The sequence below is a fragment of the Diceros bicornis genome, chromosome 25 (genome assembly GCF_020826845.1).
Source record: "Diceros bicornis minor isolate mBicDic1 chromosome 25, mDicBic1.mat.cur, whole genome shotgun sequence".
NCBI classification, from domain to species: domain Eukaryota; kingdom Metazoa; phylum Chordata; class Mammalia; order Perissodactyla; family Rhinocerotidae; genus Diceros; species Diceros bicornis.
The window spans coordinates 830,748-889,554 of record NC_080764.1 but is presented as its reverse complement, the minus strand read 5'-3'; the positions used below and the strand labels follow the sequence as shown (position 1 = coordinate 889,554).

At 52.8% G+C, this 58,807-nt stretch overlaps 1 protein-coding gene across 1 annotated transcript; it reads right to left on the bottom strand.

Annotated features, from left to right (window-relative positions):
- Window positions 1-20,260: 20,260 nt before the first annotated feature.
- Window positions 20,261-47,828, bottom strand: IL17REL (interleukin 17 receptor E like). Its single transcript, XM_058567984.1, has 18 exons — window positions 47,727-47,828; window positions 43,511-43,538; window positions 25,872-26,021; window positions 25,558-25,667; window positions 25,177-25,291; window positions 24,877-24,921; window positions 24,488-24,627; window positions 24,243-24,314; window positions 24,107-24,161; window positions 23,449-23,612; window positions 23,335-23,379; window positions 22,973-23,030; window positions 22,635-22,798; window positions 22,336-22,416; window positions 22,035-22,092; window positions 21,136-21,206; window positions 20,457-20,718; window positions 20,261-20,412 (listed from the first exon to the last, which is right to left on the bottom strand). The coding sequence occupies exons 1-18, from the start codon at window positions 47,826-47,828 to the stop codon at window positions 20,261-20,263; spliced, it is 1,872 nt and encodes a 623-aa protein (XP_058423967.1).
- Window positions 47,829-58,807: the final 10,979 nt, after the last annotated feature.

The window sequence follows — 58,807 nt, the reverse complement described above, 5'->3', positions numbered from 1 at the left end:
CAGCTCCTGGGACAGGCCTAGCCTTCTTCCCTCCCCTCCATCCACTGCCCCACACCCAGGAGGCTCCCGGCTCTGCCTGGTCCAGTGGCTCTGGCTGCTCTCTGCTGGGCTAGTCCCCCACTCCACTCATCTTTACTATCTTGGGCCAATTTAATATCAAGGCTCCTTTAGAACTGCTCGCTCGAGTTCTGAACAGCGTCCATCCCTCAGGGACTTTCCTCGGGGTTGCACACAACCCAGAAATCATCGTTTAAAGAACCAGGATCCTGAACACACTGCAGCCCTCAGCAGCACGCAGCCTCTGCTCACACGCCCCCCGGCTTGCCAGCTTCTGTCTTCCCTCCCGGGACTCCTGCCCTCCCAGGAGCCTCATGCTGTGCCCTGTCTGGGGTCTGCACTGGACTGGGTTGCTCTCGGCCGGGCCCTCTGAGGGCCCTTGGGTGCTGGCTGTGCCCAAGAGGTGGCTGGGCGCCCTACAACACCGCCTCTCCTGGCCTCCTCCACTATGCCCAAGGCCGGCCTTGCTCCCCAGGAAGAGAGGCTGGGACACGGATCCAAAACTGACCTGCAGCTGTCAGAGCCCTGCTGTGTTTCCTCCTCCCACGCAGCCCCAGAAACGAAACCTTAGCATGGCTTCGGTGCCAGCGCTTCGCGGAAAAGGGAAGTGATTCCTGGCAGGACCCTGGGAGCCCCCCCGCCCCTCCGGTCATCCAGACCCCAGCCGGCCAGGGAGCCATGCGCTAGCGAAATCAGCACAGAAAGGAAATGCCAGGGGAAGGCTGGGCAGTCCGAGGCGGGCAGTGGAGGCATGGACAGGGGGAGCTGAGGGGCTGCCACCTCCTGTGTGACCCACAGTCATGGGCACTGTGGCTGGGACGGTGTCAGCCAGGCCTGGCACCTGCCTGTGGAGCAAGTGGATGGATAGGAGCTCGCTGGGCCCCTGTCCATCCCTGATCCCTTGGCCATGGCCAAGGGGGTGGGGGGCCCAAGCCGAACTGCTGGCCCTGGGGTTTCTCAACGAGCCAGTCCCCTTGCTCCAGAGGCCTCTGAGGCGGGGGTGGCCTGCCTGAGCCTCCAGCACATGACGTCTGGGCCGGCCAGCTTTCCAGGCAGCCTTGGCAAAGCCCCGAGCTGTGATTACACAACTGCCCCCCCCCGCCCCCCAGAGTTCCTGGCAGTCAGGCCTGGCCGGGTGGGGTGGGGGCAGGGCCTGCCCCTCCAGCACTGGTCACTGCCCTCCTCCTGGCCTGGTCCCCAAAGGAAAACCCTTCCTGGGGCCCGGGCCCCAGATGCTGGCCAGGGTGGGGTGGGTCCACTCCTGGATGAATGAGTAAGGGGCCTCCTTTGGGCGTGGGTCACCTGTATCCAGTTCCAAATGAGCCGGGTTGGGGAAACTGAGGCTCTGGGAGGTCAGGGACCCACCCAAGGTCATAAGCAGCCAAGCAGGCCCACCCCACCCAGGGAGGAGGAGGGTACCCTAGGCTGGAGCCCCATCTTCTCTACACGGGGCCCAGGGAGGTGAGCCGGCTCTGACCTGGCCTCTGGCCCCTTGCACCTGCCCTCTTATGAGGAGGCTGCCTGCCCTGATCTGAGGCTCAGGCCCTTCGTGCGCAGGGACCCTGATGTCACTGGCCTCACCCACCTGCCAGGGAGGCTGGCATCTGGCTGAGGGCCCTCCGGCTTCCCGGCCCCGCCCCGAAGGTGCTGCGCCTGAGCCGAGTTTCCTGGGTTCTCACCTGGAACACTGTGCTCAGTGACCCCACCCCACTGGCCACCCCAGCAGTGGGCGGGGGATGGAGGAAGAGGTGCTGGCACCAGAGGCATCCGGTCAGGCCCAGCCCAGAGCCATCTGCCCCATTCCTTGTGGCCCCTGAGGCCCCCACCGGGGCCTGGGCTGTCTCTCGGGGTTGCAGACACCCGCGGTCCTGGGACCCAGTGACCAGGAGGGCCGGGAGGCTCCCCCATGGGGCCAGGCCAGGCAGGAGGTCAGGGATCCTGGACCACTGGGGCACTGCCCCAGGCTGTGTGACCCTAAAGCCTCAGGAGACTTCTCTTCTCGCAGGTGGGTGGTGCAGGGGGCCAGGGACCTGGAGATTCCTGGATTGGGGTTTGTACCCTGGAATGGCCTCCCCGACAGCTCCCCACAGAGGCACCTCCATCCTAGGGAGCACATGCAGAGGGGGTCCACACCCCCACCCCAGGGAGCACACAGAGGGGTCGGCCCCAAGGCTCCTGACCCTCCCCTGCCATCTGGTTTCTGCTCGCCAAGCTTCCCTCATGCAGCTCAAAGGGCCCTTTTCACTCTGCAGAGAACCAGACATTTCTGACCCCAGGGCCTCACCCTGCCAGTGGAGCAGTGACCCAGACAAACTGGCCTGATAGTTTCAGGATGTGGCAGAGAGACATGGCGGTGGGGTTCTCAGGGGTCACTGTTGGCCTTTCTGCAGAGTGGGCTTCTGAGTGGGGCCTGAGACACAGCACAGGCAGCTCTGCAGAGATCTGGGGAGGGGGCTCCAGCAGGGAGAACAGCAGGTGCAAAGGCCCTGAGGCAGGCAGAGGAGCCCAGGCCCAGCTTATTCAAGGGAGGAACAGAAGGGGAGGCATAGGGGGCACTGCGGTCTCCGCCCAGCACACACACCCCCCGGGGCTCTTCTCCTGGTTTGCCCCATAGCCTTGATTCCCCAATAGTCAGCTGAGGGGAGGAAGGCAGTGGCCTCAGAGGCCCTGAGCACAGGGCCAGAGCTCCTGCCCAGCCTCAGCTCCTCTCACTGGGAGAGGGGTTGGGACAGAGCAGGGTGGCAAATCTGTGGCACATGGGCTGCGGAGGACCTCAGTGCCGTGGCCAGCTCAGTGTTCTTCTCAACAGGCCAGAGCCGTAGTGGGTGTCCCACACCAGGGACCAGAGGAGGCCCCTCTGCTCGCCCAGTCACCCGTGCTGGCCGTGGAGCAGATTGGGGCTGCTGTGGGGTCCCGGAGTCCCAGCTCTGCCCCTGCCCAGTCCATGCCACTCAGCAGCCACCTGAGTCTCCCTCCAGAAAGGGCCCGGAGGACCCACGGGGCCATAGAAACGGTGTGTGTATGCCTGTGAGCGTGTGTGCGCATGCACCTGTGTGTACCTGAGAGTGTGCATGTAGGCATGTGTGGGTGCGTAAATCTGTGCGTGCTCCAAGTGTGCGTGTGTGTGTCTGGGTGTTTGTGTGTGCACATGCATGCGTGTCCATGTGCGTCTGTGCAAGTAGATCCGTGTGTATGTACATGTACATGTGATCCAGCACGTGTGCGTGCATGCATGTGTATCTGTGTGCATGTGCATGGATGCTCGAGTGTGTGCATGTGTGTGTGCACCCGTGCAGGACCCTAGGCAGGCCGGTGCCAAGACTCGGGCGTCCTCCTGCACACGCCATGGCTGCCGCCGCTGCCACCGCTGCGTGACTCACCCCCTCAGAGGGCACAGCAGCGCGTGGGGGAGTCCTTGTGACTCATAGCCTGTGGGGGGCGGGGAGCCTGGTGACAGAGGAGGAGCCCAGAGCTGGGAGGGGGCAGAGAGAAGAGGGTGTGCCCACTGGCCCTCCTGGCCCCCCACTGCTCGGCTGGGGCTCCCGGCCAGCCATGGTGGCAGTGCAGTCACACACGTGTACCAGCGTCAGGGCACACAGGCGTGTCGGCTCATGTGTAGGAACCACCTGTGGCCCTGGAGAGGGTTCAAGAACATCCTTGGGCCCTCATGGAGCCCACAGCCCGGGGGCCACCATGAAGGTATCAGGAAGTGGGGGCGTCCCCAGAGGGCCACTGGTGCTGAGATCTGAGGCAGGAGGGGGTCTAGGGGCCAAAGGCAGCTGCAGAGAAAAGGTGGGCATGTCTGGAGTGGGGGGCGGCCCTAGGTGGGGGGCAGACATGCCTGCAGGCCAGATCTCCCAGGAAAGGGGAGGGTGGACACTGTTGGAGGAGGCTGTGGAGTGTCCAGGTGCAGGCTGCCCTGGGGCCAGAGTCTGGTGCGGGGGCTCAGTGCCCAGACAAGCAGGAACCCTCCAAGACCAGGAGGGGTCCGATCTGGATGATTTGGGAGGTAGAAGCTCAGTCGGCCCCAAGAAGGAGTGGAGGGTGGACAGGACCCCGCCCACAGGCCCAGAAAGCCCCCCCCCGGCGGCGCGCAGTGAGGCCCCTCCCACCGAAGCACCCCTCATCAGTGCAGGAGAGCAGGCTGGTTGGTGCTGACCCTGGGCCTGAGGGTGCCTCTTGCCCTGCGGTGAGGGGGCAGCTGGGGCCTGGGGTGACTGAGGACTCAGCGCTGTGGTCCACTGGCCTCCCCGCCCCCACACCCTGGCCCAGCCTCTGGGACATTCTGTCCTTGTCCTCACCACACATGGTCACCAGACCCGGCCACTCCGCCCAGCACCTGACTCCCATGGCTGGCTGCGGCCGGCACCACTGTGCCCTAATGGCCAGATGAGCTGTGGGCACCCTGAACCGGCCGGCCGGGACACTGGTACCAGGAGCTGGTGGCCTGGGGAGACTAGGATCCAGCCCTGGCCCTGCAAGGGAGGAGGATAGGGAGGGGGCCAGGGCCCCGGAGCGGGAATACACTGTCTCCTGGACCACAGGTCCAAGCTCCCTCGGGGGCTTCCCAGCCCATAGAGCCTGGTCCTGGGTGGGCCGCTCTGGGAAACTGCAGACTGTGGGTGCCCATGCTGGGTTTCCATCTTTGGGCCTCGGTTCCCTCACTGACTCCCTCCTGGGCACAAAGGAGCTGAAGGTGGGCGGTCCCCAGGGCCAGCGGGGCCCATTAGGTGGCAGGAAGGCTAGGGCTGAGCCAGGCGCCACACACAGTGGGTGTGCATGCAGTAGGTGCGCATTGCCCGGTGGGCAGGGCCGGTGCCATCTTTCACTCTGGCTGCTACTCAATGGTCTCTTCTCTGGGGACACTGGAGCACTGAGTGGAGGAGCCCTGGCCTGGGGGCAGAGCCCAGGACAGGGTGGGGGCACTTGTGGGCCCGGCCCAGCCTTGCACAGCACCTCCCTGGGGTCCTCCCACCTCCCCAGATAGTGCCCCAGCCTCCCTCTTGTCCCCTCTGGTCCCCAGGGGTGTTGCAAGTCTCCCCACCTCCTGAGGGACCGCGCTGGCTCCAGGACTTGCGTGGAGGGATGGCGATGGGGGAGGCTGCACCAGGGGACAGCCCCAGGGGCAGGGTCTGGGGCAGGCTTTCTCTTTCAGCTGGCTAAACTTTCAATAAAAACCAGAATTCCTCTTAACTAATACTCGGAGCCATTTAAACATTTCTCAGAGAGTTAAATGGAAATCTAATAAAATCCGTGAAAAGTATTTTTAAGACAGCTTTATTGCGGTATAATTTACATACCATAAAATCCACTCACTTTGAATGATTTCAGAGAGCAACCTACAAATCAATGATTTCAGTTAATCTTCCGGGTTGTGCAACCACCACCACAGTCCAGTTTTAGAACATTTCCATCACCTCAAAGATCTCTTATACCCATCAGCCATCACTTTTTCTCCCACCCCAGCCCTAACAAACCACTCACCTGCTTTCGGTCTGTCTTCACAGACTCGCCATTTTTGGACACTTCATAAAAATGGAATCATATAACTTGTAGTATTTGGTGTCTGGCTGCTTTCACTGAGCATAATTGTGTTGAGGTTCATCCGTGTTGTAGCCTGTGTCAGTAGTTGGTTCCCATAATAATATCCCATTGCATGGATGGACCACATTTTGTTTATCCACTCATCAGTAGGTGGACATTTGGATTGTTTCCACATTTTGGTGATTGTGAATAAAGCTGCTATGAACATTCACATACATACGTGGACACAGGTTGTCATTTCTCTTAGGTAGATACTTAGGAATGGAATCGCTGGGCCATACGGTAAATTTATGTTTAACTTTTGAAGAAATTGGCTACACATTTTACATTCCCACCAGCAACAGATGAGGGCTCCAATGTCCCCACATCCTTGTCGGTACTTATTACTGTCTGTTTTTTTGTTACAGTCAACCTGGTGGCTATGAAGTGGTGCTGCATTTGGTTGCAATCTGAATTTTTCTAATAACTAATGATGTTGAGCATCTTTTCAAATTTGGTTAGACATTTCGCCAAAGAAGGTATCCAGCTTTCCTCTTCCTTCTTTGGTTAGATGTAAAATCAAATTTTTTGCCTATTTTTTACTGGGGTTGTTTGTTTTACTATTGTTATTTTTAAATTTATATTTATTTTTAATTATGGTAAAATATACATGACAATTTTAAGTGTCTGTCTTATTTTTAAGAGTTGCAAGTGTTCTTTATCTATTCTAAATAGAAGTCCTTTTTTACATATATGATTTGGAAACACTTTATCCCAATTTTCATTTTCTTACTACTGTTGTTTGAAGCACAAAACTTTTACTTTTGATCAAGTCCAATGTATCTATTCTTTCTTTCATGGATCCTGCTTTTGGTGTTGCACCTAAGAACACTCTACTAACTCAAGGTCACAAAGATTTTCTCTTATGTTTCCTTTTTAAAGTTTTATGGCGTTAGTTCTTACATTTAGGTTTATGGTTCATTTTGAGTTAATTTTTGTGTATGATGTGAGGTAAGGGTCCACATTCGTCTTCTTACATGTGGATATTCAACTGTCATCGCGCCATTTGTTGAAAAGAGTATCCTTTTCCCCTTTGAAAGCCTGGGCATCTTTGTCAAAAATCAATTGACCACAAACCTATGGGTTTATTTCCGGACCCTCAGTTCTATTCTGTCGATCTATATGTCAACCCTATGCCAGAATACAGTGTCTTTATTCCTGTAGCTTTGCAGTAAGTTTTAAAATTGGAAACTGTGAATTCTCCAACTTTGTTCCTTTTCAAAACTGTTTTGGCTAGTCTGTGTCCTTGCATTTCCATACAAATTTTACACTCAGATTGCTAATTTTTGCCCACTCCGCAAAGATCCACTCACATTTTGATAGGAATTGTATTCTATCTATAATCAATTTGGGGAGTATTGCCATCTTAACAGGATTGAGTCTCCCCATCCATGAACTTCGAATGTCTCTCCATTCACCTAGACCTTCCTTCATATCTCTTAGAAATGCTGTGTAGTTTAGTGTACGGTCCTGCACTCCTCTTGTGAAACTTATCCCTTGGTATTTTATTCTTTTCGATGGTGTGAATGGAATTGTTCTCTCAATTTCATTTTCAGATAGCTCATTGCTGACATATAGAAATGCAGCTGATTTTTGTGTATCGATCTTGAATCCTGGAACCTTGGTGAACTCACTTGTTAGCAGTGTTTTTTCCTCTGTGTCCTCCTGCCATTTGGCCCCAAATGCGTCACAAATGCAGAAGTGGAGAGATTCTGGTGAATGAAAAGGGAACCACAGGTAACTGGAAAGTACCAAGGAAATATGGGAGAGGAAGAAGCTCAGGGAAATGACCCCAGAGGTTTAAGTTGTCCTGACTCGCAGGTGTGTATTGATCCTCATTAGCATATCAGATACTTGGAGATCTAACAGGCAGACTTCCACCCAAGTCTCAGAGTGACCACTAGGTGGTGCACACGCAGGACAGACCTGATTAGAACAGCAAAGGCTGAATATTGAACTGACACTGGAACCACAGCCCACAGGGACCAAAACAAGAATATCAACCTTCTCCATGGGGCAGGGGGAAGATCCAGAGTCTCATAATACTCAAAATGTCCATGATAGAAACTCAGATCACTTGACATACAAAGAACGTGAAATGAGAAAAGACAACAGACACCAACGATGCAATGACACAGGTGTCTGAATTATCTGGCAGAGACTTCAGAGCAGCTATTATAAAAAAGCTTAAACCAGAAATTGCAGTCTTGACATAAATATTAAAATAGGATGAATGACTCAGCAAAGACATAAAAGAAAGATATAAAAGATAGAAAGATATAAAAAAGAAGCAAATGGAAATTTTGGAACTGAAAAATACAATAACTGAAAAAAAACTTCACTGGATGGATTCAATAGCAGATCGAAATGACAGAGGAAAGAGTCAATGAACTTGAAGACATCAATAGAAATTAATCTGAGCAACAGAGAGAAAAAAGATTTTAAAAAATGAGTAGAGTCTTGGGGCCGGCCCTGTGGCTTAGTGCGTGCTTAGTGTGGTTTAGTGTGGTTAAGTACGCACGCTCCGCTGCTGGTGGCCCGGGGTTCAGAGCCCGGGCGCTCACTGATGCGCTGCTTGTCAGGCCATGCTGTGGCGGCGTCCCACATAAAGTGGAGGAAGATGGGCATGGATATTAGCCCAGGGTCAGTCTTCCTCAGCAGAAAGAGAAGGATTGGCATGGATGTTAGCTCACGGCTGATCTTCCTCACACACACAAAAAAAATGAGTAGAGTCTCAGAGACCTGTGGGACCACAGTAAAAGGGCTAATATTTGTGCCACTGGAGTCCTGGAAGGAGAGGAGAAGGAGTGTGGGGCTGAAAAAATATTTGAGGAAATAATAGCTGAAAACTTTGCAAGTTTGGTGAAAGACATAAACTTAACAATCCAAGAAGCAGAGCAAATCCCATCCAAGATAAACTGAAGGAAACCCACACCAAGACACTTCATAATCAAATTGCTGATAACTAAAAACAAAGGAAATAATCTTAAAAGCAGCTAGAGAAATATGATGTGTTACCTACAGAACAGCAATGATTCGAATGAATGAGTTCTCATCAGAAACCAGAGGCCGGAAGGAAGTGGTACAGCATCCTTCAAACGCTGAAGAACTGTCCATTCAGATTTCTATAGCCAGCAAACGTCCTTAACTCGATAAAGGGCATCGACAAAAGTCCTACAGCCCACACCATACTTATTGTGAAAGACCAAATGCTTCCCCGACATCAGGATCGAGGCAAGGATGCCCACTCTCGCCCTCTTATCCCACATGGTGCTAGAAGTTCCAGCCAGTGCAACAGGGCAAGAAAAAGAAATAAAAAGCATGCCGATTGGAAAGGAAGACTAAAACTGTCCTTATTTGCAGACAACACGATTATCCGTGTAAAAAATCCAAGGAATCTATATATACATATAAAAAAGAACCAAACTCCTGAACCAGTAAGTGAGTTTAGCAAGGTTGCAGGATACAGGTCAACACATAAAAATCTATCATATTCCCATATACAAGCAATGAAAAATTGGAAACCAAAATTTTAAGAATGTTACCATTTATAATAGCTCCCAAAATGTATAAAGTGTAAATCTAGCAAAACATGTACAGAATCTGTGTGCTGAAAACTACAAAATGCTATTGGAAAAAAATCAAAGAAGATCTAAATAAATGGAAAGACTTACCATGTTCAGCATAGTAAAGATGTCAATTCTCCCCAAAATGATCTATAGATTTAACAAATTACCAGCCAAAATTCCAACAAGATATTTTGTTGATGTAGACAAGCCAATTCTAAAATGTATAAGGAAGGGTGATGAACTAGAATAACTAAAACAACCTGAAGAAGAACAAAGTCGTAGGAATCCCAGTGCGTGATTTTGACACTTACTGCCTAGCCACAGCAGTCGAGACAGTGGGGCACTGGTGAAGTGACAGATGCACACACAGATCAATGGAACAGAACAGACAGTCCAGAAAGAGAACCACAAAAATCTCTGCCAACTGTGCAAGTGCAATTCAGTGCAGAAAGAATAGTGTTTTCAGCAAACGGTGCTGAAACAACTGGTCATCCACATTCAAAGAGACAAAACTTGACCTAAACCTCCCACCTTATGCAAAGACAAACTCAAAGAGAATCCTAGGTCTAAATGTAAAACACAGACTATAAAACTTTCAGAAGGAAGAACAGGAGAAAATCTTGATGACATGGGTTTAGTCAAAGAGTTTGTAGAAATGAAACTAAAAGCACAATCCATAAAAGAAAAAAAATAGATAAATAGGACTTCATCAAAATTGAAAACTTCTGCTCTGCCAAAGACACTGTCAAGAGTGACAGAGAAGCTACAGTTTGGGAGAAAATATTTGCAAACCACATATCTGAAAAGGACTTGTATGCAGAATATAAAAGAGCTCTTAAAACTCCACATGAAAAAAACAACACAATTTACAAATACACAAAATTGGGATGTACAGATGGCAAATAAGCACACGGAAAGATGTTCAACATCATTAGCGGTTAGGGAAATGCAAATTAGAACCTTGATGAGATACCACCACTTGCTTATCAGAATGACTAAAAGAAGAAACACTGACAATACCAAGTGCTGGTGAGGACGCGAAGCAACTCGAACTCTCATATGCTGATGCTGGGCGTGAAAAATGATGCAGCCACTCTGGAAAATGGTTTCTCAGTTTCCTAGGAAGTTAGCTCCATGCTTACCACAGGATGCAGCAATCTCACCCCTGGGCATTTATCCTAGAGAAATGAAAACATACGTTCACACAAAAACTTGTACGTGAATATTGGTAGTGGCTTTATTTGTAAGAGCTGGAAACAACCCAAATGTGTTTTAATGGATGAACAGACAGACCGACTGGTAGTCTATACTACTGCTCAGTCCGGGATGATACAACAGCCCAGAGGACTCTTGAGGACATTGTGCTGAGTGGAAGAAGCCAGCCTCCAAAGGTTGCACACTGTCTGACTCCATTTACACAATATTCTAAAAGACAAAACTGTGCTGATGGAGAACAGAGCGGTGGTTGCCAGGGGTTATGGGCAGGGGAGCTGTGCCTGTGAAGCCCCCCATAGGAGGGAGTGTTTTGGAGTGATGAGACTGTTCTGTATCTTGTTGTAGTGATGGCTATTCGAATGTGTTAAAATTTATAAAACTGTACACTAAAACACAAAAGTCAACTTGACTGTACGATAATTAAAAATTAGATAAATAAAATACTTTAAAAATATATATTGCAGGCAGTTTTTGCGTGTGCCCCGGCCTTCTCCTTGGGGCGAGTTATCCGGATCACTGGGCCCTCTCTCCGGCTCCCCCCTCCCCCCTCTGCGCCCACAGCTGGTCCTGGTGGGCGTCACCACCCGGGAGCTGGGTAGGTGGCCGGAGGGGTCCCAAGGGGTGAGGGGCAGGAAGTCTCCAGGAGGGCCGGGTCTAGGGTTGGTTAGCGGCGAGATACTTGCTCTGGGAACCCGTGGGCCCCAGACGAGGTTCCTCAAAGACACTTCCCCTCAACAAAGGCCGAAGCTGTGGGTAGGAGGGGAGGAGAGCCAGAGCCCTTGAGCCCCCTCCCTGGCCCTGCCGGTGGAGGGGGCGCTATGCTCCTCAATCCCGCCCTAGCCTCTGCCCCAAGAGGGCTGCGGAGGCCCCACAGGGCCGCCCTTCCCTACAGCAGACGCGGCCCCTTCCCCTCGCCCTCCAGGGCCTGTCAGCCAAGCCCAAGTCTCGTCCCCCGGGGCAGCTCCCTCCTCCGACGGCCCCGGGGCGGTTCGAGGTCGCCGGGTCCGTCGCTGCAGCTACTCCCTCTCCCCACCCCACCTGGGTCTCGGCTGCCGACCCCCAGGGGGAACCCCAACCCTCCCCAGCCTGCCTGCGGGGACCTGGGAGGACACCAGACCTCGAAATCGCGGTAGGTGTTGGGGGAGGTATCCACGCGGTCCCCCCACCCCCTAGAGCTCGGAGCAGAGCCCCCCGCCCGAACACCGACGCGCTCCTGGGGCGCAGGCGCTGGGGGCTCCGGGGGCGCCAGGGCCGGTCAGAGCCACCAAGGACACTCGCCAAAGGCGCCAAATGGCGCTGGTTTCGCTGGAGAGGCAGGTGCCCACTCCCCTGAGCTCTCGGCCGGTTTGCTCCCCACACCTTTTCCCCAAATGGGGGGGCACACGCCATCCTCGTGGTCACTGCTGTGTCCCCGCCCCGCCAGCCGCGCCCGGCACGCCCTCCGACCGTCTTCGGTCTCCCGTATCTCCCGATCCCAGGTCTGCTCACCCCACGTCCGTATGACCGTTTCTCACACCTGGAAGCCCGTTTTCCGTCTTCGCACCTCCGGGAACGACCCCCGCGGCCCCCCCCACGCCCCACGCCTGGCCCGAGGGCTCGCCGCCCGTGCCCCGCCCCGACTCCGGTGGGCTCCCAGGGGTCGCCACCGCACGCCCCGCACCCCCGCCCCACCTGCGCCCCGCGATCCGCTGGGTCCTGTCCTCATGCTGGTCTTCGTGGTGCCCAAGGAGACCCAGAAAACAGCGCGCTTAAATGTACACAACCTAGAGTTTTAGGAAAAAATCCGATTGTCTCTTAAGTAATAAGCAGCGATTTAAAACTAGCGTTAAAATAATCAAAATCTTATTGGAAGCTGTGCTGATTAAGGTTCTGTGCGGGAACCCGAGACGCTCTACGTGCTTCGGCCGCAGGAGGGCGACTGCAGGGGCCGGTGCTGCTCGGCGGCTGGCGGCCGGCGGGGCCGGGGGGCGCAGCTGCTGGGGGGCGGGGCGAGATGCCACGACGCCCGCGCGTTGCTCCCGGGGGACCCCACTGCGAGCCCCCATCTCCTTGCCCCGCCTGCGAGTCCGCTTGGCGGCCCGGGGCTGGCCCCTGGCCCCTCCACGACCTCCCCGCGCAGAGACGCACAAGACCGAGCGCGTCCGCCCGGCTTATCCCAGAACCCAGTTCGCAGCCGCAACCCTCCAGCTCGTACACGTGTCATGCCTGCCAACTAGAAAACCCCAAACCGCTCTGATCCCGCATCAACTCCGAGGTACCGCCCATTTCTTTGTTCTTTCCCGACTAACCCAGGAGGTGTCTACGCGTCCTCCTTTGTCCACTCCCTCCCCAAACCCTCTCCAGTCAGGCCTCTCCCCCGGAGCGCATCTTGTCAAGGCCGGTCCCCACCTCCGGCAGCTCATCCTTGGTGCCCCCGCACTTGGCCCGTCGGCACTGTGACCGTTGCTCCCTCCTCCCTCCCCGGCGACCTCACCCAGCCTCTCGGCGGGAGGCCCCTCCTTATGCCCACGGGGCGCACGCTGGGGTCTTGCCGCGACAGCTCTTCTGGCCTCTCCGCGGAAATCGCAGCGGACCGCGCCCCAGACTGAATTCCTGGGCGCCGCACCCCAAGGGCGCTCCCTCTTACCTTGCCTATCCCGGAGGGCCGCAAGGCCGTGCTCCCAGCTGCTCAGATCAAAGCCCCGAAGCGATCTCCTTTTTCTCTCCAACTCCTCACCTGCTCCACCGGGAAGTCCCGTTGGCTCTGCCTCCAGAACGCCTCCCAAACCTAACCGCGCCTCCACCTCCACGGCTGCGGCGGCCTTTCCCCTGGATGCTGCGGCAGCGCCCACCTGCTCTCCCGGCTTCTACCCTCCACCCCCGCCCCTATCCTCACCGCAGACTCCTCCCACGGCCCCCTTTCACTGGGGGTAAAAGCCAGCTTCTTTTCGATGGCTGGGAGGACTCCTTTGCCTCTCCACCCAATGTCCCTCCGCTCGCCCCTCTGCTCATGTGACTCTGCAGGGCCCACCTCAGGGCCTTTGCACTGGCTCTTCCCTCTGCCCCTAACGCTCTTCCTCCAGGTGTTGTAAGAGTAAATGAAATCCAAAATGGAGAGACTCCTCACCCTCCCTTTTCTTAGAGCATTTCCTTTAGAAAACTTGTAAATTCTGTCTCTTCGAGATGTATGTGAACCTTTTGAAAAGTTAAATAAGTCTTTTGCCAGTTTTACAAACCAGGAATGTTTTTTTTAACAGTCTGGGAGCCATCTCTTTGGAACACAAGCAACAAGGAAGATAGATCCCTCTCTCCTTGTCTTGGTGGTTCAGTAACTTAGATGCCTAGCTGCACGTTGTAACTCCTGCTTGTCACAGAGATATGGGAATTTTTAAAATTTTCCTTTGAATAAAGAGAAATAGCCAACACAATGACCACTCCAATTACCAGGTGAATTTAGGATGAACTGTGAGTCATACACAGTGCTGTCAAGTCTTCTTCAAAAAAGGATTTTTTGTGTGTGTGGGGAAGATCAGCCCTGAGCTAACATCTGCCAATCCTCCTTTTTTTTTTTTTTTTTGTTTGCTGAGGAAGACCCGGGCTAACATCTGTGCCCATCTTCCTCCACTTTATATGGGATGCCACCACAGCATGGCTTGACAAGTGATGCGTTGGTGCACGGCTGGGATCCGAACCCTGGGCCGCCGCAGTGGAGCGAGAGCACTTAACTGCGACGCCACTGGGCCGGCCCCCCCCAATTTTTTTCAATTGTGGTAAAATATACATAAGATAAAATTTTCCGTTTTAATAATTTTTAATCACATACAATTTGGTGACATTAAGCACATTCACAGTGTTGTGCAACTGTCACCACTATCTATTTCCAGAACTTTTTTTAATCATTCCAAAGACTCTGTACCCATGAAACAATAACTCCCTTTCCCTCACCTCTCAGGCCATAATTCACATCGCTGTCAATTTGCCTCTCCTAGAAAGCTCCTACAAGTGGAATCATACGCGATGTGTCCTTTTGTAACTGGCTTATTTTACTTGGCAAAATGTTTTCAGGGTCTATGCATGTTGTAGTGTGTGTCAGTGCTTCCTTCCTTTTTATGGCTGGTTAGTATTCCATTGTGTGTCTAAACCACATTTTGTTTCTCTCTTTGTGTGTGTGTGTGTGAGGAAGATTAGCCCTGAGCTAACATCCCTCGCCAATTCTTCTCTTTTTTGCTGAAGAAGATTTGCCCTGGGCTAACATCCGTGCCCATCTTCCTCTACTTTATATGGGATGCTGCCACAGCATGGCTTGAGAGGCAGTGCCTCGGTCCATGCCCAGGATCCGAACCCGTGAACCCCAGGCCGCCGAAGCAGAAACGTGAACTTAACGGCTACACCACCAGGGCCAGCCCCTCTGTTTATCTCTTGATGGACACGTGTGTGAGGACCCACCTTCCTTCTTTTGCCTGTGGATATTCAGTTTTCTCAGCACCATTTGTTCAAAAGATGTTAGCTGTGGGCTGGTCATTTATGGCCTTTATCACGTTAAGGAAGTTCGTGTCTATTGGCAGCTTATTGAGCATTTTTATTTTGAAAGGGTGTTGAATTTTGTCAAATGCTTTTTCTGCATCAATTGAGATGATCACGTGGTTTTTCCCCTTTGTTCTATAAATGTGGTGTATTACATTGATTGATTTCCACATGTGGAACTACAGTTGCATACTTGGAATAAATCCCACTTGGTCATGGTGTGTAATCCTTTTAACAAGCTTCTGAATTTAGTTTGCTAGTATTTTGTGGAGGATTTTTGCATCTATCCTCATAAGGGACATTGAATTGTAGTTTTCTTGTAGTGTCATTCTGGCTTTGGAATCAAAGCCAGAATGGTCTTGTAGAATGAGCTAGGAAGTGTTTCCTTCTCTTCAAATTTTTCTCCACAGGAAAAAAAGAATTTTACAGAAACCATCTCTAAGAAGTCCAGACATTGGGACTGATAGACAAAGATGTTAAATCAACTGTATTTAATATGTTCAATAAGCTAAAGGAAATCAGGAGAACAACGTATGAACAAAGAGGGGATATCAATAAAGACAGAAATTATAAAAAGAAACCAGATAGGGCCGGCCCCGTGGCTTGGCGGTTAAGTGCGCGTGCTCTGCTGCTGGCGGCCCAGGTTCAGATCCCGGGCGCACACCAACACACCGCTTCTCCAGCCATGCTGAGGCTGCGTCCCACGTACAGCAACTAGAAGGATGTGCAGGTATGACATACAACTATCTACTGGGGCTTTCGGGGAAACAAACAAATAAATAAATAAATAAATAAATAAAAGAAAAGAAACCAAATAGAAAATCTGGAGCTGAAAAGTACAATAGCTGAGATGAAAATTCACTAGGGAGGTTCTATAACAGATTTGAGCAGGCAGAAGAAAGGATCAGGAAATTTGAGGATAAGGACATTGAAATTACCCAGTTTGAGGAGCAGAAATAAAAAAGAATGAAGAAAAATGGAAGAGCTAGAGAGACCTATGGGACACCATCAAGAGTACTGGCACACACATCAGGGCAGTTGTAGAAAGAGGGGAGAGAGAAGGGGGCATACAAATATTTGAAGGAATAATGGCCCCGAACTCCCCAAATGTGATGAACAACATGAATCTATGTATCCGAGAATCTCAACAAACTCCAAGTGAGATAAAGTCAAAGAGATCCACACCAAGACACATTATAGTCAAATTGTCAAATGCAAAGTGAGAGAGAATCTTGAAAGCAGCAAGAGAGAAACAACTTGTCACATACAAGAGATCCTCAGTAAGATTTTCAGCAGATTTCTCATTAGAAGCCTTGGAGACCAGAAAGCAGTGGGATGACATATTTAAAGTCTTGAAAGAAAAAAACCCTATCAACCAAAAATTCCATATCCAATAAAACTATCTTTCAAAAATGAAGGAGAAAGTAAGGTGTTTCCAGCTAAATAAAAGCTTAGGGAGTTCATTATAAGTAGACTTACCCTACAAGAAATGCTGAAAAGAGCCCTTCAGGCTAAAATGAAAGGACAATAGATAGTTACTCAAAGCCATATGAAGAAATATAGAACACTGGTAAAGGTAACTACACAGGAAAATATATATAAGCTGGTTTTATTGCAGTTTTGGTTTGTAACACCTCTTTTTTTCCTCTATATTTAGGTTTAAAAGGCAAATGCATGAAACAATAATTATAAATATGTTAATGGGCACACAATATATAAAGATGTGTCTGTGACAACAATAGGGGAAGAGATAGAGATGTATGCGAGCAGAGTGTTTGTATACTATTGAAATTAAATTGGTATTATGCAAACTAGGCTGTTATAAGTTTAAGGTTTCAATCATAATTCCCAAGGAAACCACTAAGAAAATACTGAAAAAATATACAGAAAAGGAAAGAAGAAGGAAATCAAAATAGTACACTACAAAAAATCAACCAAATACCAAAAAAGGCAGTAATGGAGGAATTGAGGAACAAAAACCATATAAGAAATACAGAAAACAAATGACTAAATAGAAGTAAATCCTTTCTTTTCAGTAATCACTTTAAATGTAAATGGACTAAACTCTCCAATTAAAAGGCAGAGATTGGCAGAGTGCATTAAAAAACATGATCCATCTACATCTGTGTACAAGAGATTCACTTTAGATACAAAGACACAAAGAGGTTGAAAGTAAAAGGATGGAATAAGACATTCTGTGCAAATAGCAACCAAAGAGAGCTGGGTGGCTATACTATCATCACACAAAATTGGCTTTATGTCGAGGGCTCTTGAGGACAAGTTATCATTCCTTTTGAGATCACATATAAAATGGGTTGTACCTGCCTGGCTCATATTGAAAGAGCACGATTTCTGTCTTTGCAATCTCTTAATGCTTATGGAATAATAAAACTGTTTAATTGTTTTCAACCTTTGTGGAGAGGACTCACTGGGTTGGCAGGAGACTTATTTTGAATTGTTTGTCCCACCAGTGTCCATTAACTCCCTCATCCCTGTCATGTCTTGCATGGACCCACCCTGCTGCTCTGCCCCACAACCATCTCCTTCCCTTTATCTGCTCCACTTTTTCTTTCTGAATACATCCTAGCTAACTTACTCATTCTTTATGTTTGTGCCTCTCTCCTTTGCCCACAGACATGGGCAGGGGTCCGTGTCTGTGTTGTTCACTGGCACTACATGAGCACTGGTGAATAAATGAATGAATGAGTCTAATGGGCAGCTCAGACTTACTAAGTCCAAACACAACTCCTGCTGCTGTGTCCCCATCTCAGCCTGTGGAGCTACGCCCTCCAGTCACTGAGGCCAAAACGTTGGTCTGTTTTACTCATACCTGTGTGGGGTCACTCCATGGCCCCTCTGCCTGCCATACCCCACCTCTCACCTTCGGGTCCTGTTAGAACCAGGCAGCTTGTTGCCCCTGGCCTCTGCAGTCTGCTCATACGTGGCCGGGACCACCCTATCTACATGGCTCCCCCTCCCACACTTCCTGTTTGCTTTCCTGGCCTCCTTCTTCCACCCTCACGCTGGCCCTGGACACCCCAGATAATTTCTGTATTTAGCCTGTGGTCTGTCTCCCCCACGCAGAGGTCAGCTCCAGGTGGGTTGAACGCTGTCCCCCGTTCGCCTGGCTTTAGGGCTGAGAATCCAGACCCGAGAAGCCCCTCAGTCCGGGGCTGTCCCAGCCTTGGTCCCCAGCTGCAAGGGGCGGGATCTTTGTCTGAGTGCTGGGTCAGTGCGGCACCCTGGGGTGCTCAGCACCTGCTTGAGGAATGAATGAAGGAATGAATGAATGAACAAGGCACACAGCGGTCAGGAGGCTCACCCCAGTTAAACTGTGAACCCTGGCCTGGGCCACCTTGCCACATCCCTTAGTCACTCCCCATGCTGGGACCTGAGTTCATCAGCACTCTTCTTCTGGGCAGGTGTGGCCTGGGGTGGGGATGGGGTCTCTGGCCGGAGGTAGGGGGTGTTACTGGCCAAGGCAGTGGGCCTGTTGTGGGGCACTGGGTGTGGTCCCCGATCCTGAGTGGAGGTGGGATGGTGCCTCTCTCCAACAGGGCGCGGAGCACTACTTGGTGGCAGCACACGTGGGCAGCTGGGCCCAAGCATGCCCCTCCCCACGCATTCCCTGTGGCCCTGAAGGTCCTCAGTCCTGAAGAGGAGCGGTCATCACCTCTGTTGGGGCCTCAGTTTTGCCATCTGTGGGACGGCCAGGGCTGTGTTGAAGTGAGGGAGCCTGCACCTGGTCAGCTCCCACGACCCCTTCCTGAAAATGCCCCCCCCCGACCTCCAGCGGGCAAGGATTCCGGGGTAGCCCTGGGTCAGGGCGGGGGTCTCCGCGCTCAGAAAGGGGGCCCATGGATGGTCCAAGCATGGGAGCAGGAACTTGGAGCGGGCTGGCCCAGCCAGTGCCGGGATTCTGGTCCCCCACAGGACCCTGTGCCTCGATGTGGGCGGAGCACCAGGTGTGGACAGGGGTCTCCGGGGGGCCCCGCCCCATCCCCCACAATGGGGACATGCGGTGAGCACAGAGCTGCAGCCCGCCCCACGACCCCGACCCGGGCAGGGGTGGGGGAGCCTCCCTGCTCCGGCCCCACCCCGCTCTCCAGCCCCTGACCTTGGCGCCTGGTGTGCCCCCTCATCAGTGCCTTTATGGTGACGCTGGGTGGGGGGCTTCCAGAAAGGGGCGGGTACCCCCTGTGAATCATCAGGGGGCGGGTCTTTGGGCTGAGCTGCAGGCCTGTGCATGGGCGGACGCCCCTCTCCCTCCCACACACACGGGGAACGGGGGTGTCAGGGGTGTTGGTTGTCCCCAGATGTCCTCGGGTACAGCCTGGAGGGCTCCTACGTGGGGGGAGGCAGGCTCCATCCTGCAGCTGTGGTTCCCCCGTCGCCCCTGGCGGCAGGCAGTCACCACCTCCGCCCCATTTTAACACCTGCCCCCACAATCATCCCCACCACATGCCCTGAGGGCCTACCCTGCCCTGCAGACTCCATCTCTGTCCTCAAGGGAAGAGGTGAACCAGATGGACAGGTGTTTACTGAGTGAGGGGGCATGCTGGCTTTCCCACCCCCCAGTCTGCTGGGGCAGCAGCCCATTAAGGGAGGGAAGAGAAGGCCCAGTGGGTGTGGCGGCTGAAGGAGGGACAGCTGAGCCAGGGCCTGGAGGTGGGAGTGCATTTGCAGACGGCAGCACTATCGACCACCCAGGGGCCAGGCCTGGGGTGCCTGTCCCTGGGTGCACTGCCGTCAGCTGGAGAGACGCCCAGACTCCAGAGGGGCAGCTCAGAAGGGGCAGCGGGGTGGTCCTTGTGGGCTGGCATGCAAGTTCTGTGAGGGCTGAGCTGGCCGGCCAACTGCTGTGACCCCTGGCCTGGGGCCCGGAAGTCATACTGCAGGGCCAAGGGTCCCTCTGTGGTCCATGAGCACAGATGGCACATGGTGGCGCTCAATGAGGGTGACACGTCTGAGAATGGCACATCCTGGCAGGTGGTCCCTGAGGCCACTGGAAGTGGCCAGCCCTCACTGAACCGGCCGGGCTGCGGGGCTGGGGAGTGGAAGGGGGCTGGGGAGTGGAAGGGGGCCTGACCTCTGTGGGGGTGGGGCAGGGTGGGTGCTCCTGGTGGCGGGCAGCAGCCCAGTTCTTAGCAGAGTCCTTGAGGGGACAGTAGAGGGAGAGCTGGGGGGCTTGTGAGGTGGGGACTGGGTGAAGGCCCAGCCTGGGCAGCAAGGAGCCATGAAGCATGTGGACCCCAGCCAGCATGGGGATGCTCAGGCAGGAGCTGGAGACGGTCCTGGCCCCCTGGGCCTGGTCAGCTACAGAGAGGACGGGGTCACACCCTGCACGCCAGAGCCCTGGGCTCTGGCAGCCAGGGGGCAGGGGCCAAGCCCTTGTCCTCAGGGCCAGGGACAGTGTCTGTGACCACGGGTCGTCCAGAGAGAGCCTGGACCAAGCTGAGATAGGGCAAGTCAGGGTCCGGGCCATCTGGGGAAGGGGGCAGCCCGCCCAGCCACTCTGTTGGCTCCCACCCAGGGGGTTCAGGAAAGGGCTGAAGGCCAGCTTGAGGGCCTCCATGGAACTGCAGGCCTCTGGGTAGCTGGAAGGTGCCTGGGTCCCACACCAGGGGCCAGGTGAGACAACTCCCACACCCTGAGGCTTGGCCTTCGCTGTCAGAAGCTTGGGGTGCCCCGATGTGAGCTGGCCCCCTGCGACAGCCCAGCAGTCCAGCTCTGGCACTTTTTTGTTCTTGATGAGACAGCCGGCCTCACTCTGCTGTCCCCTGGGTGGCAGCTGGGGAGAGAGGAATGGGGGCTGGCTCAGTGGCCCAGTACCGACCTCGTCTGGGGGCACACCCTCCCCCATTGTTGGGCGGGAGGAAGGAGAGGGAGCTGCAGACCCCAACGCAGGGCTCACTGGGCAGGCCCTTCCCAGGCTACCTGGACCTGGAGAGCCAGTGCCCACGCAGCAGGCACACGTCCCATCTCCAGAAGGAGCCCCTGCACCCCAAGAGCAGTATGCACCCCCTCATGTCTCTCACTTGAGCTGGGCCCAGACCGTCCCACAGTTCACGGGCCTGTCCCTGGGACCCTGGGACTCGCCCGGTGTGGCACTGGGGCTCGGGAGTGGCCAGGGCCAGCCCCCAGGTCACCTGGCTGGCAGGTAGTGGAGCTCCAGTCCAGACACCAGGCCCCCAGGGGTGACCCTCACCCCTTTGGCCTGTGAGCTGCGGAGGTGACCTTTGCTGGGGAATGGGACCCAGACTTGGCTGAAAAGCTCTGCTGGGGGGTAGGAGGAGGTGGAGGACACAGGTCTGAGATCCTTAGCAGGCCCTGGGGCATTTCCTGGAGGAGGGGCAGGCTTGGGGCTGGCCTGGAATTGCTGTGACTCGGCTGAGCTCCAGGTGGTTCTGAGACCCTGCGGGGCCCGTCAGGGGGAAGGGTGGTGAGAAGCCCTGGATGCTGTCGCCCCCTCCACCCCTCCTGCCTCTCTGGCTCCTGCAGTCCACCCTCCACCCAGCAGCCAGGAGAGCTTCTGCTCCCCACTCACACCCCAGGGCCCCCCCTGGGTCCCCAGACAAAGGCTGCCCTCCTGGGCCACACCCAGGACCTGCATGGTTAGTTCTGTCCTGCCAAGCCCAAGGCCCGAGGAGTCTGGGCCTCAGTGGCTGGGCTGGCAAAGGTGGGCGGAGTGACGTTCTGTGTTCCTGGACAGTTGGAACTAGAGCCCTGGTCTGGGTGGTGGACACTCAGGGAGCAGGACACAGCACCACTGACACAGTGCGGCCAGGGAAGCGTGCTGGGGAGGCCGGGAGGGGCCAAGACCCCCATGTCAGGGGTAGGGCCAGACCTCCACCACCTGTCTGGTCTGCCTCCACCTTGGCTGGGAAACCTGGCCTGACTTCGAGGCGGGAGGTGGGTGGTGTCACCCCCCACCCCCAGTCTCCTGTGCAGTGCACACCACACCCACTTCTGACAGTGGAGATTGGGATGCCAGGGGCCAGGCTCAGAGCAGAAGCTGGGGTCCAGCCCTTGGCCTCCTGCAGCCCAGCCCCCGAGTGTCCGCCCATCCCTGCCCCCGCCATCCCGCAGCCCGGCTCCCGCACTCACTGCACTGGAGGTCACACAGCTGCTGGGGGGCGGAGAAGTTCACATCCGTTCTCCAGCCCTGCAGACGTGCACAGTAGGCAACTGGGTCAGCACAGCCTGCAGCCCCTCCCTGCACCCCGCCCGCATGCCCCAGAGGGCCGGCCCAGAGAGAATGCTGGGCTGAAGGGGCCCCCAGAGCAGGCCAGGGCCCTAGGGCAGCTTTGGGGAGACAGGAGCTCCCCTGTCAGCTGATGCCAGGGGGGAAACTGAGGTCTGGGAGTGGAGTAGGTGGGTGGGGGCTGGGCAGGGCAGCACCACCCACCTGGATGCAGGTGCCAGGCACACAGGCCTCATTCCCAGGAATCTCCACAAAGGCAACCGCAGGGTCAGCTGTGAGGTCACCCTGGATTGGGGGTGGGTTGGTCTTCAGGTGGGGGGGCGGGGCAGACCAGACCACAACGCATCCCCATCCCACATGCACACCTATGTGCGTGGTGCAGAGGTGTCAGCCCTCTCAGCACTGTCCCTGCCAGGTGGCCTCCAGGGAGGTTGAGAGGACTGCAGGGAAGCGAGGGGTCAGCCTCCCTCCCCAGGATGGTGCCCACCCCACCCGGCTCTCACAGAGGTTGGAGGGAGGGGGGTGGCCTGGAGCACTGGGCGGCAGGCAGGTGGCCATGTCTTCCTTCCGTGACACAGGTGCACCTGGAAGCGGGCAGGGCTGGGCGAGAAGAAGGTGACCCGGAGGTGGCTCGGAGAGGACGCCGGCTGGACAATCATCTTCCAGGCTACGGAGGTGGAGGGGTGAGGCCAGCACCCCACCCACTTCCCCTCCCCCCTCCCACTGACCCAGCACCCTGTCGTCCTGCCTCCCTGACGAGGAGAAAAGGGCATCATTTGTTGCATTCACACTGCAAAGGCACCGAGCCAGCCCCCCGCCTGCTGCCCCGTGGGGAGCTCACCTGGGAAGTGCTGCTGTTCGAATGGGCACCTCACCCAGAAGCTGAGGCTGGTGGAGAACTGCAGAGAGGCCACGGGAGACGCGGGTGTGGGGTTCTTGTAGGGGTGTTGGGGGCTGGGACAGGCTGGGCCTCCTGAAGGCCCCTCTGGGAGGCTTCCCCACCCTGAGCCCTAGCTCTACCCACTGTCAGACCAGGAAGGGGGTCAGAGGGGCCACTGGGAGGCTGAACCCCAGGGCTGGGCAAGGCATGGGGTGTGTGGCTGCAGGCCCCCTGCCCCGATGCCCAGGCCCCTCTGCGTGTCTCCTCGCCCCCCTCTCCAAGTGCTCATGGTACATGTGGCAGCTGCAGCCTGGCCCACTCACCTTCAGGCAGAGCTGGGGCTGTGTGTCCACCAGCGAGTACTGCACCTGAGGGGCGCTCAGGTCAGGGCCCTGGCCATCCACGCCCACCCCCGTCCCCGCCTGGCGGGCACTCACCCTGCCATGCGCAGACTGGCCCGAGTGCTCCAGCTCGTGGCAGTGGGCCCCTGGCCCTGGGCGCCAGCACAGGCTCACGTGGCCGCTCACGGGACAGGCAGGCTCCCAGCTCAGCGCCTGGCTCCCCGGGTGGTAGTGGATGGCGTCCCACAGTGCCTCCATGTCTGCAGGGACCCACCCCCCCAGGCTTGAGTCAGCTGGGCCCTATCTCAGCTGCCAGTGGGCCACAGGACCTAGCACTTGCTTGAGAAACCACTGGGCCAGGTCCAGGAACTCAAGGGCAGTTCTCCTGTGGGTCTCTGGGCCCTGGCCCCAGTCTGTGCGTGCGCAGTGTCACTGAGCGGAAAAGAGCAGGGTGTCCCTCCTGCGGCCCTCAGAGAGCCCCACTCAACAAGACTTGGTTCTTCCAGGTGGGTCAGGCCATCGCACACGCACACACACTTGTACATCCGTGCACAGACTCTGCCACCTGGAGGGGTCTACCCAGGACACACCCTTGGCCACGTGCCGTCAAGAGCTGAGGCTGGTCCTGCCTCCAGGCCTCATCCCACTGTCAGCCCTCCCAGCTGGGCCAGGCCGGCTGACCCTTCTGGGCATCTCTGACCCTCGCATCTCCTCCCTGCCTCCTCCTCTCCCCTTGGCACCATAGGGCACTTGCCATCTTCAAAGGGGCAGGTCTGGGTCCGCACTGCATCGGGGGTCGCAGACCAGCCCTGCAGGAGGGGCTAGGGTCAGCGCAGGGCCTGCCCATCCCTTTGTCCCCTCCTGGCAGTCAAGGCCACACCCTCACTGACCTCAAGGCACAGACACGGCAGCTCTCGGCTGTAGGGCAGAGAGATGTTCTGGGAGACCCTGTTGGCTGTCACCTGCAGCAGAGCGGAGGGCTTGGGCACTGGGGGCCGGGTGGGCGGGGCGGGGCCTGGGCCGTGAGCCGGCTGGCTTGGTCGCAGGCAGGCTTGGGCCAGGAGGGGCGAGGCTATGGGCGTGGTTTGGGGGTCGGCGGGGCGTGGTCTGGGGCGCGGGTTAGGACAGTGCTCACCAGCACGTGGGCGCCGGCATCCTCGCAGGTGAACCGCTTGAGGCAGAGCCGCACATAGTAGTCGGGGCCCCCCGGGGCTTCGGGTACCTGTACCCGAACCACCTTGCGGCTGCGGTCCACCCAGTAGGAGAGCTTCTGGGCTGCAGGAGGGCGGCAAATGGGGGCCACAGTAGGACCAGAGGTCACCAGACACAGGATCATGGACACAGAACTCTATCTGTCCTGAGACTCTCGAGGTGGTGACCCCTGCTAGACCCATGCATTTTGGAGTCACCCACCAGAGGACCCATCATGATTTCCCAAGAGGGGGCAGAAGACCCCAGTGGGAGCAACTTGAGGGTCTTCCCAGGGGCGGGCGGTCATGGTCCCACCTGAGAACGGGGCCTCACCAAAGCAGTCCGGCATGTTCCTCCTCACGTCCTCATCTCTGCAGGCTGCAAGTGACAGAGGCAATGGTGGGCCCACCCTACTCTACCCCCAGGGGCCTTCCTCACAGCTGGGCCTCTGTTCATGTGGTTTCCAGAAGCTCCTCCCCTCCAGGGAGGCTGTGACCCTGAATTAAGCCATATGCGCTTGCTAGGAGCTGTCCAGCATGGGGCCCTGCCCGCTGCCCTGGGTGAGTCCCACTCCAAGTCAGTCCCCAGAGGCTGGACGGCAGCTGTGCCCAGGATGGCCCCACGGGTGCCCACCTTCCACGTGGTACTGTTGGTCTAGCTGGACCCCGCAGAAGTGGGGAACAGTCCTCAGGGTGACATAGAGGCTCTGGGCCACGCTCACCTCGAAGCAGTCAAAGTGCACCTGGAGCTGGGCCGGTACAGGTGTGAGCCAGGTGCACCTGGGGCTGCGGCCCACCCCTGGACAGGCCAGCTCCACTTCACACGGCTGGAACCCAGAGTCTGGGGGCAGAGCAGGAGGGGGACCCATTCCTTGGGCCTTGGGCGCAGAGCCCCAGGACGGGGTGTGAATTCAGGCAGGGAGGGGAGGATAGCCAGGAGCAGCCCGGGACAGCCGCTACTGCTCGGCAAAGCCTGGGGCTGGACCAGCAGGTCTGGGTCAGGCCCTGGCCTCACCTGCTGCCCCACTTGCAGATGGCGGGAGGCCCTAGAGACCTGCATGCTCTGACACTGTGTCTCCTGGGTGTCGAGGCTCATGGAACAGGCCTCCAGGCCCCGCAGGCTCTCTGGGTGAAGGGAGGGGCCGGCAGGACTGGTCAGACCATGGTGATGAGACCCCTTCCCCACCCCCACTGTGAAGTGCAGTTAGAAGGGTCCCCTGTCCCGCCCCACCCCCCGTTGTTGTGAGGATTACAGCCCAGACCCCACCGCCCCACGTCCTGGGTGTTACCACCATCACAGCCAGCCGGGCCCACAATGCCGCCCCTCACCATGCAGCGTGAGGGAGGCATGCACGCGCAGGAGCAGGGAGCAGCCATCGTGGGGGGCACACTTCATGGCGGTGGAGAGCGTCAGGGTCTCCAGGAGCGACCTGGACATGGATGTGGGGGGTTGCCGGCAGAAGCTGTTGAAAACGTTCCCTGGAGAGAGGAGGAGGAGGGCGAGTGCCACAGGGTCCCCTGGCACCAGTCAGGCTTTGTGGGAGGTCGGTTCAGGGGAGAGCTCCGGGCTGCACAGTCTGGGGAGGGGTCCTCACTGTCTTGCCCCAATTCAGTCAGGGAAGCAGCCCCCTGGTGAGTGGTGGGCCCACTGCTGACCACACTCAGAACTGCCTGTGGGCAGCAGGAGTGGGGCCCAGGTCAGAGGAACGGGCTGCACTTTAGCGTGGGCAGCTGCTGTCCCACCTGGCCAGCAAAGGGGCAGAGGAGCCCCTCCTCTGGCACGCCAGCAAGCCCTATCACCCCCTTTCAAAGACGAGCAACAGAAAAGGCATGCCGGGGGCACCTGGACATGACCCCGAGGTGACTGCGGCCCAGGGCTCTGCCCGCAGGCAAGTGGCTGCACTGGCACAGGTGGGACTGGCCCCCCTCGGGTCAGGGCCTGGGCCACTGTGGCTGGACTAGTGCCATGCAGGGCAGTTGGCCTGACATCGTGGAGCTGGGGTCTCACTTTCAGGCATTGGGGGCTGAGCGGTATTTGCTGTCTTTGCTCTGCCAGGTTTGCAGGTGGAGACTTGGAGGCCACCGAGCCCTGAGGAGGCCTGTCCCACGAAGCCGGCAGCCCAGGTTCCCTCCTGCACTCAGGGCTGTGGCTCTTCCACAGGCGTGACAGATGGCATTCAGGCCTGGTGATATGTCAGGTGGAGGGAGTGACCCCCAGGAGGACAATGCACCCAGGAAGGGGAAGGTGTGTGTGCTCAGTGGGTGCTTCCAGGGGGCCCAGAATTCCAGGGGGCCCCAAGGCAAACCCTGGGGGCTCTATCAGGAGGTCACCACAGGGCTAAAACTTCAGGGAAGTGAAGGACCAAGGTGTCCAGCCCTGCAGCCCTACCTGAGTGTCAGGAGGAGAGGGACCTCCCCTATGGCCAATGCAAGTGAAAGGAGGGGAAGCAGAGCACGACGGCCAGAGATACACAGACACACCTCTCTGCAGAGAAAGGGAAGCAGAAACAAGCGCTCCCCAGGGGCCACAGCCCCCAAGGGCCTCGATAACTGAGGCGAGGCTGTGGCTTGAGGGGCACAGAGCAGTTGTCCTTCCCCAGGCCAGGGGTCTCAGGCTGCTCCCGCTCAGGGACCTTTCTCCAGCCAAAACGCAAGCAGGTAGGCGAGGGAGAAGGCCTGCCCGGAAGGCAGGTGGCCACAGACCCAGCTCTTCAGGGAAGGAGAGGCAGTGGCACTGCCACCGAGGCACGGAGAACACACTGTTAGTGAGTCAGCGGGGAGCCTATCACTCAGCGGAGCCCATGCTGAATGGTTTCAGAAACAGACTCAAAGGAGCAGTGGGAACTGCGGGGTCTGAATGTGTTCATGGGAAAGAAATCCAACTCTGGATCCCCCCGTGGCCCAGATGGAGCCATGAGGATCAGATCTGCCCTCCTGCCAGGAACAGCATGGAAAACCAGATAAAATGTGTGGAGCAATGGCTTCAAGACACTGGACACGAGGAAGCAAAGGACAGTGATGCTGAGAGACGGGAACAAATGAGGTGACCTCCACGATGCACCACTGTCCTGAGAGCGTTTCCAGGCAGTGGCAGAGGGAGGGGTAGCTCAGGAGGTGCCTGGCACCCTCCTGAGTTGAGGAAATGGGACAGAGAGTGTGGGCAGAGCAATGTGGCCAGAGTTTGCAGGACACAGTATGAGAGAGGAGAGAATGATGCACAAAAGATACACAGCAGAGCATCGATCAGCACACGATGTGAGGGAGCTACCAGAGGCAGGGGCAGAACCAGCCAAAAGGATTCGAGGGAATAGTATCCTGCACTCACACGGGATCAGGAATAGTTGTTGTTTCCAGCCAGACTAAAAACCTCGTGATTCACGGGTCACTGGGCACAGTACATACAAGAGTCTTGCCTCAGGAGGGGAATAACTAGCTTTAGACTAAGCACTACTCTGGTCCTGCCTAACAGATCTTAAAAGCAAGACCCAAAAAAGATTAAGCTGTTTCCAAGTAACTGAACTGTATTCCAGAAAAGGCTCAAGAATATTTGTAGGAAAAAGAAAATAGATCCAAAATACAACAGGGTAAATTCACAATGTCTACCATCCAATAAAAAATTATAAGCCATGCAAAGAATCAGGAAAACACAACCAATAATGAAGAGAAAAATCGATTGAAACTGACACAGATATTAGAATTAGCAGACAAGAACATTAAAACAATTATTATAACTGTATTCTACATGTTCAAAAAGTTAACTATAGACATGGAATATATTTTAAAAAACCCAAATCCAACCTCTAGAGATAAAAACTACAATGTCTGAGATGAAAAATACATCAGAGAGGATTAAGAGTAGATAAGACATTGAAAAAAAAAACAGACTGGGGAACTTGACATAGAAATAGAAACTATCCAAAAGCAAATGGAAAGAGATGAGATGTTGATGATGATGATGATGGTGATGGTGATGGTGATGGTGATGGTGATGACGGTGACGGTGACGATGATGATGATGGTGATGATGGTGATGATGATGATGATGATGTTGATGATGATATAATAATAGAACAAAGCATCAGTGAGCTGTAGGACAACTTCAAATGACCTAATGTATGTGTAATTAGGGTCCCTGAAGGAATAGGGTAAATGAAAAAAAGACTTGAAGAAATGATAGACAGAAATTTTCCAAACTTGATGAAAACTATAAACTCACAGATCCATGAATCTCAATGAGTGCTAAGTATAAGATATATAAAGACAATGACATCAAGGCCACCGGAACCAATGTGTTCAAAGCCAGTGATAAAGAGAAAATTGTAAAAGCCAACAGTGGAAGAAAGACATGTTATGTATAGAGCAACAAAGATAAGGATGACAGCAAATTTCTTTTTGGAAGCAATGCAAATAGGAAGACAAGGAGAAAAACCTTTAAATTACTGAAAGACAAAACCTGTCAACCTAGAATCTATACCATGTGAAAATCTCCTTCAAAATGAAGGGTAAATAAAGACTTCTTTAGCATACAAAAGCTGAAAGAACTCCTCGCCAAAAGACCCACACTACAAAAAACTGTTAACAAAGTCCTGGTAGGAAGGAAAATGATACCAGATGGAAATTTTATCAAAAGAATGAAGAATACCAGAAATGGGTAATATACAAGATGTTGTATAAAATACCACGTGGGTAAATATACAAGATGTTTTCTTCTTATTTAAATCTGTTTGAAACACAATTGCCATGTTTAAGTGAAATAATAATAATGTACGTGGGGTTTAGAACATGTGTAAAAGGGGAAGGTATGAGTACAATAATGCAAATGCCCAGAGGGGAAATGGAACTGTCCTCTGCGGAGACACCTGGGCTACATGTGAAGCGGTGTATTATCACTTGAAGGTAGAATATAATAGCTAAAGATGTATATTATAAACCCCAAAGCAACCACTAAAATAACAAAGCAAAGAGTTAAGTTAATAAGTCAACAATGGAGAAAAAGTGAAATCACACACACAAAAATACTCAATTAATCTAAAAGAAGGCAGAAGAAGAAAAAGCTAATGAAGAAGAGATGGAACAAATAAATAGGAAGGTGATAAATTTAAACCTAACTATATCAATAATCACATTAAATGTAAATGTTTAAATACCATAGGTAAAAGGCAAAGATTTTCAGATTGTATAAAAAAGCAAGACCGGGGGCCAGCCTGGTTGCGTAGCGGTTAAGTTCATGTGCTCCACTTTGGTGGCCCGGGGTTCACAAGTTCAGATCCCAGGCGCGGACCTATGCACCACTTACCAAGCCATGCTGTGGCAGGCCTCCCACATATAAAATAGAGGAAGATGGGCACAGATGTTAGTCTAGGGCCAATCTTCTTCCTCAGCAAAAAGAGGAGGATTGGCAACAGATGTTAGTTCAGGGCTAATCTTCCTCACCAAAAAAAAAAAAAAAAGGAAGAACCAACCGTATGCTGCCTATAAGAAATGCACTTCAAATATAAAGACACAAGTAGGTTAAAAGCAAGAGGATAAGAATGGAAAAAGATATGGCATGCTAATACTAATCCAAAGAAAGTTGGAGTGGCTCTTACTACCAGACAATGTAGATTTCATAGCAAAGAAGATTAGTAGGGATATAGTCATTTCACAACAATAAAGGGAGGAATTCATCAGGAGGACATAACAATCCTAAACATTTATGCACTTAATATCAGAGTTTCACAGTACATGAAACAAAACTGATAAAACTACAAGGAGAAATAGAGAAGTCCACAATTATAGTGGGAGATTTCAGTACTCTCTCTCTATAATTGACAGAACAAGCAGGCAGAAAATCAGAAAGGATATAGTAGGCTTGTACAGTACAATCAACCAAGTTGGCTTGATTGACATTTATAGAACCGCCCCCCATCCCCAGTGACAGATTCTATGTGCTTTTCAAGTGCACATGGAACATTTATCAAGATAGATCATATTCTGGTCCATAAAACAGTCTCAATAAACTTAAAAGGATTCAGATCATACAAACCATCTTCTCTGACCAAAAATGGAGTTAAATTACACATCATTAAAATATTTCTGGAAAATATCCAAATATTTGGAAACTAAACAATACATGTGTAAATAACCCACGGGCCAAAGAAGAAATGAAAAGGGAAATTGGAAACTACTTTGAACTGAATGAAAATAAAAAGACAATATATTAAAAAATTTGGACGCTGCAAAAGCAGCATTTATGGGGAGATTTGTAGCATTAAACTCCTATGTTAGAAAAGAAAGCTGAAATTAGTGATCTCAGCTTCCACCTTAAGGAACTAGAGAAAGAGGAGCAAATACACACCTTAAACTAATACCACGTTATATGTCAATTACATCTCAAACTGGGAAAAACGAGTAACAAAACCCAAGGTAATGAGAAGAAAGGAAATAATAAAGATCAGAGTGGAAACCAATGAAATGGGAAAGAGAAAAGCAATAGAGAAAATTAATGAAAGCACATGTTTACGAAAGAAATAATACCAGTTCTACACAGATTGTTCCAGAGTATTCAATGTGAGGGAATACTTCAGAACTCATTCTCTGATACCAAAACCTGACAAAAATATTACAAAAAGAGAAAACTACAGAACAATATATCTCATGGCCATAGAGTAAAAACTCTAACAAAATCACAGCAAATTGAGTCCAACAATCTAGAAAAGGACAACACATAATTACCAAGTATGGTTTGTCCTAGCAATGCAAGGTTGGTCTAATGTTTGAAAATCAATCACGATAATTATGTTAACAAATTTTTAAAAACACATATAATCTCAATAGTCATGGCAAAATTATTTGACAAAATACAATATCTATTCCTAATAAAAGCTCAGAGCAAACTTAGAAGGGAACTTCCTCAATCTGATAAAGGCCATCTATGAGAAACCTACAGTTAATATTGTATTTAATAGTGAAGGAATGGATTATTTTCCCCTAAGATCAGGAACAAGACCAGGTTCGCTGCTCTGATCGCTTCCATTCAACATTGTATTAGAGATCCTAGTCAATGCAATAAGGCAAGAAAATAAACTTCTTTTCCAGTTTGCAAAGGAAGAAGTAAAGCTGTCTTCATTTGCAGATGATATAGTTGTCTCTATAGAAAATCTGATGGAATCTACAAAAAAGATACTAGAACTAATGAATGAGTTTAGCAAACTGAAGGTACCAGACCAATATACAAAAATCTACTATATTTCTATATGCTAGCAAAGAACAACTGCAAATTGAAATTTTAAAAATACCATTTACAATAACATAAAAATATGAACTACTCAAGGACAAATCTCACAAAAGATGTGCAAAATCTATGCCTTGAAAACTACAAAATATTGCTGAGAGAAATTAGAGAAAACCTAAATAAATGGAGAGGTATATTGGGTTCATGGGTCAGATGACTCCATATTGTTAAGATGTCAATTCTCCCCAACTGATGTATAGATTCAAGGAAATCATGATTAAAAGTCTTTTTGTAGAAGGTCTTTTTTTTCCCCCAGAAACTGACAAGCTGATTCTAAAATTCATACAGAAATTCAAAGGATCTAGAATAGACAAATCATCTTTGATCAAGAAAAACAAATCAGAAGCTAACACTGCCTAATTTCAGGACTTATTATAAAGTAACCAGGTACAGGAATCAGGACAGTGTGTGGTATTGGTGTCTAGAAAGACAAACGGATGGAACAGAATAGAGTCCCAAAACAGACCCGCCCACGTATGGACAACTGAGTCTCAACAAACATGCTAGGCAGCTCAGTGGGAAAAGGACAGTCTTTTCAACACACAGTGCTGGATCAACTGGATATCCATATGCAAAAATATGAACTTTAATCCATGCCTTGCCCTAGTGGTGCATTCTGTCCATTTTGAGTGAACTTTGTATATAGGGCAAGGCAAAGTTCACTCAAAATGGACAGAATGCACCACTTATCAAGCCATGTTGTGGCAGACATCCCACATAAAATAGAGGAAGATGGGAATGGATGTTAGCCCAGGGCCAATCTTCCTCAGCAAAAAGAGGAGGATTGGCAAAAGATGTTAGCTCAGGGCTAATCTTCCTCACCAAAAAAAAAAAAAAAAAACACGACCTGGAAATATAAATGTAAAACTTAAAACTATAAAACTTTTAAAAGAACATAGTAAAAAGAATCTTTGTGACCTTGGGTAAGGCAATAATTTCTTAGACACAACACTGAAATCATGATCCATGAAAGAAAATTGGTAAATTAGACTTCATCAAAACTAAGAACTTCTGTTCTCTGAAAGATACTGTTAAGAAATTGAAAAGACAAGTCACAAACTGGGAGAAAATATTTGCAACTCATATATCTGATAAGAAACCGTATTCAGAATCTATAAAGAACTTTCCAAATTCAATAATAAGAAAACCAACAACCCAATAAAAAATAGGCAAAATATTTGAACAGATACTTCACCATAGGAGATATAAATGGCGAACGAGCACATGAAGCGGTGCTTGACATCATCAGACATTAGGGAAACGCAAATGTAAAGCGTGATGAGCACTGTGACTACTGGAACAGCCAACGTGAAAAGGACTGACTAGTCCAGGTGCTGACAGGACGTGGAGGAACTAGAATCTTTATACACTGCTGGTGGGAATGTGAAATGGTGCAACCACTTTACAAAAATAATTCGGCAACTTCGTTAAAAGTTAAACATACACCTGCTATATGATACAGCCATTCACACGTTGATCTTTACCCAGGAGTAATGAGAAAGACTCGCCCAGTGTTCACTGTAGTTTTATTTTTAGTAGCCAAGACCAGAGACAACCCAAACGCCCAACAGGTGAATGGGCAAACAGACTGTGTACAGCCATGCAATGGGACGGGCTTTTTACACATGCTACACAAGGAGGAATCCAAAACTAATTACGCTGAGTGAAAGACACAAGAATACACACTGCATGATTCCATCTATATAAAATTTTAGAAAATGCAAACTAATCCCTATGGACAGAAAGCAGATCTGTGGCTGTTCAGGGAGGAGCGGGAGGGGGAGGGCTGGAGAGAGGGTTTCAAAGGGGCCGAGGAAACTTTGGGGGTGATGGACCCATCCATTATCCTGACTGTGGTAAATGTTTCACAGGTGTACACATATGTAAAACCTTAGCAAATCGAATACTTAAAATATGTACAGTTTGCTTTATGTCAATCATATGTCAATAATGCTAAAAAGGTCGTTTCCTTCTCCCTGCCCAATTACGACGTGTGTAAGAGGGAAGCAAGTTTCCAAATTCCTCCCCAGGTGTGGTGGCCTCTTGGGAGGGGGTTTCTCCCAACTCAGTTTACATTTACACGAGATCAGAAATGGGAAAAAGAAAACAATAAAACAATAATAAAAAAAAAAGAAGTCTTAAATAGCAGGGGCACAACTGTCTTCATACCCCTGGCAGTTTCTCTTTGTCAGTGTGCCCTCATGTCCTCAAATGCAGGAGGGGTAGGGTCGGGGACCACAGGCTCCCACCACCAGATTGATGGAGATTTAAAAACCATTAAACCAACGAAAAGCTGGTCTGCCTTTTATTATCACCATGTGCGGGCAGTTCCAACAGCGTCAGTGATAACACCCTCCTCCCAGTTGCTCCAAGTTCTAGACAATTGCCTGCACCTGGTGTGGTCCCCGCACCAAGCATCCTGGGCCCACCATTGTCCTGGAGCTCATGTAACTAATGTGTGGGATCTAACAGACTATTCAGAGCCTTCTGGAAGGACACCACCCAAGGACAGTGGCTGGAACTGGAGGAGAGGCCACCTGAGGAGGCAGCCCAACCCCCTGCTGGCCACCAGCTTCATGGTAAAGCCCGGTGGGCTAGTGGGTTATGTGCAGGGAGGAGAACTTTATCCCCAAGCCTGATGTCCCCTTGCATGGAGGGTCACGCGTGGAGCCTGGTGCGCAGCGGCCCTAAGGGACGTGATTGGGCTTTAGAATTCTCTCTCTATCCAACTGGCCCTTCATATGTGCAAAAACTTCCTCCTCGATGCAGGAAATGAAAAGTCTGCATCTTTTGACCTTTTCTGGAAAAGGAAAAGAGCTGTTCCAGCCAACCAAGAAAAGGATCAAAGCCAGAACTAGAAAATAAATAGTAGAGCAACAGAAGAGAAGGACTCATGACGAGCACGGAAACGAGCAAACATGCAGAGTTAAGTATGACGGACACAAAGGAAAGCTGCCTATTGTAAAATAAAACGTGAAATAAGAACAGGCTCTTGTCCCAAGTTCAGCTGAAGAAACAGGAGAGAAGAGTACGTAGGGGAGGGAGCGAGGGGGGTGGAAACACGCGGAGTTGTTTGTGGTTCAAACGGGGAAAACTGTTCATTGTTGCCGTGTGGAAATAACTGTGAACTCAAATTCATCAGAAAGACTGGGGAGGAAGTAAAGATATTTGGTCTTAATCAAATATTTAAAGACTACCACAGAGCCTTACTAGAAGGTCTAACAGATGTATTTAAAAAGGAGAAATGTGAACTCAAAAGGAAGAAGTGAGTTACAGAAAGTAACAGTGGACACAGGAGTTGGTAAACAGGTGGTGAATTTAAATTCGCAATGAGGGAGGAGGACAAAGAAAGACTCTGTGTGTTTAAAAACAAGTTGGGAGTTTCATTTCCCATAATACAGCAGACCAGGCTATTTGGACCAATTCTTTTTTTTTTTATTTTTATTTATTTATTTTTTTCCCCCAAAGCCCCAGTAGATAGTTGTATGTCATAGTTGCACAGCCTCCTACTTGCTGTTTGTGGGACGCAGCCTCAGCATGGCCGGAGAAGCAGTGCGTTGGTGTGCGCCCGGGATCCGAACCCAGGCTGCCAGCAGCGGAGCTCGCGCACTTAACGGCTAAGCCACAGGGCCGGCCCTATTTGGACCAATTCTACTGCTGAAGACAGCTAACAATGCTGGAGAAGAAAACATACATATACTAAACTCCTTAAAGAGTTGTGAAAGCTGATAAAAGAATCAGGATCATCAGGCCCCAAGCTGAGAAAGGCCAGCAGGATGCAGAGCCCAGGAAGCCACGTCTGTTGGGGCATCTCATAGCCCAGGGAAGCCGAGGGCTTCAGGGACCGGCAGACCAGGGGAGCCCCAGAGCTGCGCTGGTGTCACGCCAGGCCCTGACCTGGGCGAGGGGGAGTCAGGAGAAACCCACCCCCTCCCCAAATCCTGGGCCGGCTGCTCTGAGCAGGCAGGGACGAGTGGAGAGCTTCCTGGAGCCGCAGCCTCTGGTGGGTCTGGGTGCTGGGACCCAAGAAGCCTCAATCTGTGATTTAATTAGAAATGGTCCTGACAGTCTTGCCTTACTCCTGGGTACCACTCAGAAACAAAAGTGATTCTGGTCTGGGGGAAGGCCCCTTCATCCTAGGCCTCAGGAAAGGCCAAGAATCATTTCTCAAGGGCGTTGAGCAGATGTATTTACAGAGAAACAAACACACCAGGAAACAAAACGCCAAGAGGGAGAAGGAGCGGAAATGACAGCCCCACGTTCTCCAGTCACAGAAGTGTGAGACCCAAACTACAGACCAAGTGTGCTAAACAGACAAGCTTGAAAATATGTGCAGTGGGGAAAAAATATAAAGAGGGGCCAAGCACACTGGAAAGAAACAAACAGAATTTCTAAAAACGAAACCCATACAAACAGAAATTAAAAATGCAATAAATGATTTTAAGAGCAGTTGGACATCACTGAAGAGAGAATTAGTGAAGTGAAAGAAAGATCACAATGAATTATCCAGAAGGCATCAAAAGGACAAAAAGATGGAAGATACAGAAGAGAGATTAAGAAATATGGAGAAAGAAGTAAAACACTTAAGACGTGTCCATTGGAGTTCCAGAAGGAAAGGAGAGGGAAGATGGGCAGGGGCAATATTTGATATGATGGCTAAATTTTCTAAGACTTACACAAGAAAGTAAAAATATAGGCCAGTCTCATTATGAATATAGTTGCAAAATCCTAAATAAAATTTTAGCAAATTGATTTAACAATATATTAAACATGACCAGATAGGATTTATTTCAGGACAGCAATATGGTCAACATTAGAAAACCTGTCAGTCAAATTCACCTCATTAAAAGACTAAAGGACGAAAAATATATGATTATCTTCATAGATGCAGAAAGTTTTCATAAAGTTCAACACATATTCATGATAAAACAACATTTAGCAAAATAGGGGGAAAAAGGCACTTCCTTGTCTAGATCGAGGACATCTACTCCAAACACCCAAAAAACCTAATACTTAATGGTAAGCCTCAGGGATCACTGCCATTAATATCAGGGCTAAGACCAGGGTTCCCCAGTCAACGTTGTCCTGGAGATTCGAGCCAATCCCATAAGACCAACCAAGCAACCAACAAACAAATGTAGGTTTATAAACTGGCATTATTTGCAGAATATGTGATTATCTATGTACAAACATTTGAGACTCAATGGGAAATCTATTAGAAATAAAGAGATTTTCACAAGTGTGTTGGATACAAGATCAATATACAAAAATATCATTGCTTTACACCAGCAAAAACCAACTAGCAAGTGTAATAAAATAAGGAAACTATTCACAGTATCCCTCAACCTCTGAAAAGCGTAAATAAATGCTCTGAGGAAGATCTAAATAGACGGAAAGCCACACTATGTTCATGGTTGGAACATTCAACTCTGATAAGGTGTCATTTCTGCCTCAAATTGATCAATAAATTCAATGCAATTCCCATCAAAATGTTTGACATTGTGACATAATAAGAAATATATATTTGGTCTTCATCCCCGTTTCTGGCACAGAGCTCCTAAAATCCCTGGAATTTCCTAAGTGGTAAGAGCAATAAAGGCATCTTTTGTTATTCATAACAAGCCCTTTTCAACCACACCTGAGTTAATGAGGTGACTTACGGAAAGCACCTAAGGATGGGGCTGGTTGCCAGGGGACCCAACCCTGTGATAAGAGGATTGGAACTTTCAGTCCCTCCCTTGACCTCCAGGGAGGGAGAGGGGCTGGAGATTGAGTTCAATCACCAACAGGCAATGATTTAATCAATCATGGCTGTGTAATAAAGCCTCCATAAAAACAGATGAGGTTCTGAGAGCCTGGTGAACAGGCAGAGATTTTGGAAGAAAGTCGCGCTCAGAAAGGGCATGGAAGCTCCACCCCCTTCCATATACTGTGCCCTATGCATCTCTTCCACCTGAGTTATACCTTTTTTTTTTTTTTTTTTGCTGAGGAAGATTAGCCCTGAGCTAACATCTGTGCCAGTCTTCCTCTACTTTTATATGTGGGTCGCCACCACATATGGCTGATGAATGCTGTAGGTCGGTGCCTGGGATCTGAACCCACGAACCCAGGCCACCAAAGCAGAGGGTGCTGAACTTAACCACTATGCCATGGGGCTGGCCCCAAGTTATATCCTTTTATAATAAACCAGTAATCTAGTAAGTAAAATGATTCTCTGAGTTCTGTGAGTCACTCAAGTAAAATAACTGAACCTGAGGAAGGGGTCATGGGAGTGTCTGATCTATAGCCAGAAGTTGCTCAGAAGCACAGGTGACAACCTGGACTTGCAACTGGTGTCTGAAGTTGGGGATAGTTTTGTGGGACTGAGCCCTTAACCTGTGGGATCTGAGGCTATCCCCAGATAGGCAGTGTCAGAACTGAGGTAATTGCTTGGTGGTGTTGAAAAAAACACACATTGGAAAATGCCTGCTGAAATTCTCAGGAAACTTCACAATCAAAAATTCATATTGAAGAGCTGAAGGTGTACAAAATGCTAAGACCCTTTTAAAAACTCTTCTATTGTAAAAATGAACGATAGATACTGGAAAGCACACAAAAGAAACACAGCTGAGTAAACTATCATAAAGCAGACGGCCTTGCTTCACCACCGAGACGGCCTCCCCAGCCTCCACCACCAAGACAGCCTCCCCGGGTTCCACCGCAGCTCCTTGCCTCACTCCAGAGGCAAGAAGTCATGACTTCTTTGCATTTCTTTACGGTTTTATCACCCAAATGTGCCTCTCCAGACGCATCGTTGAGTCTTGCCCACTTTTTAAACTCGTAGTATCTGTTGGGTCTCTCTTAGTGGACCAGTTCTCCCTGCAGCTGTTCAGATGAAGAACAGAGTTCTTAACCCGCCTGGCGTCCTCCACTGGCATTTCCTTTCCTCCTTGGGCAGGTCGGCACAAACCTCTGTGCCCTGTAGTTCTGGCAAATCAGCAGCGGGGCCCAGAGACCTGACCACGCTCAGGATCGAGTCCTCTGATGGGACCAGAGCTGGTGCTGAATGCTTTCACAAGCAGGCACGCCACGTCTGGACCTCGGCAGTGTTTGATGTCAGCCATCGGCGACGCTCAATTCATTGGGAGACGCAAAATGGCGATATGATAATTCTATCGTTTTGTTTCCATTTATTAGCTGGAATAATTACCTACTCAAGGTAGCATTCAAAGAAGAAAGACAGGATTGAGGCTTGACTCTTTCTTTTATTTTCCCAGTTTTCAAGATTATGGACTGGTTCCTTCTCATCCACCAAAGATGAACAATTTTTCTTTTTTAACAAAATCATTATGAATGCATGAGTTTAAACATGGGTTGCAATTCCTTGCAATTCTTATTCTTTTTTGAAGCTCCTCTTGGCTAACAGGAGCTTCTTCAGTTGGTTCCCATGTCCCCACAGCCTTTGAGAGCCTCCTTGCTGTCTGATAAGACAAGAAGTTCAGGCTCTTGCACATTTCTGCCCCAGACTGGGAATCAGTCACTGCTCTCAGAAGCCCTGCTAGGTCTCTCCGGGTGGGCAATGGTATTTCAAGACCACGGCCTGGGCACCAGGGAGGCTCGTGGCTATGAGTTGGTCTCGGTTCTAGGATATTTCTGTGGGCAGAGCTGTGATATATTTATATAAATACAAGTATGACTCACGAGGTCATATTGATGTTACCAATTCAGAGGAAAGGTTTTACTTCATCTTTTCTATATGAATCTGCTTCTCCTTTCTTGCAAGCTGAGGGTCCTGATTCTCCAGAACACGGGGATTAGAATGGAAACACGTCCACTTGCTGTGTTCCACATAATAGAGTCTCAGAGTCACAGCACCACCAACCAGGATGGTTGAATGAACTGATGAATGAACAGGATGAATTGAACAGTAAACATATCTCGGCATCTGCTTTTCTCATCCTCTCCCCATCTTCTATGGCCGTCCCCTATCTACAGCGTCAGAGCATCGAGCTGGGACACATCACGCTATCTCCCTTTCAACGTGTGGCCTCAGTTTTACAAACAGCCGTGTACTTGATTCTCACCCCATTTCCACGTGGGTGTCTCTCGCCTGAAGCTTGTTCCCTGTAGATTCCTCCAGAGGGACCCATGGGGACGACACCTGGAGGTCAGCTTTTCTTTTGTTGGAGTATATTTGACATATGATGCTGTGTACATTTAAGGTGATACATGTGAACTTGCTGTCATATTACTGCCATTGTGGCGATGGTTAGTACCTCTATCTAAGAATTCTCGTTTTGTTTTTGGGGTGGGAAGGACTAGGATCCGGTCTCTCAGAAGTGTGGTGATTACAGTACCGTGTGGCTGTGTGTCCACTTTCTTCCAGCCTGAATGCTGCCGCTGAAGGGTCTGATGTCATGTCCCTTCCTTCCAGGGCCAGTTGTATGCTCTTTTTGCGCAGATGCCCAAAAGATTTTTCTCTTTCTCTTTAAAATCCAGTCATTTTACTAGAATAGGTTGGCTATTCTCGGGTATGTGGTTTGCCCTTTCGATATCTAGTTTCAATAAAAAAAGTTAAAAATTTTCTTGACCTGTAGTTTTTGGTGTTTGTCCTTTTGCTTCTGTTTTTGTCCCCAGGGTCCCTGTCACTTGTGGTTCAGACATTCTTTGCCTATTGCCACACGTCATTTCAATCTCTTTTCATTTCTTTTTGATTTAAAAAACATTTTCTCCTTTCACCTTCTATTTCTCTGAAGGCTTTCAGTGTTGGGTCCACTCACTCTTGTGTTCTTCTAATGCAGCCCTCACTCCTAAAATGACTTTTTCCTTTATTTCTAACTCTGAATGAGCTGTCACCTCATTTCTGAATTTTTCTAATTATTTATTTATTTATTTATTTATTGTGAGGAAGATCAGCCCTGAGCTAACATTCATGCTAATCCTCCTCTTTTTTTGCTGAGGAAGACTGGCTCTGAGCTAACATCTATTGCCAATCCTCCTCCATTTTTTTTTTCCCCAAAGCCCCAGTAGATAGTTGTATGTCATAGTTGCACATCCTTCTAGTTGCTGTATGTGGGACGCCGCCTCAGCACGGCCGGAGAAGCGGTGCGTCAGTGCACGCCCGGGAGCTGAACCGCTCCCGAACTTAACCGCTAAGCCACGAGGCCGGCCTCTGAATTTTTCTAATTTTTGTTCATGTCACTCTTTCATATCTCGCATCCTTTTCTGAGCATTCTAAACCATCCTGAAACAAGACAGGACAGTGAGTTCTTGCCGCCTTCCTGGTTCACTGCCTCATCTGCCAGGACACCATTTGTCCCTTAGTCTGCTTCTATCACCATTACCTGTCTGGAGTTTGTCCTTGATGCTATGCCGTGGCGTATATCTACGAGAATTCACTTTCCCTGAGCTTTCAGCAGGTGTCTTGGTTCTGACGGCTTCCCTAACTGCACAAGTTGTTTCGTGAGGTGTTTAAAAACAGGGGGATTGCTTCCTCAGCTCCTGGCTCCTTTGCCCTCGTCTTCGCCTCCTCTTTTCCTGCCCTGTTGTCCTCACTCTGCTCAACCTGATGCCACCCCGAGCCTCTCCGTGTGCAGCCGCCTCACAGGGCTCCTCACAGGCCCTGCCCCGCACAGTCAGCCACCTCCCAAGGAGCGCAGCGGGACAGTTGGCTGCGTGCTTCCCCGTGATTACGGTGTCTGTCTAGGGATCCCCCGTCAGACGCCCCTCTGCTTCCTCACACACCCTGGGGCTCAGGCTCATCTTTGGGGTTTGGGAGCCTGCACCTCGTGTTGTCGTCAGCGCTGTGCATCACTTCTCTTTTACTCTCTTGCTGCTGTTTGCATCTGAGGATTCAGGGAGGCCACCACCACGTCCCGGGACAACTTCGGAAGGAAAGGAACAAAGAGGGCATGCGCTCCACCAGAAACCACTGACTCGATGAGATGAGTGATGACTGAGGTGTGGACGGCAAGGCGGGGAACCACCCACAGCAGCTGTGAGTCTGACATCTGCAAAGTCAGACGGGGGTGGGGGAACATAAGTCACGGGGTCTGCGTGTGGCTAAGACGGAAAGAATGTCACCACCATAATGGGGAAAAAATTAAAATATGAGTGAAGGCAAGGAAGGGCGGCTGGAGGGAGAAAGGAACATGGAATTCAAAAGACAGACAAAGAACATGTGACAGAAGACAGCATACCAAAGGAGGGGATGCTCCTCAGGCGCCTCCAAACCAGAACATCTTAATACAGATGCAGATTCCGTAAAACAAGGAGCTACAGACAGATGCCCTAAAGCAGGACAATCAGAACAGGAGGACCTGAGGGACAAGTCGAGGACCAAGCAGCCCCATTTCAGAGCTGATACACATGGGAGACAGGCGCAGAGGGGTGGCCCTGACTGAAAATTAAATTGCTGGCGTAGAATGGTTGACGTAACCACAGAAAAAGCAGTTGAGAAAGACAAAATGAATGGAACCAGGTGACAGAACATGGAGATAACCCGATGTGAAAAGAAGGGACACGCCGGAGGCTGAGAGCTCACAGGAGTATTCCGGTGTAATTAACACTTTCTCTGATGTTAGGAAAGAACCCATCTGTGGGCTGAAAAGCGCACTGGGATCCAGGAGAAGTGGTTCAGAGCAGCGGGGCTAGGATGCATTTGGGTAAGTGGTGGCGTTGAGGGACAGGAAGAGTCCTTAGGCAAAAGCCCAGGTTGGCACCAGACCGCTCCACAGGTACTGCCAGGTGACCGCGAGCGATGGGGACGAGGGTCTGCGTGGGAAGCCGATGTGGCCCTGGAAGAGCTCAGACAAGATGTGGCTCACGTAAAAGCAACGGCTTCCGCCCTCCGGCAGGGGAGAGTCCTGGCGGTCAGACCACCCCGGGTACGCGGACCTGTGGGGGGCCGGGCGGGAGAGGGCAGCCAGCCACACTCTCACTTCTCTGCCCGTTTCGTAACCTCGTCTTAACCTTGGAGGGGTCCTTGAGGAAATACTACCTCTTGACGTGAAGAAACAGTTAATTAAAGTTCAGCCATTTCTTCAGTTTATTTTTACTATTAAATTCAAGTCAAATTAAATAAAATGCGTATTTTAAGTGGCATAGGTAATTTCATTTTTATATTTTTATGTTTATCCTACTAACTATATATTTGCCTACAAAAATGTCTGGAATGATGTTTTCTTAATGTAAACAATATTTATTTCTCTATGGGGGTTTGGAGCAAGATTCATTTTAACTTTCCTTCTTATATATCCTGTATCACTTATATTCCTTTTAATAAATATAAAAGTGTTTACAAAGACAACAAAGCTATTTTTAAAACGAGGTGTCATTTTACATGAAAAATGTAAAAATGCAAAAATGAAAAAGTCTGATAAGAGGAAATGGGGCTTTCCACAAATTGCTGGCGGGGATGCAAACAGGTGCGGCCACTTTGGGAAGCAAGGTGGGGTTGTCCAATAAATAGGAAGGCATGACTTCTGGGCCTGAGCTGGGGCCTCGCCCATGTGCACCAGGCCCTGGACAGGGATGTGGGGGGCTCTGCTCTCTGAGGGGGTGGCGGAGGCCAGTGCAGTGTTGGCCCCCCCTGCCCGGGAGGGAGACCCTGGCTGCAGGGCAGACCTGGCCCCCAGAAGGACAAGGGGACCCTGGTGGCCTGGGTGGACCAAAGACCGGGAGGGCAAGACACCCCCTGTGCCTGGGAGGTACTCACAGTTCATGAGGCTCCTGCAGGCGAAGCCCTGGGGACAGAACAAGGAGAAGGAGTGACAGGTCAGCGGGGCCACCTCTTGTCCCACCCCCTGAACCCAGCCTCCCCCCCAACCCCCTGTGGCCAGGCGACTCACACTGCCCTGCCTGTCCTGCCCCACCCTGCCTCTCACTCTCCGCTGGGGCCTGGGGGTGCCACAGCCCCTGGTTCCTTCTCTGTGTCCAGGGGTGCTGACCCTGTGAAAGTCCAGCCCGAGGCCCCACATGCAGTGGTCACTCAGTAAATGGTGTGACCTGGACCCCGTGGACCTTCAGACCCCTGTCCCTGACTACACTCCCCACTTCTTCTGCTGGCATTCGAAGCTCCCGCAGGCCCCGCACCCCCCTTCAGGTGAACTGTGGTTGAGGCCTCCTTTGTGCTGGCACCATTTGGGTGTTGAGTTCACTAATAAAAAAAAAAAGAGGTCCCTGCCTCTGAGGAGCCTGCATTCTGAGACGGGAGACACAGCGAGCGTAAGACATCAGTGAGCTACATTTCATGTTAGATGCTGAGAAGTGACGTGGGAAAGAACAGAGGGGTCGGGATGGGGGGCTGTAAATCTGCACAGGGCGGTCAGGGGAGGCCCCACAGAGAAGGGGACTTAAGCGGAGTGTGGGCCGCGGGGAGATGTGTGCAAACTGCCTTTCCAGGCTGGACTCTCAGCTGATTCTTATCTCCCCTTATGCCCAACGCAGGGAGCCCCCAAAGAAGGGTGCTTGGCGCAGTTCTCCCACAGGCCCCTGTTTGAGCCCGGCCCCCTCTTCCGGAATCTCTCAGGAGAACTGCCTGTGGACCCCTCTTGAGTAGGTGGGCCATGGGGCTGCAGAGCTGTCCTTGGGAGAATGAGGTCAGAGAGCAGGGTGCTGGGAGCCCAGAGGCGGAACCAGCGGCAGGAATCCAAACCAGCCAGCGGCTGCTGCCCTGGGGCACCGGACTGCACTGGGCCTGGGCTCAACAGCGACACCAGGTGGCAGCAAACAGCAACAGCAGGCCGAGGCTCTGTTCGTCCCGGGGGGGGGGGGGGGGGGGGGGGAGCACTGATCCTCCAGCGTCCCAAGTCTCCGACAGTCTCGGGGGCGGGGGGATGGGGGACTCGAGATGGAGAGCCTGGGCTTCCTGCTCGTAGCACAGGTGGCAGGATGGAAGACTAAAAGTCAAGTCCATTCCTTGAATCTGTGGTGCAGCCAGGACTGGTGGTTCCATCTCCCACTCCATCTCCTTTCTAAATAAATTTTTTTCTGGAATAATTTTAGATCGACAGAAATGTTGCAAAGACAGTGTCCCTGATGTCAATATCTCACATAATGATGGTGCCTTTGTGGCAGCCAGGAGACCAGCACGGGGGCCCTGCCATTAGCGGAGCTCCCGACTGTATCGGGAGCTCACCCATTCTTCCACTAATGTCCATTTCCTGTTCCACATTTCGTTCAGCCTCCCCAGCCTTTTAATTCTCAGCCCGTTGGCACCATCCCTATTTTCCGACCACCATAATATCTCCCTAGAGACTGCTGATGTGTCCCCCTCCTCAATCTCCAGCTGCCACAGAACTGGCTGAGGTGGGAGGAAAACAGACTAGACCAGCCACCTCGACCCTTTCAGCCCTGCCCACGGCCCCCTGGGGAGGAGCAGAACCTCAAATGCCGGACCCTGGGGGCCTGACCTGGGGATGGCAAGAGGGCTCTGCCCAGACAAAGGGGATGAGCCCACCTGGGTGCCCCTCCAGAATGTGCCAGACAGGGGGTGGGAGGAGGGCAGGAGCAGGGGCCAGTCCAGTGCACAGGAGGCAGCAGAGAGGCCTGGGCCGCGGCCCTGAGTGGACCAAGATGGGGCAGGGGCCCCCCTCACTCCCTCCCACAGCCCCAGATGCTCAGAACTCCCTTGGCATCCTGGGTCATACCTGTGGCCTGAACCCCCACCCGCTAGACCTCAAGGAGGGAAAGAGGCCCTCGCGGGGGCTCTCGGAAGCCCGAGAGGTTGAAGAGCGTGCCTGTGTCCTGGCCACTGGGCACCGCCTGCTCATCCCTGGGCCTGAAGCCCACGCAGGCTGGAGCTGTGCCCTGTGGGTGTCTGAGGAGGGCAGGTGCATGCGGTCTGGAGGTGGACCCTTCAGTGCCCATATCTCCTCTCCCCTCAGGGACACAGGAGAGGGAGCGGGAGGGGCAAAGGTCGAGGCCACAGAGCAGTTGTGGGAAATGCCACCCAGGGATCCTGGTGTCCCTGGAGCCGGAGGGCTGGGGACACAGAAGAGGGCTGGCCAGTGCCCTGGGCCCACGTGGAACAGGGAGGGATGTAGAAGTTCCCCTCCCCCCGGGGTTTCCGTTGGGCTTCTCGGGGATTCCTGGCGGGCATAGGGGTGCCCGTGGGGTGGGACCCCGAGGCGCACCTTTGGGCGAAGTCTGGGTCCCCACGCTGCCCGTGGGGCCTGAGCTCCATCTAGGAAAGGACCCAGCATCCCAGGCTCTGCTTCTGGCGGTGGGAAGGGGCTCAGGGCGGGGGCGGGGGAGTCCTGGGACGGGGGTCCTGGGGTGGAGTCCCCAGTGCTTCCTCCCTGCTGGGTCACCTCTGCGGGCCGCCGCCGGGAAGCCCCTGATCGCCCTATTCAGCAGCAGCATGCTGTGGTCATCTGTTCTTGTCCCCCTAGCCCCCACTGTCAGGTCAGCAAGGACGGTTTTTCACTGAAGAGTGGCCAAGGCCCAGGACTGCCCTCCAGTGGGCACGTGTGTCCCCTGGCATCTTGGGTCCTGCCTGAGCTCCCCCAGGGGCTGCCCCCACCATGCGCTTCCTGATCCCTCCTCCTCAGCTGGACACCCCCACCTCCAAGGCCCCTCCGCTCCCCTAACCCCACTGCCCAGCAGGGCACCAAAGTGGCTGGAGCTCCATGTGGTCAGAGTGGTGCCCAGGCCTCGGCTGACCTGTCAGGGCAGGAGCCTCAGGCGGCAAACACCTGTCCTCCCCACTCCTGTCTCAGTGTCCTCCCTCCAGCCTCCTCTCCCCTTCCCCTCCTCCCCTTGGAGGATTCTTTCTCCTTCTCACAGCTGGCCCCGGGCTCAGTCCTCAGCCTGACACTCTGGTCCCATTTCATCCCGTCGTGGGGCGGCCCCAGTACACTGCAGCTCAGCCGTCACCTGCTCCCTCACTTCCTCCTCAGCAGTCGCCACCACCTACATCTGGCTTGGTGCGCGTTTTTTCCTCCTAGAACACGAGTCCCTGAGGTCAGGGCTGCCTCTCTCCTGCTGTCCCCACACCTGGAACAGTGCACACAGCAGGTGCTCAGTAAGTCCCCTCTCCCCTGTCCCTGTGACACCTGCCTTGTTCTCTCTGTGCCCGTGTCCCCGCTGTCTCCCCCACTGTCCCTGGGACACCTTCCGGGCTGTGTTCCCTAGCCTGGGCCGGCCTGGCACTGGGGGTCCCTCCTGGACGTGGGCACACGTTTACGTCGGTGCTGCTGGTGCCTCCCTCGGGTTGGCTGAGTCAGGCCGCCTGGGTGAGGAGTCCCGGACCGCACGTTTCCTGCCCCGCGGTTCTGTCCCACCAGGACGAGCGAGATGAGTACGTGCCCCGTGGCACTTCCTCGGCAGTGTCCACACAAGCCCGGTTGCTGCCCCGGAGCCCAGAGCCCAACGACACGATAGGGCTCAGCGAATGTGGGGGGCAGGGACTCTCAGGCTGCCCCTCACGCGGCCACTCAGAGGGCTGGGTCACTCTGAGACCCCTCAGGCTCTCAGCAAACATTCCCAGAGCACAGCTGCAGGTCCGGCCCGGCCCCTCACAGGGATCCCCAGGCCCCAGGTCCCCTCAACCTCCTATCACCTCCGCCCCCCGGACTCTGTACCCCCTCGCCTACTGCTCTTGTGCTGAGGGTACCAGGCCGGTGCCCACTTGCAGAGGTACCAGGGCCCCTCAAGAGGAGAACCTCGGAGAGGGCAAGGGCTCACCTGAGAACAGGAGAGGCCACCTGCCCCGTGACAGGGGTCTGGGGGGGGGACAGGGGCTCACCTGAGAACAGGAAAGGCCACCTGCCCTCAGGACAGGGACCTAGGAGGGGGGCAAGGGCTCACCTGAGAAGAGGAGAGGCCACCTGCCCTCAGAACAGGGACCTAGGAGGGGGCAGGGGCTCACCTGAGAACAGGAGAGGCCACCTGCCCTCGGGACAGGGACCTAGGAGCGGGCAGGGGCTCACCTGAGAACAGGAGAGGCCACATTCTGCAATCCGGGGGATGGCCAGGCTCTGGTAAGTAATCCAGGTCAGGGAGAGGAAGGCAACTGCCAGCCCGGTCACCATCGGGCCCGTGTGACAGTGACCGCAGGTGTGCGTTGCAGGCGAGATTGCAGGATGCCGGGTGGCTGCTGCTCTTTGCCTTCTCAGCCTGCAGCTCCAGCCCCAAAAGCAAACAGGAGTCTTGAGTTTGCTCCTGGGGCAGACACGCCCCCTCCCGGTGGAACACAGCCCAAATGGGCTGGCTGCCACCAGAGCCCCACCACTTCCCGCCTGGTCCCCGCTTGAGCTGTGGGGCTGGTAGACTCTGGCCAGATGCCCATGGAGTGTCTAGGCTGCCAAAGGAGGCATCCTGGAACTCTGAGTCTTTGGGGTTCCAGATAACGAGGTTCTCCTGGGGCTAGCTGCTGGAGCAGGGCTGGCTGCAGGCCATGGGATCAGAGAGCTGCCCTGCATACCCCAGGGCTCATGGGTGTACCCCCATCTCTCAAGCACCCATCATGGCGGAGGATGGATGGTGGCCAATGGCCCTGGTCCTTGGGCTCAGCTGGGCTAGCAGAAGAGCAGGAGCCGTCTCAGACGCCTGCACCTGGAGCCCTGAGCCCCACAGGGGAGCTCTCTCCTGGAGGGGACCTGGGACTCCACCACAGGACCGGTGCCCCCATCACCCCACCAGGTGCCAGAGGCTCCTCCTTTTGCTGAGCCCTCACATGGCTTTCCCTCACCCCAGAGGGCAGTGCCCTGTGGCCTGTAACTCTGGAGCCTGGCTTGTGCTCGGGGAATCACTCCGTGCTCCTGTTCTCATTTGAATCGTCCTATGCAGAGGAGAAGTTTCTAGGCCGAGGCTCACGCATCCCGCCTGCCTCCAGCCCCAGCCGGCCACGAGCAGGGCAGTGGGAAGGAGAGAACCAAGGTGTGGCTCTGGGGCCCCTGGGGCCCCACCCTCCCTACCTGGGCAGGCCCAGAGTCCCTGTCCAACCCTCTTCCTGCACCTGCTGGGCAGGTGTGAACACCTCTGGCCCTGGGAGGGCACTGTCGCATGAGTGGGCAGCACAGAAAGGGGTGTATAGCTGGAAAGCCTGGGGAGGGCTGGGGATCTGCCTGGAACCCCAACAGGGCACCCCAAGTGTGGAGGAGAGCTGACCCAGGGTGGCCCCATCCCCAGGCCGGGCATGCTGGGCAGATGGGTCCCTGGAGCGCCCTTGGTACAGACACAGCCCCACTGGCTGCCTGGCCACCTCTGGGGCCCTCATGTGAGTCCAAGCGCTCCATGAAGAGGACTCAGGCCCGGGGCAGACGCTTCAGCCCCAGAGGATGGGACCCACTGGCAGACATCACCCACGACCATGGACCCCACCCCCTGCGCCAGAGCCCACTGCCCAGCCTCCCTCCCTCCTGGGCCAGCCTCAACCCTGCCCCCGTCTGGGCTAGAGCATGTGTGGGCTGGACTTCCATGGTCACTGCTGGGCTCTCGGCACCCCATCCCATGCTGCCGGGGAGGCAAAGTAAATGGGGATGGAGCCCTGCCCCCTGCAGTGCTCACCTGTGGCCACAGTGCCCAGGAGAGAGAGCCCGATGCCCCTTCACACTGGGGGGCACAGTGGCAGCAGGCCGGCGTGTTTGAGGGGTGGCCCAGGAAGGCCAGGCACTGGTCCCACTGCTGTCCCCAGTCTGGCCCTCAGACTCAGGGCACCCTCGGCCTCTGGGTCAGGCAGATGGGGTGATTAGAAGAAAATATGCTGCCCCAAGGGGTTCATGTTGCACGGGCCAGGAGCTGCCCTCCGGGCTAGGCAGGGGGAGCACGTGGGCCTGGCTCCATCAGCCTGGAGGCCTGGAGCAAGCACTACACTTGCTTTCTTACAATCGAGGTGACAGGTGGGAACAGCAGTACCAAATGACTCCGTGGGCACCGTGTTTCCTCGGAGCAAGGAGGCCCACACAGCCTGACACACTCCTGTGGGCCCACTCACGCCCCGAGCCCCCTCTCCGTGGTCGCCCCAGGATGGGCCTACCAACCAGGTGACACATCTGGTGCCCTGAACGTGACATTCCTGTACCAACGGGCCGCAGATGACTAGAAGTGGACAGCAGACCCAACCACATGACTTCACGGGAGGGACAAGCATGGTGGGGATGGCCCTGGGGTTCCTGTCTTGTCTCTGAGAGCTGGGGGCCATGGACCCTCCCAATGTCCACTCCTCACAGGCCTCCCTGTTCCATGCAGGCTTGTGGGGGCTGGGACAACCCAGCCTGAGCCCGAAGAGGCTGCAGGGGCTCCCCCCACCGGGTCTCCATAGCCCTTGTGGCCCATTGACAGACAGAGGGCCCAGAAGTCCCACCGCGGTGGAACCTGAGGGGTCTGACCCAGGGCGGGCACCCCCTTCACACCCCTTGCTCAGCGCCAGGCTGGAAGGAGACACTTGGGTGCAAAGAACCTGGAGCAGCACAGTGAGATTCTGTTGAATAAACGAGTGAGTAAATGACCCAGGACCTGCAGCTGGGGGACAAGGAGGGGCGCCGTCCAGCAGGGACGGCTCCAGGGGCGGGGGCACCTTGGGGAGGAGCCGGGTGCCAGGAGGCGTCTTGTTCTCATCTGCCCACGGGCGGGCGTCCTCCTGTGGCCAGGGCAGGGTACAGGGTGAGGGATGTGGTGGTGAGGTGAAAGGCACGTGGGTGTATGGGATGCGGGCATGGGGCGTGGGCACCGGGACAGGCTGGGGCTCACAAGAAATACCATGGTGAAGATCTCACAGTTTCGCTAAAATAGCTCTGTATACAAGGTCCCTCATCTACGTGGAGATTTCAGAGAAATAAGCCACACTCTGGAGGCTGGGCACATCTGTCCCCATCCTGGTCCTTGGGCCGTGCTGGTCCTCAGCTCATGGGGTCCATGGGCCGCCGCCCGGCCCACTGCCAAGGGGCACGAAGCAGGCGCCCTGCGGGACGGCACTGCAGAAGGAGCGGCAGCGCTTGCAGGGCCGGGCGGGCGGCAGCGAGCCACAGCACACTAGGCACGACGCTGGGGGTTCCCTTGGCAGCCCTTGGGGAGAGAGAGAGGCCCTCAGTCCACGCCCACCAGCCGGAGACTGTGCCCACCTGCCCAGACCATGCCCACCTGTCCCAGACCACACCCACCAGCCAGGAGACCATGCCAACCTGCCCAGACCACACCAACTGGCCATGACACCATGACCACCACTCCCACCACCCCTACCTTCTCCAGACCTTGCCTACTTGCCTAGACCATGCCCACCACCCGAGACCATATTCACCTGCCCAGACCATGCCCACTTGCCCAGACTGCACCCACCTGCCCCAGACCATGCCCACTAGCCATGAGACCAGGCCCACCACCCCTGAGACCATGTCCACCTGCCCAGACCATGTCCATCAGCCACAAGACCACGCCCACCACCCGAGACCACACCCACCACCCGAGACCATGCCAACCAGCCCAGACCACACGAATAGGCCATGAGACCACGACCACCACTCCCACCACCCCCACCTTCTCCAGACCATGCCTACCTGCCTAGACCATGTCCACCTGCCCCAGACCTACCCACTTGCTCCAGACCACACCCATTATCCCCGAGACCGTGTCCACCTGCCCGGACCATGCCCACCAGCCACAAGACCACACGTGCCGACCCCAGACCTCCACCTGCTCCAGATCTCACCTACCTGCCCCAAACCACACCCACTGAAGCCCCCAGACCGCGACCATCAGTCCATGAAATCACGCCCACCACCCTGGATCAGCCATACTGGCCCCAGAGACCATGCCTGTTGCCCCAAGACCACACCCCAACCACACTCACAGTCCCTGAGACTATGCCCACCTGCTGGAGACTGTGCTCCCTCAGGCATGCCCACCTCAGGGCACGCCCACCTCAGGGCTGCCCTCACCCCTTGCAAGGCCAGCACCTAGCTGGAAGTCCAGTCCCAGCTGGCTCCCAAGCCCACCTCTCCCGCACAGACCCCACTGCTCTTTCCCCAGTTCTCTGAAAATCCCAGACCTCCACTCAAGGCCAAGAGGTGGGGTCCCAGGAGCAGCGTGCCTCTGGGGTGAAGGCTGTGGGGACTGAAGATGAGCTCTGCTCATCTGCCCTTACGCCCCTCTGCTTGCTCCCTGACCCCTGAGGTCCCAGCAGGTAGAGCAGGTGGGCATGGGGCAGCAGCCCTGGTCCTCCACCTGTGGGGAGGCAGGCAGGGGCCTGCCGTAGGAAGCCACAAACAAGTTCAAGCTCCCTGGAGCCTACAGCCCGTCACCACTCGTAAGCCTCCCTCAAAAGCCAGCCTGGGCACCCTCTCTCAGAAGCAGGGCCACCAGCACCCACCCAGAGCCCCTGAACCATCCCTCAGCCCCTGCTCAGGAGGCCAGGGTGGAGGACACCTGCAGACCACAGAGGCTGATGGCTCCAGGGGTCAGGCATCGGCAGGGACTGCAGGGATGCGGCCATCTGACCCCCAGCCTGCCTCCTCCCCTGGGCCTCCCCTGGTGCCTGAACAGGGGCCACTTGGTCCAGCTCTTCCCCTAGCCCTTAACCCACCCCGGCCTTCCTTACAACAGGCCATGCCCAGAAGGACACAGCACCACCCACCTTGGCCAGCCTGAGCTCAGAGCCCTGGAGCTGAGGCCCTGTCCACTGGGCCAGGACCAAGAGGAGCCGTGGGCATGGGGCTGAATGCCAAGAGACAAGGGTGGGGCTACAGCCAGCTATGCCCACAGCCAGTGTGCCGGACCAGGACCCAAAAGCCCAGGCAGGTCAGCGGCTGGAGGAGCTCTGTAGGGAGACTGGGGTATCAGGGCCAGGGCTCCACCAAGAGCTGACGGGTGAGGCCTGGGCCCTGGGCAAGGCTGTTCTGCCCACTGGCCTCCTGGGGTGCACTGGCACCCTGGGGGAGCCATCCACGTCACCCACAGGCTGGGCTCTGTGCTGACCCCTCCAGGACACTGGCCTGCTGACTAGGAGGTGGTGACCTTGTTTGGTCGGGGTACTGTGGCTGGCGGGTCTGCAGATGGGTAGCCCAGCAGTGGCCGTGACAGGCGAGAGTGGGCAGGCACTACATACTGCCAGGCCACCCCATGCCAGGCCACCCCCTCTGTGGAAGCTGCTGCTTCATGCGGAGTTTCACACGGCTCCTCTGACACCCCAGGACGGGTGAGGCCAGCAGGCAGGTGGGATTGTGTGCCCTTCCAAGTGGCAGGGGCCTCGGCCAGGCTCCCACAGGCCTCCATCCTCGTGCTCCAGGCCTCTGGCCACTGCCCTTGCTCCATGGCCACCCCCCAGGCTGGTCTCTGGCCAGCCCTCCTCAGGGGGTGGGGTGGGCCTGTGCTGAGGCCCGTGAGTCAGCCCTGGGGCTGCCCCAGCCCGGGAAGGCCAGGCAGCATGCCTGCTGCAGCCTGTGAGGGCAGGAGAGGATGGGGGTTCCCCAGGCTTTCCTGCCTCAGGGCCAGGGCACTCCCCAGCCAGCAACGGCCTGCCACAGGCTGGGACACCACGCCTGCCAGAGCCACCCACTGCCAATGGCCTGGGCTGAGTCACTCCTCCTCAGGGTCCAGGTAGGGTCTGGGTGGGGTAAGTGGGATCAGGGCCACCCAGCACCTATGCCAAACAGCCCACAGCTTCCTGGAGCCTCGAGCAGATGCTGAGCCAGAGCCCGGGAACAGGGCCTCCCTGAGGGGCTGGCACCAGCCTGGCCCACAGGACACGCCAGAGCCTGTGTGGCACATGAGGGTGCAGGAGGCAGGAGGCCTGGGCTTGGGTGCTGGGCTGCATCGGTAAGCAGGCTCAGCGGCCGAGGGCGGCAGCTCTGGGGGGCAACCCTTTGCCCACTGATGCATCCAGGGCTAAACAGGGCCCAGTGTGGGGCCAGAGGACGGAGGCTGGGGTAGCCCCAAGCTAAGGAAGACAGGACCAGGTGTCTGCAGTGAGGGCCAATGTGTTGGAGCCCGGGAGCACCTGCCGGCCAAGCACACAGGCCGGTGCCAGGACTTCCCCAGGCACTGCGCCCACCCGCAAGCTGTGAGTGCGATGAAGGAAGGAGGGGCCTGAGCCCTGGGCCCTGGGCCTATTTAGGGTTGGGGGCTGAGGGGGCTGAGAAGCAGGAGAGCAGCAATCTGTGCATCCCGGGGGTGAAAGAGGCCAGATGGGGAGGCAGAGGGTGCACAGGGAGCAGCAGCGGCCCCGAAGCAGGTGGGTGTGCTCAGGGACTGGTGGTCTGGGATCCAGACCCACCCTCTGGGGAAAATCACCAAACCTGGGGCATAAAGTATGAAAGCAGGTGCTGAGAGGAAATGGCTGTCAATCTGGGCTCCTTCTGCAGAGAATCTCTCTCTTTCAAGAATAAATGGGAAAAAGACATTTATAGACCAAACACTAATCTGAGTGTGCCACCTCCAGGTCCTCCCTAAGGGACATTCTTGAACAGAATAATAGTCATTCAATATTGGAAGTCTCAGACATGTAGGGATAAAGAGCCAAGAGGAAGGTACGTGGTAAATCTAGAAACCACTGTCTGTATAAGCAATGGGAATAATGATGTCTAGTGGCGGTTAGAAACCCCAGAGGGAAACTGCATGACAACAGTAGCCGGAGGTCAGGGGGAGGGGAAACTGCAAGCTTTCCAAGCTTGGAGGTCACTGTGTCGTCCGGGTGGGGGTAAAAGTATGATTTTCCTAAGTTTAGACTCCTATAACTTCAGCATGCAACTAGCAATTTCTAGGCAGCCACTAAAATACGAGAAACAGAGTGTACAACCTCCAAACTAGAGGAAGGAAAACTGAAATGAGAAAAAAAAAATCAATCCAAAATAAGGCAAGAACAAAGAGAAAAAGGAACATGGAATGGATGGGATAAACAGACATGAAATTTCAGCAGATGACAGATACTGTGGTTGTCAGGCTCCGAGACAGCCCCAATGACCCCTGCCTCCTGGTGTCCATGCCTCGTGTGGTTCCTCCCACGCTGTATCAGGACTGGCGTATGTGACCACCAGATCGTGGCAGGAGTGATGGAGTGTGATTTCTCAGGCTAGGCCATACACGACCTGGTGACTCCAGTGGTTGGTCTCCCAAGTCACTCCTGGAGGAAGCTTGCTGCCACGTTGTGAGGTCACTCAAGCCGCCCTGTGGAGAGGTCCATGCAGGCAAGGAACTCGGGCCTCCAGCCCACGGCCGTGTGAGTGAGCCACCGCGGAAGTGACCCCCGGCCCAGCCAAGCCTTTGGATGACGCAGCCTCGGTCAGCATCTTGACTGACCCTCATGAGAGACCGGGAGCCAGTACCACACAGTTAAGCCCCTCTCAGATTCCTGACCCTCAGAAACTGTGAGATAATAAGTGCTTGTTGTTTTAAGCCATTGTGTTTTGGAGTAATTTGTTATGCAACAATAGATTACTACAGAATCTATATCCACATATACACATGATACATTAAATGTAAACGTTAAATGCATTGGTTAAAAGACACTTGTCAGTCTGGATTTAAAAAACCAAATTTTATGAAGAAAGATATCTAAAACCTAAGATTAGAGAATGATCGAAAGGCAAAGATACACCACGTAAATTCTAACCAAAATAAAGTTAATAGCAGTGTGAAAAAATATAAGCCAAAAATGACAGAATTCTAAGAAACTGATGCAAAGATTCTTATTATACTTTGCTTAATAATTGATGGAACAAGCAGACCAAAAAATCAGCAAGAATATGAAAGATTTGAACAAGACAATAAACAAACCTGACCCCACTTGTGATTCCCAACAAACGCGGGGCACACATTCTTTTCAAGTGCCGAGGAGCACTGACCACATAAGGGACCTCACAAATGTCTAAGTATTGAAGTGACATGGACAACAGTCTCTGATCAAGATACAGTTACACTAACATGAAAATAAAAGCTAACTATAAACCTGATGCTAACGCATTGTAGGAAATCAATTTCTAAATAACTCAGGGATCAAGGAAATAATTATAACGAAAATTATAAAATATTAAACAAATATTAATTTTGGTATTAAATGATACCCAAAGTACTACACTTCAAAATTTTCAGATGCAGTTAATGTAGAAAATAAAGAGAAATTGACATTCTTAAATGTATGTATTAAAAAGAAGAAATGCTGAAAATTAATGAGCCAACCGTCTGGCTCAAGAAAAAGAACAAACTCAAATAATTAAGGTAGGAGCAAAAGCAAGTGAAATGGAAAATATACAGTAAGTTCAACAGCCTAAAGTCGTTTCTCTGAAAAAGCTGAAGAAAGCGACAGAACTCTGGTGAGACAGATCGGGGCAGGGGGAGTAGCCAACGTTAAAAATAAAATGAAGACGCTGTCTCACAGACTGTGGACACTGAGCGATAATGAGGGAATGCAAGGCTCGTCTCGAGTTCGTGAACCCGTCAATGCCTTCACCACAGGAACAGAATAACATGATCATCTCAATAGACAGGAAAAACACCTGGTAAATTCTACGTCATTCATGATTAAAAAAAGAGAGAGAAAGAAAACAATGCTCACAAACAAGGAACAGAGGGCACGTCCTCCGTCTGATGAGCGTCTCTGTGAGAACCCACAGCTGACGTGGCTAAGGGGTTCCACTCTCACCCCGAGGCTCCAGACGGGCCAGTGGGGCAGGAATAAGAAGCAAAGGCACGCAGCTCAGGGAGGAAGAAGTAAAGTGGACTTTACTTGAGGTGACATGAGTATGTGGAAAATCCAAAGGCACCTACAAACTCCTAGAAAATTTATGACAGAAAATTTACTCCTAGAATTTATGACACCGTGGGCGACAGTGTCAATGTACAGGGTCAATGTACAAAAAACAATGGAATATTCTACACATTAGTGCAAATAACTGAAAAATAAAATTTAAAACACCATTTATATCATTTATATGTGGAATCTAAAAAAAAATGTCAAACTCATAGAAACAGAGAGCAGAATAGCGGCTGCCAGCAGCTGGGGGTAGAGGAATTGGGAGAGGTTGGTAAAAGGGTGCAAACGCTCAGCTATAAGATGAATAAGGTCTGAGGATCAAACGTAAAACACGGTGACTGTAGCCAATAACACTGTGTTGTATAACTGAAATTGCTAAGAGAGTACAACCTAAATGTTCCCACAAAAACAAAAGATTAAAAAAACACCATTTATAAAAGTATCAAAATCTATTTATAAAATACAATTATAAAAGTATCAAAATCTGTTTATAAAAAACATTTATAAAAGTATCAAAAATACAGCAAATATGTAGGAATAAATTTTATGAAAAAATTATGGCAAAATATTGCTTAGAAAACTAAAGAATACCTACATAAACATTGAGCTACATCGTGTGTATAGACTGGAAGTCTCAATACTGCAGGATGTCAATTCTCCCTAACGTGACTTATGGGTCTGATGCGATCCCAATCAAGATCCCACCAAGGTCTCTTCTGTAGAAATCTGCAAGTGGATTCTAAAATTTACATGAAAATTCAAAAGACATAGACCAGCCAAGGCCATCTCGAGGAGGAAAGAGCGTTGGAGAACTCACACTATCGCATTTCAAAACTTATTCCAGGGGCCAGCCTGGTGGTGTAATGGTTAAGTTCACGTGCTCTGCTCTGGTGGCCCAGGGTTCACGGGTTCGGACCCTGGGCGCCGACCTATGCACTGCTCATCAAGCCAGGCTGCGGTGGCGTCCCATATATAAAGTAGAGGAAGTCTGGCACAGATGTTAGCTCAGCGACAGTCTTCCTCAAGCAAGAAGAGGAGGATTGGCAACAGATGTTAGCTCGGGGCCAGTCTTCCTCACATACACACAAAAAACTTATTCCAAAACTGCAATAATAAAACAATAATTAAGTGTGGTATTGGCATAAGGACAGGTAAACAAATCGACAGAACAGAATAGAGAATCAGAATTCATTCTGGAGAGTCTATTTTTGACAAAGATGCCAACGCAATTCAATGGGAGAAAGGCAATTCTTTTCAATAACAGTGCTGGATTGCATGGAACATCCATATGAGAGCAAATGGACCTTGACCCCTTCATACCATGAGCAAAAATTAACTCAGGATGGATCAGAGACCAAACTGTGAACGTCAAAACCATAAAGCTTCTAGAAGGAAACACAGGAGAACATCTTTATGACCTTGGGGTAGGCAGATGCCAAAAGCACTAGCCACAAGAGGAAAAGTTGATAAATTAGACTTCCTAAAATATTCCTACCCTTCAAGATGCATCACTAAAAAAGTGAAAAGGCAAACTACAGACTGGGAGAAAATATTTTCAAAACTCACACCTGACAAATATGCAGAATATATAAAACCCACACAAATACACACAAAAAAGACAAACGGCCTAATTAACAAATGGATGAAAAACTTAAACAGACATTTCACAAAGAACAGATCTGAACAGCCGATCAACATAAGGCAGAGTTTCAGCGGGATGACCTATGAGGGAAGTAAAATTAAAGCCACAATGAGACAGCACCACGTACCTTCCCAGACGGCTGAAACATAAGGCCTCACAGTACAGAGCGCTGGTGAGGACGTGGGGCAAGCAAAACTCTCACACACGGCCAGGGGCGTACACATCCAACCCCTTGGAAAACTGACAGTTCCTTCTAAAGTAAAGTATAAGCACCCCCGTGACCCCCATGCCACCCCAGGTAAGCAACCATGAGAAATGAGTGCACACGTCCACACCAGGATACACACAGAACCATCCAGCGGCTTTCTTTAGAACAGTCCTGATTGGGGAGCAACCTGACTGCCCGTCTACAGCGCACTAGAGAGATGCGGCATCCTGGGGACACACGGACAGCGCCCAGCAAGGACAGCAAACACGGCTGGGGCCCTCCGTGCACCTGCATCTCAGGTGAGAGAGGCCAACACTGCGGCACATGTACTATATGATCCCGCATGCTAGCCCAGCAGTCAAAGGCAATCTATGGCGATTTAAGGCAAATAGTGGTCACTCCTGGGCCAGCAGGTAGGCTGGGAAGGGGCACCTGCCTGGAGCTGGGGAGGGTCATGCAGGTTAACACCCAAGCTGTG

Excerpts from the sequence above, each read along its gene's own strand:
- IL17REL (XM_058567984.1), bottom strand. The coding sequence starts at position 47,828 with ATGGTGACCGGGCTGGCAGTTGCCTTCCTCTCCCTGACCTGGATTACT. Across the intron at positions 26,022-43,510 it reads CTGCAGGAGCCTCATGAACT|GGAACGTTTTCAACAGCTTC; the intron begins GTGAGTACCTCC and ends TCCTCTCTCCAG. Across the intron at positions 20,719-21,135 it reads GCAGCTCACAGGCCAAAGGG|CTGCCACCCAGGGGACAGCA; the intron begins GTGAGGGTCACC and ends CTCTCTCCCCAG.